This window comes from Sminthopsis crassicaudata, chromosome X, assembly GCF_048593235.1.
Source record: "Sminthopsis crassicaudata isolate SCR6 chromosome X, ASM4859323v1, whole genome shotgun sequence".
Classification (NCBI taxonomy): Eukaryota; Metazoa; Chordata; class Mammalia; order Dasyuromorphia; family Dasyuridae; genus Sminthopsis; species Sminthopsis crassicaudata.
In genome coordinates, this window is record NC_133623.1 from 26,396,493 (window position 1) to 26,468,581 (window position 72,089).

Here is a 72,089-nt window from a genome sequence, read left to right on the forward strand (position 1 = left end):
AGACTGGCCACGGCCTGCTCCTTGCCGCTTCCATATTCTTTCTTCCCCCTTACTCGGTGATTAGACTGGTCAAAATAGCTCTTGTCAGTTCAAGAGGCAGCAAGATGAGTTTCTTCCCCTGACTCTGAAACCTAGCATCTGGATTCACTTGGGCTGATCCCGAGCCATGAACTAGTGGAATGGATCTGGCTGAACTATCTGTTGTGCAGTGAACTTTGCTGGGGCAAAAAGTCAAAAATGAAACAGTCTTTGTCCTCCAGAAGCTTACATGTTGGGGACAATAGAGTTCTGGACTGTTAATGCAGGGGCTTTCTTTTTCTTTTTCTTTTCTTTCTTTTTTTTTTTTTTTTTAAGACTGGGGTTAAGTGACTTGCCCAGGGTCACACAGCTAGGAAGTGTTAAGTGTCTGAGACCAGATTTGAACTCGGGTCCTCCTGAATTCCGGGCTAGTGCTCCATCCACTGCGCCACCTACCTGCCCCTATGCAGGGGTTTTCTAGAAATCGAAAGTGGGCCCCTTATAAGGAATTGATGGGAAGGCATTGGCAGTCAGACAAAATGAGAAATAGATCGTTAGTGAGTACCCACAAAGAAGTTATCACTGAAGTGTTGAAGATATGGGGGGTGCCTGGAGAGGAGAGAGCTTGGAAGCAGGGACAAAAGTTAAAAGGTGATTACCATATGCCGACGTCTGGTGACTTAACTAAGTTTTGGTCTTAGCTTCTCCATTTCGTTCTCGGCTTGCTGTGATCCTGACAGGCCTTTCTCGGATGCTGTTGATGGTGCTGATGGTAGCCCCCTTCACGATCCCTGGTGCTCTTCGACTCAGGGGCTGCTCTGGTCTTTCCTCTTGCTGGGCTGCCCAGGTACTGGGTTGCCTAGTTGCTATGCTGCCTGCTGTACCTTAAGTGGTGCTACCTGGGCTCTACTGTGGCCCGGTGCCTGCTGTTCCTACCCCTCCCCCCATCCCCACTTCGCCTGTGCTGAGCTGCATGGTTGCTGGGTGTTGATCCAGCCCTGTCTCTTGTTCTGCTTTTCAGCTGAGCTACCTGGGAGGCTGCTCTGCCCTTATCTCTGGGCCTGGCCTTTCTCTTCTTCACTCGGAGCTCCTGCCGGATTCTCAGGGTGTTTTGTGGAGTGGATAAAGGAGATTAGAGCTATTTTCTCTGGTTTTCAGTATCATTGTTCCTCCTGGTGTATTTTTAGGGCATTAATGAGCTGTTTGAGGTGGATTTGGGTTCCTCTAGGTCCTAATCCACCATTATCTTCCCCTATTTTCCATCAGCACTTGTCAGTGACCATATTTGTATAGCTAATCCTCAGATGTAGATATCTAGCCTTCATCTCTCTCTCCTGAGCCAGAACCCCCTATTATCAGCTGCCCATCAAACATTTCTAATTGGATGATCTGAAGGCATTTCAAACTCAACACATCCTTCAAAATCCTTTCCTCTTTGTAACTTCCTTATTTCTGTCTCAACAGATGGTTGAGCTCTCAAGCACCATAATCCATTTCTTGTGCTGATCCCCTTCCCTCCATTCACATGGCCATTGCTTCCATTCAGTGCTCCATCAGCTCTTATGTCGACTGTTTCAATAGCCTCCTCATTGATCTTCCTTCCTCCCTCTTCGGATGTGAGGAGATTCGGCCCTCTCTAATCCATTTTCCTAAATCATAGAACTGACCATATCACTCCTCCACTCAAAGAGTTCTGTTGCTTCCAGGATTGAATACAAATCTCTCACGTTAGGATTGAAAGGTACCTTGGACATTATTGATCCCAAACCTCTTCTTTTAGACTGGAGGAAACCTAGAGCTAGAGAAGGAAAGTGCCTTAATTAGGGTGACACAGGTAGGATTGTGGGAGTCAGACTTAGCAGGGACCTTGGAGATTATCCATTTCATTCCTCTTATTTTATAAGAACTAATTGGGGTCCAGAGAGGTTGGGATGCAATCTAGATTGCTTCTTAGATTTATAGGTGTTAAATAGCAGAACTGGCATTCAAATGTGTCTCCTCTAAGGCCAGGACGACCACCTCTATCCCCCACCAGCGCACTACCCTCTCTGAGAGTGCCTCAAGTGCTTTCTGCTGTCACATGGCTTCCTTACTGGCTGAGAAAGGACCAGGGTTGGGAAGAATGTAGTAATGGGTTTCAGCCAGGGAGCTATGTGAGAAAAATCTCAGATTCAGCTTGCATGTGCTCTGGAAGGAAGATGCCACTCCCTTGGTGGAGCAGAAGGAACCAAATAATCCCTGATGGGCTGGGACAGATCTCGGAATCTAAGGAGCTGTAACAGGTTCAAGTTAGGAAGGTCTGTGAGACTAGAATTCCATTTCAGAGGTCAGGGAAATCAAGTGAGTACTAAAATATGACATTCTGGGGTGCTGAGGGCAGGTACCCCTGGTCAAATCCAAGATGGAGCTAATGATGGATCAGGGAAGTGAAGAGCTAGCAGCTCAGTAGTCTTTCTTTAGTCTTGCATCTTGGATATAAAGGTATACTTCAGCAATAATTTCCTAAGTGCCTACTGTGTGCAAGACTTCCATGAATATACTTTGCAGCTTGGAGCCTAGCTGCTGGTCGGGCTGGCTGGGCCCTAACTGCCCACACCTATTTGTCCTTCAGCCTTAAGTTGCTGTATGATGAGGTCACCGTCCAGCTGGACTCAGAGAGTTTGGAATGGCCCATTAGGATCTCTTCCCCACTGTCTTCTTGTCATCATAGGTTCTGTTGTACTAGACTGGACTATATTCAAATGTCAGTTGACCTCTCTTAACTGGCTATGTGACGTTCCAGCTTTCTGAGCCTCAGTTTCCTCATCTGTAAAATGAGGATAATTGTGTTTGTACTACTGATCTCATAGGGTTGTTGTGAAGAAAGCACTTTGTAAACCTTCAAGTCCTATAGGACTATGAGGTATGTGTGTGCGCACGTGTGTGTGTACATACATGTGTACAAAAGGATGTCTTCCGCTACCCCTCTGAGAAAGGAAATGCTTCATTCATAGTCCAAATGGGATCATGAGTGTTCATTGCCTCTCTGAATCTTTATGAATTATTAATGATGAATAACAATGAATAATAATAATGACCAAGAACCTTCTAGGGTAGGGCTGTGCCCTAGAGCTGTCCTGAAGAATACTTGGTTCAGAGACTGTGAGCCTGTACTTTAGTCCCAGAATCTAAATCTGCCACTGAATTTTTATATGTTCTTATACATATCATTCTCTCTCTCTGTACCTCAGTTTCCTTTTCTGTAAACCAAAAGGGGGCTGATTAGAATAACCCTAAGATCCTATGGTTCTATGTCTTTTAGGAGCATAGGATCATAAATTTAGAGTGAGAAGTGATTCTGGAAACTGTCAAGTCCAATTCCTTCATTTTACAGATGAAGAAACCGAGACCTAAGTTCACTGAGTAGGGCATGAATGCATGCCTCTCCGATGCCAAGGCCAGCAGTGTATCCCCGACACTACCTCTTCTGTGTTTGTATACTAGATAATGGGGGAGATGCCATATAAATGTTGAAGGGATTAGGACACAGTGGTGAGAGATTCCCATGGCTCAAGCCAATAAGAAATCAATAAGCATTTATTAAGTACTCGCTATGTGCCAGGTACTGTGCTGAGCTCTGGGGATCCAAAGAAAGACAAAAAGCTTCCGGGCTACTGGTCACTGTTGTGGTACACAGGTCTCAGAGGCTCATCTCACTCTGACAAAAAAGTTTCAATCATTATTGACATAGTATTTCTGTAGCACTTATGTTGTTTCTAAAGCACTTTTCTCACAAGATAGGTAATAGAATATTATCTTCATTTTATACATAAGAAAACTAAAATCCTTCCCACAATCACCTAATGAATTACCTCAAAGATGATAGGGAGCAGCTGGAAGGGACAGAGGAGGAAATGGAGGCAGCTACCTAAGTGGGAATCATGTGACTTCAGGCAAGTTGCTTCACTTTGTCTGGGACTTCCTTACCTCTCTTATAATTGAGGATCTTGGGGAGGCCGTGAGAGTACAGAGGAAGGATCACTGGTTCTGCAGTAAGAGGTTCTTGTTCAATCATTCAGTTGTGTCTGACCCTTGGTGACTGACTCCATTTGGGGTTTCCTTGGCAGAGACAGATACTGGAGTGGTTCACGATGTCCTTCTCCAGTTCATTTTACAAATGAGGATACTGAGGCACACAGGGTGAAGTGACTTGCCCAGGGTCCTGACTCTAGATGCAGCACTCTATCCTCTGTGCCACTTACCTGTCCCACTGGTCAGAGGACCTGGGTTCCAATCCTATTTCTGATACTTAGTACCTGGGTTTACTGTGGACCTCAGTTTGCTTATGTATAAAATGATGGGGTTAAATTTGATGACTTCTTAGGACCCTCCCAGAGCTAGAGCTCTGGTCCTCTGAGCTCTAAGAGCACTTTCAGCCCTAAAATCTAAATTTTTAAGAGCCTAGGACTCCAAATTCAATGTTCTTTCCATAATATTAAACAGTTTGGGGTTGAGGTCCATAGAGGGAGGAAGGGAAATGCAAGGAAGGATTTTGCATGTGAGCAGGCTGGTAGCTTCCAGAAATCTATCTGCAAGAGCAAATTAAAATAATTTGCAAATTATGTGCTTCTGGTGAGTTGACCAGGGCTGGTTCCTAGAAACCGGGAACACCTCTGACAAGAAGCAGGCTTCAGGACTGGTCACTGTGGAGTACGTTTCCAGTAGCAGCTCTCCCTGGTTGGTCCTCCTGAACCTGCTGTGATCCAACACACAAGGTTTCAGATGACACCAGACTCCCCCCTTCATACTCCTTTAAGGCAGCAGGGTTCTTCAAGAGGTTTCTGCATTCTGCGCCCCCTAGAGAGTTTGGCTTCCATACCCTGGAAAGCTTCTGAGGAATGGAGACTTGTAGGCATGGGCTGCAAAGAATGGTTGAGCTGTGGCTGCCCCATCTTTCAGGCAGAGGCGAGAGGGGAGGGCTGGCCGTGGGTGGTCAGTAACAGGGGACCCTTAGGCACAGCAGGAGGTGGGGGGTGTTGGGGACATTGAATCATGCAAAGGTGATGGAAACACCATGTGCCAGCGCTAATTCCCCAGAAATTGTGGCGGAGGGCTGACTGCTTAGCCTCTATCTTATGGTATTTATAAGACAGGAATGAGTAATGGCATATGAAACAGTTTATCTGATGTAGCGAGACCAATGGTAGACAGACAGTGAGGCTGAGTTTTCCTTTTGTCCATGAGGGACTCAGGGCTGAACATCTTTATTTTTTGTTTAGCTTTGCTCCAGAGTCAGCGTCCTGGGTGGGAAGGGACCAAAGCCAAAATGAGACCAGACAGGGCATTCTAAACAAGTGCCTTTTTCTCATATTCTTGAATCTCTGTCCCCTTTTCATAGATCTGCTTTGGCTCAAGACCAGTTGCTTGCTAATGTTCACAAGAAAGAAGAGCCATCAGCAGATTCACAAATTATGATTCTGTTTATGCTTCTGTTCTTCAGACTATTTGTTCATTTTGGTTGGGCCTTGAGAAGAGATGTCAGCATACTGATTTGCTGAACCTAGGGTTTGGAGTGTGGGTCTATAATTCACAGATTTAGAGCTGGAAGAGACTAGAGATTCTAATTCAGTCCTAGTCTTTTCATTTATGAAGGGGTTAAGTGGCTCACCCAGGGCTGAGATTTTCATTCAGATCCTTTGACTCCACATATGGTGCTTTTTCTACTGTTGCTTCATTGTGGGAAATCTAAGACTTGTGCAATGTAAGGCTATTTCTGCTCCAGGTTTCATCTCAGTCTCAGAAGGCAATTAGCTTATAAGGAAGAGTAGGTCCAGAACACCGTCTCTGCTAGAGGTGTTCCCTGGCTAACACAAGACACTTAGACAAAGCAAAACTACCATGCCAGTACTGGCTGGGTTCAAGATTGTCTTTTGTAAATCATTAACTTTGAAGATAAATGTAGAAGAAAAATACAATGTATAAACATGAACATATTGATTGTTCTTCCTTGGTGTGGTGTGGACATCAAGTCAGTTTGGCTCTTCTCCTTATAATCTTTCCTTATCTTCCCTTGATCCCATTTCCTTTAATTTCCTCTAACTATCCACCAAATCACCTCTTTTCTCACTTTTAATCTTCAATCTTTCCCTTTTTTTCTACTTGCTCCTTCCCTCCTGCCTGCAAACACACTCAGATCCCTTTCCTTAAAAAAAAAAACAAAAACAAACACCCACACCTAATCCCACCATCTCCTCAAGCCAGCATCAAATATATATCTTCTCCCTCTCACAGCTAAACTTTTACAAAATATTGTCTCCTCACCAACGCATTGTTGGTAGAGTTGCGAAATGATGCAACTATTCTGGAGAACATCTGGAACTATGCCCATAGGGCTATAAAACGGTGCATACTCTGCACACTCTTTGATCTAGCAATACCACTGCTAGGTTTCTAGAGAGATCAAAGGAAAAGGAAAAGGACCTATACATAAAAATATTTATAGCAGCTCTTTTTGTGGTGGCAAAGAAGTGGAAATTGAGAGGATGCCCATCAAATGAGGGATGGCTGAATAAGCTGTGGTATATGATTGCAATGGAATACTTTTATGCTATAAAAATGACGAGCAGGATGCTTTCAGAAATACCTAGGAAGACTTTTGTGAACTGATGCAAAGTGAAGTGAGCAGAATCAGGAGAACAGTATACATAATAACAGCAATATTTAAGGATGAGCAACTGTGAAAAACTTAGCTCCAGTTCCAAAGGACATATCATGAAAGATACTATTCATATCCAGAGAGAGAACTGATGAACTCTGAATGCAAATTGAAGTATATCTTTTTTTAAAAGTTTTCTTTATTGTTTTATTTTGTTTCTATTTTCTTTTGCAATGTGGTTAAGATGGAATATATTTTGCATAACCTCAACATGTATAATCGAAATCAAATTGTTTATCTTCTTAAGGAGGGAGAAGAGGGGAAGGAGAGAGAATTTGGACCTTAAAATTTTTTTTTAAATGATTATTAATTTTTTACATGTAATTAGGAAATATTTGATGAAATAAGTAATTTTTTTTGCTTTTCTTTTTTTATAATAGCTTTTTATTTTTCAAAATATATGCAAAGATTGTTTTCAGCATTCACCCTCGCAAAACCTTATTCCATAATTTTTTTCTTCCATCTTCCCCTCCCTCTTCCCCTAGGCAGCAACTAGTCAAATATAGGTTAAACATGTGTAATTCTTCTAAGCATATTTCCACGTTTATTGTGTTGCACAAGAAAAATCAGATCAAAAGGGGGAAAATGAGAAAAAACACAAGCAAGCAAACGACAACAACAAAGGTGAAAATCCTATGCTTATATCCACATTCAGTCCTCTCTCTGGATGCAGATGGCTCGCTCCATCACAGGTCTCTTGGAATTGGCCTGAATCACTTCATTGTTGAAAAGAGCCAGAGTTCATAGAGTTCATAGATATCACATAATCTTGTTGTTGCTGTGTACAATAACCTCTTGGTTCTACTCACTTCACTTAGCATCAGTTCCTGTAAGTCTCTTCAGGCCTTTCTGAAATCATCCTGTCAATCATATCTTTTAGAGCAATGATATTCCATTATATTCATTTACCATAACTTATTCAACCGTTCCTTAGCTGATGAGCATCCACTCACTTTTCAGTTCCTTGACACTATAAAATAAAAAAAGCTGCGACAAACATTTTTGCACATGTTGGAGGTCCTTTCCCCATTTTTATGACCGCCTTGGGATACAGACCAAATAGAGACACTGTTGAATCAAAGGGTATGCACAATTTGATAGTCCTTTGGGCATAGTTTCATATTGCTGTTCAGAATGGTTGGATCAGTTCACAATTCCACCACCAATGTATTAGTGTCCCAGTTTTCCCACATCCCCTCCAACATTCCGCATTATCTTTTCCTGTAATTTTAGCCAATCTAAAAGGGGTAAAGTGAAACCTCAGAGTTGTCTTAATTTGCATTTCTCTAATCAATAGTGATTTAGCACATTTTTTTCATATAACTAGAAATGGTTTCAATTACTTTGTCTGGAAATTGTTCATATCCTTTGACCATTTATCAGTTGGGGAATGTAAAATTCCCCTCCCCCCCAGTTTTCTGCTTCCCTTCTAATTTTGGCTACATTGATTTGTTTGTACAAAACCTTTTTAATTTATTGTAGTCAAAATTATACATTTTGCATTTCATAATATTCTCTAGTTTTTTTGATCATAAATTCCTTCCTTCTCCATGTATCTGAGAGATAAACTATCCCTTGTTCTCCTAATTTGCTTATAGTATTACCATTTATGTTGAAATCATGAACCAATTTCAACCTTATTTTGGTATAAGGAATGGCAATAATTTTTAAAAAGAAAAGGAAAACAAAAAATACCGTCTCTTCTAACTCTAATTGGTATACTTTCCAGTCTTGCTTCCAGCCTCATCACTCAATTGAAACTGCTGTCCCTAAAATTACTGGAGTTTTCTTAATTTCCAAATCTGATGTTTTTTTCTTAATCCTCATTCTTCTTGAACAGCATTTGAAATTGTTGCATACCTTCTACTCCTTGATACTCTCTTTTCTCTGAGTTTTCATGCCATTGTTCTCTCCTCGTTCTCTTCCTGACTGAATGCTCCTGCTCAATCTTCTTTGCTGGACCATCTATTATATTTGAAAGTATGTCCTGGGACTTGATCCTGGACTCTTTTCTCTTTTCCCTCTCTATTCTTCCTATGGGTTTTTATTATCTTTTCCACAGAGTTGATCCTCAGATTTTTATAACCAGACCTCTGGCTAGTCTCTCTCTTGAGCTCCAACCAATCGTTTGATATCAGCTATCATTTATTAAACACCTATTATGTTCCAGGCACTACGCCAAGTACTAGGGTTGCAAAGACAAAAAAGAAAAAGCCTCTGCTGTTGAGAATATTCTTCTGGGGGAAGATAACATAGAGATATATTTTTAAAAAAATAATTATAGTTTTTATTTACCAGATATTTGCATGGGTAACATAGAGATATTTTAAGGTAAAGGATCAGCAGCTAGGGGTGGGGAATGGATCCCAAAAGGCCTCATATAGAAGATGGTACTTGGGCTGATTTTTTTAAAGGAAATAAGGGATTCTAAAAGGCAGAGGTGAGGGAGGAGAGTATTTAAGGGGTGGGGGACCATCAGTGCAAAGGCACAGAGATAGTAGATGGAGTGTTTCACGAGGAATGACGGGCTAGTTCACCTGGACTGGTGGAGCGCACGAAGTAGAGTGATGTATAATGAAACTGGATAAGTCAGTTGAGATCAGCTTGTGAAGAAGAGCTTTAAATATCAAACAGAGGAATATATAGTTGATCCTAGAGGTAGTAGAGAACCACTGAAGTTTATCCAGTAGGGGAGTGACATGATCAAACCTCTACTTTAGTTAAGTCACTTTGGCAGCTCTATGAAAGACAGATTAGAGCCAGGAGAGACTTGAGGCAGGGATACCAGATAAGAGGCTATTAAAATAGTCCAGGCAAGAGGTGATGAGGGTCTGAATTAAGATGTGACCTTGTAAATAGAAGCAATGGGATAAGAAATTGTAAAGGAAGAACTGAAAAGGTTTGCAAACTGATTGGATATACATGGGATGAGCAAGAGTGGAATGGAGGATGACAAGCTTGTGAATATAGTTGACTAGAAGGAGAAGAACAATACTAATAAGCTAGCACATAATGCTTTAAGGGTTTTTTTTTTTACAAATTATTTATTTTTAATACACATTGCTTTATGAATCATATTGGAAAAGAAAAATCAGAGCAAAAGGAAGATTGAAAACAACAGAAAAAGAAAGTGAACCTTAGCATGTGTTAATTTACATTCAATCTCCATAGTTCTTTTTCTGGATACAAATGACATTTTCTGTCCAAAGTCTATTGGGATTACTTTGGATCACTGCATTGCTGAGAAGAACCAAGTCTTTCATAGTTGATCATTACACATTCTTACTGATATTGTGTAAAATGTATCCCTGCTTCTGCTTGTTTCCCTCACCATCAGTTCATGTAAATCATTCCAGGTATTTCTAAAATCAGTTTGTTGATCATTTTTTAAAGAACAGTAATATTCCATTACCTTCATATTCCACAATTTATTCAGCCATTCCTCAAGTTACGGGCATCTATCTATTCATTTTTCAATTCTTTGTTACCACAAAAAGAGCTGCTACAAACATTTTTGTACACGTGAGTCTTTTTCTCTCCTTTATGACTTCCTTGGGATACAGACCCAGTAGAGACACTGTTGGGTCCAAGAGGATGCAGTTTGCAGTTTTTATAGCCCTTTGTGTATAGTTCGAGAATGTTCTCTGGAGTGGTTGGGTGCTTTCACAGTTCCACCAACAATACATTAATGTCCAGTTTTCCCATATCCCCTCCAACATTCATCTTTATTTTTTCCTGTCATCTTAGCCAATCTGAGCAGTGTCAAGTGGAAGCTCAGAGTTGTTTTAATTTGCTTTTCTCTAATCAATAGTGATTTAGAGTACTTTTTCATATGACTGCAGATGACTTTAATTTCATCATCAGAAAGTTGTCTGTTCATATTCTTTGACCCTTTCTCAATTGGGAAATGGCTTGTATTCTTATAAATTTGACAGTTCTTTGTATATCTTAGGAATGAAGACCCTAATCAGAAACACTGGCTGCAAAGATTTCATGTATCCCCTTATTTGATCCAGGCTATTATTATGATGGTACTTTGTATGGTAATAGCTCCAAGCCCACAGTGGCATCTAGATGAGTGAGAGGCATCTCAAACTCACACTGTTTGAAACAGAATTCATTTTCTTGTCTCCCAAATCTTTCCCTCTTCACAATGCCCCTATTAATGTTGAAGGCATAGGTTTTGGAGCCAGAAGAAGTGACTTCAAGTTCTGGCTATGCCATCAGTTTGTATGAGTGAAATGCAAGGTAGGTAAGCCAGTCAGTTAATCAATAAGCCTTTATTAGCACCTACAATATACCAGGCATTGTGCTAAGTGCTGGGGGTACAAATAAAAGCAAAAGATAGCTCACAGGATGTTGGGGGGCAGCATGCAAACAACCATGTACAAACAAGATATATGTAGGATAAACTGGAGATAAGCAATGAAGGAAACAAACTAGAATGAAAGGAGATCAAGAAAGGCTTCTTGTAGCTACATCAAATACCTTTCAGTGCCTCAATTTCCTACTCTTATCTCACAGGTTGTTGTGAAGAGCCAGTGAAATAAATTACCAAAATGCTTTGCAAACTGTAAAACATACAATTGAAAGCTATTGTAACATTAATGTGTTGTCCTTCTTGTGTGGGGCTTGGCATTTTAAAAGAAGGCAGAGAAAGGGGAATTCTCAAGCTTAAAGGCTGAATTGCTAAAGGTAGAGTTGATTGGGGTATGTTCTTCCATTGCCACTTAGTCTATGCAGAAGGCCAACCCTGTCTGACCTATTTTCTAAATTCAGGTATATCACCCATTGAAAAGTTGTTTTATGGGATTGTGGAGAGTTTTTTTTTCTTCTTATATGATAGAGCTGAAGAAGGTTCTGAGGTCCTATATCCAGCATTAGTAAAATGGAAATGAGTATCTGCTGGCTCCTCTTATCTCTAGGCAAGTAGACTACATCCCCACTCAGTGTTCCAGAATACCTGAGGGCCTTGACAGTGTCTCTTTAGTACTGCTCTTGGTTCATGTCTCCACCAGCTTTGTTCACTCCATTTGTCAACAAGTCAGTAACTAGCACTCCTGTTCTATTTAACCACTTCACATTGAGTCACTTTTCTAAAGGGATATTTGCTTCACAGATACAGCAAAAGAAAGCATAGATACATTTTCCCCAATATCTTGAGAACATAATTCCTATCCACCCATCCACTAACTGGTCTCAGGAGGTAGGGTAGAAATAGGCTCACAACTTACTTAACACGGGTCCCACCAAGTTCTCATCCAAAGGTGGTAGTGTTGCTAGATTTGGTGAGGTTGGGTTCCCAAGGGTCCCTCAGTTGATTGCCCCACGTTGCTCCTCTTGGGCTGGCTGCAACACTTGGCCTGGATTCCCGAACTCCTGGATTCCTGTGGCTTTACACTACTGGCTCTTGAAATTCCCAAGATCAGAGGTTCCATTCCCTGCACCCAGAGTGGAAAGAAATGAACAAAAAGGCCCAGAACTCAGCCCTATTTCCTGGTGCACATGTGGTCCTTCTCTTTACAGCATGACTCTCAATAGAGGTCATGAGAGAAGGAGTCACCTTGCTCCTCCAGATACAAAGAGAGATGGCCAAAGCTTATTTGGGCCCTTTTGAAGACATTGACAATCCTGGTGATAACTGCCAGTGGCTAAAGGCTCCTCCCAACCATGTGGTAGGCCGTACTGTACTACCTCATATATCATCACAATTCTCCTGGAAGCAGTTCCATAGCCCCTTCCGTGAGAAGATGCCACATTAGCAAACTGATATTGTATGCACATGTGCCAGACCCCCATCACATAATCAAAAGACTCTAAAAGTCACTCTGCCTTGATTGGACTACCTTGGAACATTGTACTCAGTTTTAGGGGTGAAAGTCCAGAAAGGATTTTGACAAATTGAGTTCCCTCCAGGGGACTACCTACTTCCATGATGATGGCTTAGAGACCATGCCACGTGAAGATAGGTTGAAGGAGTGGGCCGTGTCAGAACTGGGCATTCTTCTTATGCCCCAATTGCCTGGCATGTATCTTCTATTTATTCTGTTAATAGTTATTTCCTTTATGCTTATATATGTTCGCATTGGCTCCCTCAACGGAATAGGAGCAGAGATTGTTTCACTTTGATCTCTGTCTACCCAGAGCCTTGCATTGTTCTTGGCGTATAATAGAAGCTTAATCAATATCTGATGGATGTTTAGTCTTGGAAAAGAAGAGATATAGGAAAGACATGGCAGCTGTCTTAAAGTATTCAAAAGGCTGTCATCAAGAGGAAGGATTCGACTCATTCTTTTTGGCTTTGGAAGCCAAAACTAGGAGCGACTGGGGGGAAGCTGCAGGAGGACAGATTTGGGATCAATGTCAGAAAAAAAATCAGTAATTTTCCACAAGTCAAATGGACTGCTTGGAGAGGTAGTGAGTTCTGTATCAGAGGAGGTCTTCAAGCGAAGACTAGCTAATCACTTGTTTAAGATATATTTCTGCTCAGACAGCAGTCACACAACCTTTCTGGGCCTCGGTTTCCTCATCTGTAAAATGAGAAGATTGAGTTAGGTGTTCTCTAAGTTTCCTTTCAGCTCTACGTTTATGATCTCATGATCCTAAATACCTTTTGAGATCGTCTCCAAGTCTGGGATTCTCTGATTCCTTCCACAGTTGGGTAGGCCCAGGGCAATATGCTGAAAAAAACCACTGGATTAGTAGCTATTCTCTGACACTAATTAGCTGTGTGATTTTGAACAAGTCACTTTCCTTTTCTGGGCTTCAGTTACCATTTTGTTAAAATGAGGGGGTCAGACTATTGTTTAGGGTCCTTTCCCATTCTGACATTCTTTGGGTTCTATGGGGCTTTCAGCAACTTCTCAACTAGGGGTGGACACACTGCTCTGTGTCACCTCTACTGTAGCTCTCAGAATCGTTTGAAAACAGAAGGTAAATTAAATCCATATGCTTCCCCCAAAGGCAAAACCATATTCCTCCTGTTACCTTAAATGCCTGATTTTCATAAACCACTTTTTTCCTGTGAAAATTAATACCACATTTAAGTAAGATAAGGTCACATGTTATTTAGTCCCCTGTGCCAATGTCAGAACAAGGCTGATTTATAGTGGAAAGCAAAGACTGGGAGAGAAACTATTTGATGGAATGGAACAGGACTCTACTGGCCAGCGAGCTGCCTTCTGGGACAGGGCAATGGCCCCAAAGCCATCATTCCAAATTGGGCTATGTTGGATGCAATCCCTCATTCTGAGGGATGGGATGTCTCTTCTCGTGGAATTGTCTCTGGACTGCCTTCCAAACAGATGGATTGAAACTGAAAGGGTGTGAGTGTTGTGGAGGATTTAAGATGAATGTGAGATTCTAGGATTTAGAGTTGGAAGTGACCTTGGAGATCATCCAGTTCAACATACCCATTTTACAAATAAGCATACTGAGATGAGAGGGGACAAGGGGACAATGACTTGTCTAAATTCACATAGCTGGGATTCAAACTTAGGTCTTCTTTAAATCGAATGCCTGAGGAGGCATTAGAGACAGCTCAGCCTCCCTGTCCCTTTTCTTCCTCCTGCCCTATTCTGAATTCAGTTAACACCTGGCATGGTGGACAGTGCTAATATTTCTCACTTGCTTTTTAAGGCAGCAGAAAGGGTACGTGACTTGTGACTGGTACTGTTCACCAATATATAAGATGGCAGATTCATATAGTATGCTATAGTAGTCAAGATCAGGATCTCAGGGAAGAGAGACAAAATTCATCTTGAGAGGAAACAGACCATTTTAGTGGCTATCCAAGAAAGATAGAAGACATATGTCTATCTCACTGTGTCTCTACTGTGGCCAGTGTCAGGAAAATGAAGCTGCATATATGATCGCAACCTTTGCAGATGCTAGAATGTTTCTTGATATCTCATACTTTATAGAGGCAGTGCAACTTTATGCTGAACTAGGCAAAGGGAGCCGAGGTCTCCTGTTAGTGCACTGGCACAGGGTGAGCAGGCACGCCCCAGAAGGCCTTGAATACACTGGGCATTAGTAATTCGATAAGATTAAACTGGAAAGTTGCTAGAATTCTTTGCAGAGGGTGCACTCATAGATGGTCAACAGGAACTCCAGCTATCTGCATGTCCCTTCTTTTCCTCTATGTGAAAGGTTCTTGGTTTAATCAACCTACACCATATATGTGCATCTGGGTCACACAGATCAGAGTTTATTCACACACACACACACACACACACACACACACACACACACACTTGTGTGTTTCTTGCTTGGCTGGTTTCTATTCAACATCCTTGGCATATCCTAAGGATTGTTTTTTGGTTCAATGTACATTTATTAAGCACTTGATGCATACAAAGCTCTTGATTTGACTTCTGTTCTTGGATCCAGTTTGTCATGTGGATTCAACCCCTGTGCTCTGTACTCATAGAAAGCTTCTACTTTTTTCTCCTTCTGCTCTTTTCCCCCCTAGTCTATCCATGTTCTACTTTTTGTTCCATCCTTTGCCAACATGCAGTATGCTGTATCCAGCTGGTCAGAGCAGCGAAGGGCTTCTGGGGGTTGCTGTGAGACTATCGATCATTTTGTTTACATGAATGCTAGGACTCTAGATCTATAAGGGATCTTAAAGATAATACAATTCGATCCCCTCATTTTATTTATTTGAGGAAACCAAAGCCCAAGGAGAGAAAATGATTGCTGCAAGATCTTACATTAATACAGAGCCTAGATTCAGACTTCAAATGCAATGTCCTTTCCGCCATAGCACAATGCCTCCTGCTTCCTAAACTCTCATATCTAGACATGAACCAGTCCTGTTGTTGATGAGCTTCAGACGAAAAGATTTCCATAAGTTCTCAGACAATGGGATTTCTCTGGTATATTTAGGCCCTGGACATACTATGCCAGTTACCCCTTGCACTAAGTTGGGGTCTCCAGAGTATGAGTTCTGTGGCTCCTCAGAACTCTAGGGGTAACTCACCCAGGTTGAATTATATTTCTAATACTTATAATCACCTAGCAACATGTTTTCTCCTATGATTAGTGGTTGATATCAATATCAAAGTAGTCAGACTCAACTGATTTTTAGAAAGGGCTATTTAATAAAGCAATATGTTAAGAATAATTGGGATAAAACAAATACCTTAAAAGTCTGTGATGTACTCTCCCACAAGTATTCCCAGAGTCCAAGGGAAAATGGGCTCACACTTGGAGTCCACTTGGCAAAAGAGGTAGTTCACAAGTTCTGGGAAATTCTTTTGCTTTTCTCTGAGTCTCTTTTGAAGAGCCTATTTCAATCTTCTTTTCCTCATCTTGTCCAATCTGCCCCAACTGTGCTATACCAAGGAGTCTGCTAGGACATCCTCTGATCTTCTGAAGTTTGCCAGGTGGGCAGGAAGAGGAAGCCCAAGCAAAAGTGCTCTCATCCTGTTCTTCTAGATGGTTCCCTCTCAGGGGTTTTGTTGGAACTCCAATTTCAGCTAGTTCAGTGGTTTACATAGGCCCTAAAAGGAGAGACCTATCTGAACGGTCTTGTTACAAGTGGGAGCTACTTAGGCCTTACTTAAACAGTGAATAATATTTTCTCAGCTAATAGATACAGTGGAGCTAAGTGGGGTGGGTGATTTTGCCTCTTATTTAGTGTGTGACTTTGGAAAGTCCTCCTGTCCTTTTTGAATCTCAGTTGTTTTGTGTATAACACAGGGAAAAGGCTCTTCATCCTTTCCTCTCACAAAGATATTAGAAGATTAAAATAATTTCAGATATAAAGGCAATTTCACTTTTTCACAGGCTATGGTACACATTATTCTTGTTAATAATAATCCTCCACTAAAATCTTCCACTACCCATTATAGCATGCAGGTGGCTACTGAGGAGATGGTGGAGAGTGAAGGACTGGATGGTCTCATGATGCCTTTGAATCAGGAAGGGCCTGGATCACCATCACTCTTCCCATTTTTGCCAGAGGAGCTGAACTCAAGTAAAGAAAAGGGATCTGGGGGATCCAGTCGAATGACTAATTATCCATGTGGCCTGGGTCCGAGCCTTTGCTTCCAGATCCCAGAGTCCTGTCATTCAGTCATTCAGTCACATCTGACTCATCGTGACCATGGTCTTATCTTTGGGCTTTTCGAGGCAAAGATACTCAAGTGCTTTACCACTTTCTTCTTTCATGTGTTTCCATTTTATAGATGAGGAACTGAGATAAATAGGGATAAGTGACTTGCCCAGGGTCACACAGCTAGTAACAGGCAGAGCTGGGATATGAGCCCAGCTTGCTTACCTCTTGTTCCCTTGCTGGTAGAAGTAGATGGCCCTTGTCTCTGAGATTCCAGGATTCAGGGATTCTGTGACTTGAAAGCCGGGGCTTTTTCTCCTGCTTTTCCTGCATCAGAGTGTGGGAGTTGGGCTCCAGGCCAGATATGCTCATTTTTGGGAGGGGACTGGGAACTAAAGTTGAGCTTGGAGCTTTCAGGGGCTTTGGAATTTGGGAGATGGCCCAGACTATGGGCCTGAAGGCCAAGGTGGGAGGGTGATTGTATGGGTGGAGAGCCCAGGGCTGTTGGCTTAAAATGGCTCAGGGGCCTAGAAGGTGGAATAATTGTCAGTCCATGTGCTGGTGTGGCGCAGTGGAAAGAATAGGATATGGAGAGTCAGAGGGCCTGAGTTCCAATCCTGGTTCTGCTGTCTACTGTCTGTCCAACTTTGGTCACAACATTTTTGGGCCCCAGTTTCTTCCTTCTGTAAAATGGGGGACTCTATGGTTTCTTTGAGTGCTAAATCCTATGGTCTTAAGAAAATTGTGTGTACAAACAAGACAGTGACTTGTGAGAACAGATGTATTCCCTTGCCAGGTAACAAGGAAAAGCCTCATCAGCAACAATCCCAGACCTGCCTCCAAGAAGAGACAACCCTTCTGAGGAAGGGCCTGGAACCTGCCTAGTTCTCAGGGATCCCACTTTGGCTTTGGCTCATATGCCTTTGCAAGGAGTGGGATCCTTTGGTGGAATTCTTGCCAACTGGTGAGTCCAGATGCTTCTGCCTGGCATTCTAGGCTCTCCATATCCTCCTTTCAGGGAGGAGAAAGGAATTGGGCCAGGCCTTAAAGCCATCTGAGCTATCTCTCTTTCCTAAACCTTGAGCACTCCATTTTTTGTCACGTGGAGATTCTCAAACTCCATCCATTAGGCTCCTCATAGAATGGCATAACTATAAGGGACCTATGAAGAATGTCGGGGCTAGATGGGGTCTTCCAGAGTACAGCGTATGACAGTAATAACTAGCATTTATTGCCAAGGTTGGTACATATTTGAAAATGCTTCATATGGGGCAGCTAGGTGGCGCTATAGTGGATAGAGCTCCAGCCTTGAATTCAGGAGGACCCGAGTTCAAATTTGGTCTCAGACACTTAATACTTCCTAGCTGTGTGACCCTGGGTAAATCACTTAACCCCAGTCTAAGGAAAATAAAAAATAAAAAAAATAAAATTATCTTCAAAAAGAAAAAAAAAGAAAATGCTTCATATATGTTAACTCAGTTGATCTTCACATCAAATGTGTGAGATCGGTACTGTTATTATTCACACTTTACAAATGAGGAACATGAGTTCGAGAGAAATTAAGTGATTGGTCCAGAATCACATAGCTAGCAAATACTCCAGATAGGATTTGAATTCAGATCTTCCTGACTTCAGGTCCTGCAATCCATCCACCACTTAGCCACCTCATAATTAGTCTTCTCCAAGGGATTTCATTTTAGGGGTTTCACTCATATAAAGATCAATCCATTAGATTCTCTTGATTGGGTTTGGGAGATGAGATATTGTACCAGAGGCTGTTGGATGGTTATAGTGATTTCTCTGTCCCCATTCCCACCTCCACCTCAGTCTTGCATCTCCAGCTGCCTTTTAAAACATCTGGATCTGCATGTCCCAAACTGAAATTATTTTCACTCCTCCTCCCTAGCTGCCCTCCCTTCCTAACTTCTCTATTAACGTTGGAAGGTACCCCTAAACCTCAGTCACTGTGGCTTACAACTTAGGTGTTGTCTTTGATTTTACACTTTCATCCCTCATATTCCAGCAGTTGTCAGGCCTTAACATTTCTACCTTGGTGACATTTCTAATACATGCTCCATTTCTCCTCCGATACTGTTAAGGCCTTTTCCACTTCATTCCTGGATTGTTACAATGACTTGTCGATTAGTCTTCCTGCCTGAAGTCTCTTTCTACTCCAATCCATCCTCTGCTCAGCAGGTCTGACCATGTCACATACCCCCTATTCCTTTCAACTAACTCCAGTAGATCAAAAATCCACCTTTCCTAACCTAGCCCATCCTACTTCTCTTACTCCTTACCGAGTTTTCTCCATGCCCAATGTTCCCTTTGATATGTTGGCATTGGTCTCCACGCTGTTCCTTGAATGTGATGGTCTCTCCATTTCCCAACTCAGAGTATCTTCAATGACCATCCCTTCTCATCTCTGCCTCCTGCCTTCCTTTCTGGTCTCAGCTCAAGTCCCAATTTCTGCAAGAAGCTCTTCCCAGCCTGTTTAGATCTTGTTCGTAACATCATTGTTTCCACGTTCTCTCTCATTAGAACTATGAGCTCCTTGAGTGCAAGTGCCAGGATTGATTTTGCCTTTCTTTGTATGTGTCTCCACTGTTTAGCACAGTACCTGACTGACTGTCATAAAACCATTGGAAATTAGGGCAGCACCTGGAGGATCCACAGCTGGGTGGCATCTGTCTGGGCTCCATACCAGTGCTACGTGGAGCTGGACTGTGAGAATCCAGAAGTAGTTAGAGTCATGGAAGTTGTCAGTTGGAAATAGCTGGTTTGGGGCCCAAAACAAAATGGCCCTAGAGAATTTATAAATCAAGTAGCAAGACTAGTTTGTATTTCTGTAGAACTTGAAAGTTCACAAAATGCTAATCCTTAGGCCGTATTCGTGAAGTGGGCAGTCCAGATATTCTCATCTGTGTAAGCAGAGATTGAACAAGGACATGGAAAGAGCAGCCCCTCGTGATTTTGGCCATCACATGTGCCATCTCAGTGCTTTGGGCATTTCGAAGATGAAGAACCCTGACTGCTTTTGGCTGTGTTTGACTTGGCTTCGACAAACTGATGGATATTCTGAAGTCTCTCCTAGTTGGAAACTTTTCTGTTCTAAGGTATTGTTGAAGCTTTAAGTGTAGTGTTCAGAAAATGTAGTTCCAAACCCAGGATTGACTCCCGTAGGCAGAAAATGGACTTTAGCTGCCATGCACTTGTGCATGAATCAAGGCTGAGGAATAGGGGGAATTGATCTTCCTCTTCCCCTCATGGAAGGCCAGAAAGAAGAGAAGAGAATGCCAGGGATGGAGTCACTGAGTTATTGGCTCTTGTCCTTTGGTGCTGGCACTTATGATTTCAAGCATCCAGGATCCATCACCAAAGCTCCCAAGTGCTGAACTAGCACACCGGGACAAAGCAGAATCAGGAACAGCTCTGCATGTGCTCTATTCAAGTCCTGCTTATACCTGCTTTAAAAATGATGGGACTGAGTCTGAGAAGTGAAGAGGTTTGTCCAAGGTCATAAGTAAGAAGTAGGAAAAGTAGGAGAGTCATATCTTGAACTCAGATTTGCTGCCTTCAAGGCTGTTTCTTCTCTCTCTTCACCACACTGTCTCTGTAATGCTATTGTTTGGCTCTTGCCATTGTTCACTTCTTATAACAACACAATTGATTGAGAATTGACTAGGATCGGCAATTGGATATTAATTGTAGTAAGCCTCCTTCTGAAATTTAGCTAGCGTTTCAGGTCCAGCCACTGAGGTGACAGCAGGAGTCCCCAGTGGCAGGAGCAGTTGAGCATTCCCTTCCCATCAGTTAAATCAATATTTGGCCAGAGAACAGTGACAGATACAGAGAGGGTAGTTTTCCCCTTTTCCCCACCAGCTTTTGCTGACTACTGGAGCCATAGTAGCCCTTGGTGGCCACAATGTGACTTGTGGAGATAGACAGAGTTAATAAAGTGGGCCTTTATAAAGATCTCTGCAATGTAAGATGTTCCCACTGGGCCTGACCAGGTTCACCATCCCAAGTTACTGAGTGGAACTTCAGGAAAAAAGGTCTATAGGGATCCTTGATACATTGTGAACAGGATTTGGTCAGAAATGACGCCATCGAGCATTGAATGCCAGAGCTGGAAGGGGTCTTAGAGATCATTTTGTCAATCCACTTCATTTTATAAAGAAGAAAACCAAAGCTTAGGTAGAGAAATGCCTTACTGACATCACAAAACCAGGATTAAAACACAGCTCACTGAACTCCTGGTCCTGTGTTACTTCCACTGCAGTTGAACATGAGAACAGTTCGTTCTGAGGGCCATGAAGGCAACTGTGACAGGTGCCATGGAGCACTTAGAGCATGATCAGACGTCAAAGCCGCCAAGATCCTCCGCTGCATCCCGGGTCTCGGTTTGGGTCCTGCCGCTTGAACTTGGGTGACTCAGGAACAGAGAGTAAGGCTGACAACTTTGTGCAGCTCTGCCTCCCTTAAATCCAATTCCCGGGCAAGTCAGAGCATTACGCTGTGATTCCATGGGTCCTCTTCAAAAACAAAGGACGAACAACAACAGTTCAACATCAGTTCAACAAATATTCACTTGGTGAATAAACGAATGAATGAAGAGACCTTTCTTGAACTTCATTGCTCACAGTCCAGAGATGCCAAGAGACATAGTCCTTGCCTTCCTGGGGTTTCCAGTCTCAATCTAGTGAAATGACAAACACAGAGAATAGCAGGATCACACTGAACTCATGTGGTAGGAGGAGTCAACATCAGCCAGAGTTGATTAATAATTCCTCGCAGCTCTCTCACTCTTTAAGGTTTGTATATTTGCCACTTTCCTCACAGCAGCCTTGGCAGAGATTTAAATGATCCACCCACAGTCACATAGTGGCAGTGTCAGTACTCAGCTTCGGGGGCTCCTAGACCACACCGTGCTACTTTTCCTTCCGCCAAGAAATCAGATTTCTGTGGTTATTTTTCCTGAAAAACTCTTATCGGATGCAGGGAAATCCAAAGGGGAGGAGACATTGTTTCAAATGAGCATGTTACAAGGCACTTGTCATCTCTAGGCCCAGTTGCCTCCCTTGTAAACTGATGGTAATCCCTTCTAGTTTAGCCATTGTCTGCATCCTCCATGAAGGCTGTGGTTCAGTGAACTACAGGTGCTTTGTTCTCCTGGATAGTGCTTCCATCTGCACTTCAGCCCCTTTCTCTCCCTTTCTCCTAATCCATGTCTGACCTACTTTATCCACCTCTCCATCTATGTGCCTCTTTCTGAGATCTTACTTGCCTTTTAGGAATGATTAGAGAGTTCTCCAACACCCCAAAGATCTCCACTTTTGGGGATCTTTTTGGGCAAGAGTCAGCTTGGTTTAGGCAATGCCATCCTTCCTGGCAGCCCAGGCAGGTCCTCCCTCCCTCCTTTCTTCCCTCCCTCCTTTCCTCCCTCCCTCCTTCCCTTCCTCTCCCTCCCTCCCTTCCTTCCTTCCTCATCCCTCCCCCTGCCATCCTTTCAGACAGAAAGCATGACCTAAACTGTTGGCATGGTCTATAAACAACATTATCTGAATTCTTGGCAAAATCCCAGTTTAGGGAATATTGGGCTTGCAGGAGGTTCTGGGTAGCTAAAGGAAACATAAAATTAATTAGTAACATAATTTGGGGCTTTACCTGCCTTGTAAAAGTGCACGGGTGTTTGCTCTAGTAAGAGCTTTTTGGCCAAAGTCCTGCTCTCCTATTTTAAGTTGGAGTTTAAAAGAAACACACTGAGCAAAATGGTAGATTTCTTTTTGCCATCATTTTAACTAGTTCAGGGTAAAAAAAAAGCCCAGGAAGTAAATAAGAGCTAATGGGCATGATGATCTGGAGCCAGCGAGTATGAGTTCAAGTCCCAGAGTTGACACTTCCTACCTCTTTGACTCTGGACAAGCTATTTTACCTCATCTATGACGTGGGTTTGCTAAGAGTTCATTGTCATGTGGTCCTCTGGACACTTTCAAGTGCTAAATGGGAGAAATGGAAGTCACCATTATTAACCAGATTCTGTCCCGTTTTCCCTTTGTGAGTCTGGGGGAAATCGGGGGAAATCACCTCAACTCCCAGGGAATCTCAATTTCTTCAATCTATCATTCAAGAAATAGTTATTAAGTACTCACTGTAGGTCTTGTACTGTGCCAGCCACTGCAGATACAAGTACAAAGGATGAAACAACCCCTGCTCTCAATGACCTTACATTAAATGGGGGAGACAGCAAATGCACACATACATAGAAGTAGAAATCCGTATATGTGTGCACATGCAGATAGATGTATAGATAAGATAGATGCTTTGATCCCCCTCAGAGTAACTCCATCTTCCTCAGGATTCTAAAGGCATCCTTTGAGGGGCTGAGTTGTCTCTTCTTTATTGCTCTCAGCTTGAGGCCCCATTGTTAAGTGCCAGGGGCTAGCATCCCAGTTCCATTTAACTAAATAATATCAGTTGACTCAGCGAGGAGATATTTACTCTAGACAGAATAATACCAGGAATACCAACTTTTCCATCCTAGTACTTTGAGGCACACTTTCCCCCATATCACCTTGGTGTCTGAGGAGAACGGGCTCAGGCTTAACACAGTTTGTAGATAGCCTTACTTCCACCACCCAAATGAAGCCTTATTGTATATGTATTTGTCTCAGTTAACAGCTAGAATGGGATCTAAAACTCACTCCTTATTCTTTAGGGCCTCCAAGCTAGACTGCAAATCTCAGCAGAGACTCCATTCCCAGATCTGCTGTGGCTTGCTCTCCTGAGCTTTTGAAACTCACAAATCATAGTTTCCAATTTCATTCACCTAAAATGAGAGAATAAATGCCAAGGCAAAGAACCAGGGCCTGTATTCATGGAGCTATTTATTAGCTTCAGCTGGGAGGCTTCTCTCCCTCCTTAAAATATTCTTTTTTCATCAGAACACCATCAGGCAGGAATAAGTCACATCAAAGGAAGGGATAGGCTTTGGACAACTTTTTGACCTCTTCCAAGTTCTGCTGATGCAACAATCAAAGATGCTCCTATTCACCATGTAGTGAGGAGACCGGAATCAATGACAGAATGCCTATGCATGTTCTAAAGTTCATGGGGGAAATGCTGAAAAGGATTAGGCTTATTGACTATCCTTTATTATGGTTGCCATATTTCTTGTTGGCTCAGGGTAAGAGTGAGCCAGTCCTCCTTACACACACAGACACATATCCATGATGGGTGAGAGGGCTCTAGTCATTAAAAGGAACAGGAAAACTTTCATGCAAAAGATAATACCTAAGCTGCCCTTTAAAAGATAAAAGGCTTCTCCAATTCATAAATGGTCAGAGGATATGAACAGACAATTTTCAGATGATGAAATTGAAACTATTTTCACTCATATGAAAGAGTGTTCCAAATCATTATTGATCAGAGAAATGCAAATTAAGACAACTCTGCAAAACCACTACACACCTGTCAGATTGGCTGAGATGACAGGAAAAAATAATGATGAATGTTGGAGGGGATGTGGGAAAACTGGGACACTGATGCATTGTTGGTGGAGTTGTGAACTGATCCAAACATTCTGGAGAGCAATCTGGAAGATCTTAAAGAAGGGAAAGGGACCTGTATGTGCCAAAAGGTTTGTGGCAGCCCTTTTTGTAGTTGTCAGAAACTGGAAAATGAATGGATGCCCATCCATTGGAGAATGGTTGGGTAAATTGTGGTATATGAATGTTTTAGAATATTATTATTCTGTAAGAAATGACCAGCAGGATGAATACAGAGAGGTTTGGAGAGACTGACAGGAGCTGATGCTGAGTGAAGTAAGCAGAACCAGGAGATCATTGTACATTTCAACAACAATACTGTATGAGGATGTATTCTGATGGAAGTGGAAATCTTCAACATAAAGAAGATCCAACTCACTTCCAGTTGATCAAGGATGGACAGAATCAGCTATACCCAGAGAAGGAACACTGGGAAATGAGTGTAAACTGTTTGCACTTTTGTTTTTCTTCTCAGGTTATTTTTATCTTCTGAATCCAATTCTTCCTGTGCAACAAGAGAATTGTTCGGTTCTGCACACATATACTGTATCTAGGATATACTATAAGATATTTAATATGTATGGGAATGCCTGCCATCTAGGGGAGGGGATGAAGGGAGGGAAGGGAAAAGTTGGAACAGAAGTGAGTGCAATTACCTAGGCATATGTACTGTCAATAAAAAGTTATAATTTAAAAAAATCCTGAGCATAAAAAAAATAAAAGAGAAAAGGCACTCTGTGAGATGGAGGTAAGAGAGTACGTGTTGCAGGCATGGGGATGGTCAGTGAATGAAGGGCATGTGGAGAAAAGAAAAGATTGGTCTTGTTGGATTTCGGAATGCATTCTGAGGAGTTATGTTCAACGACGTTAGAAAAATAGGCTGCCTTGAAAGCTTAACAGAGGAGTATTATTTTCTCCTAGAGTTGGTAGGAAGCTCCAGAGTTAGTTGAGCAAAGAAGTCAAATGGTTCAATTTATGCTTAAGGAAAACGACTCTGGTAATGGACTGGAGTGGTGATAGACAAGGCAGGGAGATCAAGTAGGAAGCTGTTCCGGTAATCTTGATGAGAGGTGATGAGAGCAGAACCTAAAGTAGCGGTGTGAGTGGAAAGAAGAAGGGATGAGAGCTGTTGTGAAGGGACAGATGGCAAGATGTAGCAATTGATTGGATATGGGAGAGAGGGGAGGGAATGAGGAATCAAAGCATAATGTTGAGGTTATGAACGTGAGATGCTGGAAGGATGGTGTGCCTTTGATAGGAATGGGCAAGTTTGGAAGAAGGGAGGGTTTAGGAGGAAAGAATGAGTTCACTTTCAGATATGTTGAGTTTAAGCAGATTGAAATATCCAATTGGATCCAGTCTCCAATCCCGTTTGGTGACAGGGGCCAGTTGTTTGTGGGAGAGGCTGGGGTGGATACGGATACCTGTAAATCATTTGCACAGAAACAATAGTTAAAGTCAAGGGAGCTTGTGAGGTTACCTAGAGAGTAGAGAAACAAAATGTTGGGGGATACCTGTAATTAGAGATGGGATGTAGATGATGAACTAGTAAGTTCATTTGAGAAGGAGGATCCAGATGGATAGCTGGGAGAGAGGAAAGAGTATCCAGAAGGAAAGGATGGTCAGCAGATGGGTGAAGGATTGGAACTGAGTGTGGCGATTTAAGAGCTCTCTGAAAATTTTGTAGAGTGACTTCTGTGAAGAATGAAGTAGGAGGCAGATTGTAAAGGGTCAGAGAATGAGACAGAGGAAGTGAAGGCAGTGAGCTCTAGTTCTTTCTCTTTGGCTGCACGATCACTCCAATGTCTGTCTCTTTCACCTCCAAATCCCAAGTCTCTGTTCAGGAGTTAGTATTGCTATGTTGTCTCCCTCCCTTAGGCCTGGCAGGAGGGATGGCAGATTGGGCCTCAGCATGCCTGCTTTCCCTACTTTCTTTCTGGGCCCACTGCAAAGAGCCCTCTGGCTGTGGAAGCAGAGCAAAGCAGGAGCCACTTCTACATTCCCTACCCCCATCCTCTCACTAGGAAAATGAACTTTGAAGTGAAGCTAGGGGCCTGCCAGGAAATGAAAAGGGGCCTATTAAAATGGTATTTCCAAACCCCAAGGACTGTTTTGCAAGTAGAAGCTAACAGGTGACTTGGATAGAGGCAGAGCTGCTGTGGACACTAGACTGAACCAGGAAGACCCAAACTGCTGAGATTTCAGACCCTCAGGTCTGGATGAAGGCTGGGGAGAGCATTGGGAGCAGAATAAGCTGTGGCTATTCCTCCATGGCATCCAAACTACTTGTTCAAAAGGAAAAGTCAAGCATAAATTTGGGTTTATGAAGGCAAAAGGATTTTATTGAATTTTACTGTTGAATTCTGGTAAAAATTCAGGTTATTCAGGTAAATTCTGGTGAATTCAAGTTAAATTCTTTTTCTTTTAAGGGTCCCACCATCCTCTCATTCATCCAGTTGGCAAGATTGGAGTCAGCCTGGGCTCTTCCTTTCATCTCACCCATCCTAGCCGTTCATTTAACAAGTAAGTCTTGTTGGTTCTCCCTTTGTATCATCTTTCTCATCTGTCCCCCTTTCTTCACTTGATTCAGGTCTTCATTACCTCTTTCCTTGACAATAACCTTATAACAGGTTCCCCCCCCTCCATTTTCTCCTTCCTCTAGACAGCGGCCAAAATAATCTTCTTAAAGAACAGCCCCAGCCATGTCATTTGTGACTCGGTTCTAGATGGACCCATTCACATTTATCACTAAGCAGATCATACCCGAGTCCACTGGGTCCTCCTCGTGTTCTCTTTCTCCATGCAGCGGCTCAGAATCAATCAGATTATCATACATCTGCCAAGATGTTCCTCAGTGTCCTCCAAATGCTGAAACTGCTCTATGGGGATTGGCAGGAAGACCTAGGGCTTTTCAGAAAGCTCCCCAGGCAAAAAAATGCCTTCTTCCTAGAACCTGTTCTTCTCATGCAACTTCAGTTCAACTCAAGGCAATATTGGCTCCAGGAATTTGCACCCAGTGATCAATCTCCCTCCTACTTGCTCCTTCATATTCTACTCCCAAGGATCAGCTCACACTCACTGCCTGGTAGTTTCTTCCCCAGCCCACATATGTTCAGTAATTGCTCCCTGTTCTATTTTCTCTCTCTCAACTCTATTCCAATTTACTCAGGCAATAACCACCCAGTACTTGCTTTATCACAAACACACCTGGGGCCAGCTCTCACCCCACCAACCCAAACAGTAATCACCGTGTCTAGAACACGTCCCAGTGGGTAATTATCATCTGTGAACAGCTGCACAAATGTTGCCTCTTTCCTGCACCACTGTCTGCCTTGCTTCAGGTTTCTCAACCCTAACTCAAAAGCCTTCAGCGGCTCCTTCCTTCCTAAAGCCTTCTCTCATCCTTCACACTGGAAAGTGTAGTGTCTTTCCTCAGATACTCTAGAGTGTAATTGGGAAATAAAAAGACAGTAAAAATAGATAATATTAATATATGGTTTCTAAGTCAGTATGCTGCCAGCAAGCATCTGTTTCTATTTGAATTTACACCACTGTACTAGAATATTTTGCTTGGAACTCACTTTCCTCCCAGAGCACCTTACTTTGTATGATAATTATTTATGTATCTGTCAGATTCTGCTCCCTCTAGAATGGAAGATCTTTGAGGACAGAGACCGTATAGTTTTCTACTGTTGTATTCCTAGTACAGACAAAGGGCTCTGCCCAAAGTAGCTGCTTAATAAATGCTCACTGAATTTGTTGTGCCCATCCAGTACCACTACCATAAAAAAGCAGCACATTAGTAGGTGTTTCTCTCATACTTTCAACATAGGAAGAGTTTTATAGGTATTATCTCAGTTGATTCTCCCAATGACCCTAGGAGGTAGGTAATGCAAATATTTTTCTCCCCATTTTGTAGAAGGGGACACCAAGGCTTAGTGAGAAGATACAATTTTCCCAAAGTAATAAAAGTGGGAAGTAATTGAGCCAGGATTTGATCCCTGGCCCTTGTCATTCAAATCGAGGGCTTTTACCTGGGCTACCTGTGCTCTTGGCCTAGTTGACTTTGTCCATGGTACTCTTGATGTTCTCTGACTACAGTACTATTCTCCAGGGACGGAGTAGAATCACTGTGCCCAATTTCCTCTGAAATAAGGTCAGTGAGCCGTGCCAATCTGACATAATTGGAAAGTATTAAATTTTTGGATACTTCCTTGGATACCCTCCAAGGAAGGGTGCTCTCTTTTTCTTGGTCTCCTTTAACTCATCTGTAAAATAAGTGGGTTGAGCTAGGAGATGATCTCTAAGGCGTCTTATAGTTCTAAAATTCTATTCTGTGTTCTGTGTTCTTGGGTTCTTTTCACTTCTGACATTTTGTGCTCCCTAGTCTAAGGATCCCTTCCATACTAATATTCTGTGTTCTGCACTTTGAAGCCTGATACTCTTTGTTTCTTGTCACCTCCCACATTGTGTTCTGAGGTTCCTAGTGGCCCTGACATTCTGTGTTCTGATTCCCATCTTCCCCTCTCCCCTCAGTGGCCTCAATCAAACTGAGACCTGTTAAAGAATTTAGCTTAAAAAGACCAAAGTCTCCCACCACATCCGGGGCTATTTCCAGTCGTCCTGATTTCTATCTGGCCACTGGACCCAGATGGCTCTGGAGGGAAAAGTGAGGCTGGTGACTTTGCACAGCCTTCCCTCACTACAATCCAATTCACTTACCAATCATGGTGATCCCCTTGCTGATGTCAGGGTTCTCTTTGAAAATCAAGAACAAACAACAATTCCTTTCCCCCCCCGCCATTCCCCACCCCTGACTTTGATTCAAAGCCTCTTCCAAATCTAATATTTTAAATCCTAAGGTCCCTTCCAATACTGATACTTTATATTCCCAGGTTCCTTTCAGCTTGAACTCTCAATGATTCTGTCAGTTTTCCCAAAGCCCCTGTGTCCCTAAACTGTGGGCCTATGGCAATGCCTGAATTTCTATCATTAGCATTTCGCCCCTTTGAGTCTCAAAGGCTTTCAGCCTTTCAGAATCTTTTATGAAAATCTAACACCTTCCTCCCAACCCTGGGACTGTGGGGAATGGTACCTCAGTTGTGCAGTATTTTTCCTTGATGGCTGAAAACAAGGTTTAGGAAATAGGAGAGTGTCCTGGAGAGTCAGACTGCTCAGAGGGGAGATGAGACACTTAAATTCGACCTTCCCAGACTCCACAGATTTTCTCTGGGCTGGCTCTGGGTAGCAGGCTTCCCGGCAACATAGGGCGACATCATTGTCTCACCCAGGGGCCAATATCCACAATTCACTGAGGGTGGTCAGGATGCCGTTGGGCTGGGGCAAGCATCAGACTCCTATCAAGCTGGTAAGAAGCCAGAATTGAGTGGTGGTATATGTAAGGATGTCTCAGAGGTACAGGGAGCCTCCATCTGAAATTAAATAGGCTGACAGTGGGAGAGAGTGTGCTAGGCCTGGAGTCATCAGAGTTAGATTCTCATCTGGGCCCTGAAACACATTGGCTGGGGGATATTGGGCAAGTCCGTAACTTTCTCTGGACATAGTGCTCTTCTTTTGTAAAATGATTATACTGATACCTGCCCTACTTACTTGACAGTATTGCCTGGAGGGTCATTTGAGGAAATGTATAGAAACACAATTCTTACCTATACCTTCTCATGCTCTGATAACAGTTAACCAACCAATCGAGCCTCTATTACTTGACTACTATTTTCTAGGCACTATGGTGTCATTCTCTTCTGCTATAATCTCTGTCTTTTAGTTGGTACTTTAGTCAAGATAAAGACATTAGCAAATAGATGTTGAGATAACCATTGAATGGACCCTAACAAGGTGGACCTATCAGTATAAATCACAACTACCCAAAATTTTTCTGCCCTCTGTAATTCTTGTCCATTTTTCCCCAAAACCATCCAAAGAGGCTATACTCAGCATGCCAGAGACCTTCTTTTGGGTCTTTCAGCATTTCATAGATGCCACGAACCATCAATATCCTCCCATTGGACATTTTGGCTGTCCATTGTCATCTCTTACTCTTACTACATGGCTAGCCTACCTCTTTTTCCTACATCCCATCCATGTCCTTAATAAAATCTACTGCTTCTCATGTGCATATGGTAGTTATTTTGTGACCTATGTGTACTCACTATTCAGCTCCAGGCTAAACATCCTAGTTCTCTCACTTGATACTCCTGTGATATACTATTTGGGACCTTCACCCAGAACTGAAAACAATGTTCTAGTTTTCTTTGGGCCACTTGTAATTATGATTCTTCAGAGATCATGACCTTTGGATCATAGATCCAGAGCTAGAAGGCATCTTGGAGGTCATTTAGTTTTCTTCTTCCTTTACCTTTCTCCAAATGAGGAAACTGAGGCCCAAAGGTCAAGTGGCTTTGAGAAAGTCACACAGGCACTAAAGGGCCAAGCCAGAATTTGAACCCTGGCTCTCTGATTCTAGATGTAGTGCTTTCCCCATAATATCCTGGATCGCCAGCCATAGACTATCACTGGAAGAACATTGATATTCAAGAGATGAGCTTGTGTTATACTTAATAGTAAGGATTAGCGTAGTCATCCATGCTGGGAAAACAAAGTGGGTGAGGAATAGTCTTTGCCTAGATAATGACATGGAGTTGGACCAGCATCTGATGCAATGAGTCTACCAGTATTCTTCTGATGGACAAACAATGAGCCAACCATCCAGCATTGGATAGATAGGTGATGAGCCAACTGGATCACATTTGGAAAGATGGATAGAATTCCAATATTAATAGCTCATGCTATTGTAATATTATTACAACATATTAGAGTAGTTCTCTAACACTCATAGCTTTTTAAAATAGTCTCCTCACAACCACCATGTAAGGTAGGGAATGTAAATCTTATCATGACACAACACAATGGAGTCAACATACTAAATCAGTGGTCCTCAAACTTTTGAAATAGGGGGCCAGTTCACTGTCCCTCAGACTGTTGGAGGGCCGGACTATAGTAAAAACAAAATCTCACACTCTGTCTCTGCCCCTCAGCCCATTTGCCATAACCAGGCTGGCCGCATAAACATCCTCAGCGGGCCGCATCTGGCCCACGGGCCATAGTTTGAGAACCCCTGTACTAAATCATGCCTCTTCCACTTACTAAATGACTGTCCTTGGCCATGTCACTTCTTGTCTCTGTACCCTTATTTCTTCTCAAATGAGATGATATCTGAGACTCCTCGCCAGTTCTGCAACCAGTGGTCACCATTTCACAGATGAGGAAACAGAGGCTTAAAATGAGGAAGTGACTAGCTCTGCTGTCTCTCAAGCTAGAGCTGACCCATGTATTAGGCGTTGTCTCCACTGCAGATATATGAAATCTTGAAAAATTGTTCTAGGGGCCATTTCCTCTGGGGATGAAGATGGAAGGCATCCAGTAAGATCAGGACAGTTACTTTTGTCTTTGACAATGGCCTTTTTGACCTGGAGCTGACTTGCAATTGGTGGGGGGAGCCAATACCTTTTGTTATTTTAATAATTTCTTGCCATCGTGGAAAATGAGGGAGCCACATGGAGAAAGGGTTAGATGGTCCAATTGCAAGGCAATGCAGAGAAAGGAGCCATGGGCTTAAAGCCAGGAAACATGGGTTCACATGCTAGACCTGCCATTTACTACAGGACTGACCTTGAGCCAGTCCCCTATCCTCTCTGGGCCTCGGTTTCCTCCCCTATAACACAAGGGAGAGGAACTGAATGATCTCTAAGTTTCCATCCAAATTGAAAGGCTCATAAGCCTATGAGCTACAGTATTATGGAGAGATGCCAATTAGGCAAAAAAGAAAAGAAAAGAAAAGAAAAAACTTCATGCGTGGGTTTATGTGATTTTATGTTGTTATAGGCAAAACAGCTCAAAAAGCAGTAAAATTAAAATAATGCAATAAAGGGTTTTTAAATTTAAAAGGGAAAAAATTAAATTGACCATTTGAGATTTTTAAAATACATGTACAGAAAATCTCTAAGGTCCTGATGGTAAGATGGAAGCAGGGGCATGATAGAAGATAAATAGGAAAAGCAACCACTTAAAATGAGCTGAGACTAGTGAAGAAAGTGAAGAACAACAAAAAAGACCATTTTAGCTGTGTTGGGGGTAAGAGGAAGATCAAAAAAGGAACAGGACTACTGCTTGGGGAATCAAGTACAAAAGAACCCCAGAAAGAAGGCAGAATAACTCAATTTTTAGTTTCCTTCTGTTTTTTTTTTCCCAAGGAAAACGATCTTTGTTGGGACAGTAAGGGACAGAATAGAAGAAGTTAGCAAAGAACTCACATTTAAGAGAATTGAGAAGAGAGAGCCCTAGCTGCCCTCATTTCAAATTATCAAGCCCAGATGAACTACATCCTCGATTATCAAATAAATTAGTAATTCAGTGACTAAACTGTTGCTGTGATAGGTGGGTGATAGATTTAGAGCTGGAAAGGCCATTAAGTTTTTCATTTTTGCATGAAAGGAGGGAGAGCTACAAAGAAGGTAAATTACTTTCATGTATCCAAGGAACGATTTGAACTCAGATCTTCTTGACTCCAAGCCCTAGAGTCTATCTATTACAATATGTCATGCCATCTCACAATAAGAAAATCCCTGAATTTTAGAGTTGGAAGAAGTCTCAGAGGGTCATCTAATGCAACCTGTATAGAATTATAAATTCCTGAAAAACAGCCTCTAGAGAAAGACTTCTAGTGACGAGGAATTTTATCTACCAAGGTAGCCCGTTTCCCTTTCATATAGTTATAATTAGTAAGTTTTTCTTATATTTAGGCTTAACCAAATTTGTATGGGGCATCTAGGTGGCATTGCAGTGGGTAGAGCACTGGTCCTAGAGTCAGGAAGACTTACCTTCCTGAATTCAAATCTGGCCTCAGACACTTACTAGCTGTGTGACACGGGGCAAGTCACTTCACCCTGTTTGCCTCAGCTTCCTCATTTGCAAAATGAGGTGGAGAAAGAAATGGCAAACCATGCCACTATCTTTGCCAAGAAAAATTCAAATTTTTCATGGAGAGTTGGACTGAAAAACAACTAAAAAACAAAAAAAAAACCCTGGTATTTCTAACTTTCGCTTATTGCTCCTAGTTCTGCCTTCTGAGTCAAGCAGAATAAATCTAATCACTCTCCTGTATCACCTTTCAAATATTTGAAGGCATCTACTGAATCTTCCTTTTCCAAGGTTAATTATCCCAGTTCTTTCAATTCATCCTCAGAGTTCTTTGCTCTACAATACCTCTATAGTCCCTTTGTCCTCCTTTGGGTGCACTTCATTTTAAAAGTGCTTGTTGAAATGTGGCACCCAGGGATGAGCATAATACCCAAGAAGTCATTGGACCTTGTCAGAATAGAATAGGACCTTATCACCTTCTTTATTCTGGATTCTGGACCTTTTTAAATATAGCCTGCCATAGCTCTAAGGGACACTATGGAGTAGAGAACTGATCTTGGAGACGGGATGTTCTGAATTCAAATCTTGTCTCGAGTACATATTGACTATGTGACCCTGAGGTCATTTAATCTCTCATTTTCCCTTCCAGGAGTTAATGTCACAGATATGAAATATCACAGCCAGACCAAAAAATCACTTTAGTGATCTACATCCAGGTAAATATCTAACACGGTCTCTCGGCAGAAAAATACACGCATGACACTTTTTCACTTTAATCTGTACTATTAACATTTTCTCCATCACTTTTTTAAGTCTAGCCAGTCAACAAAACAATAAGTCAACCCTAATTTGTAATCTTTGTCTGCTTCCAAGGTGAAAATTACACTGAAAACTTACATTGATTCTTCTGAGCCTCTTGGAGCTCACTCCAGCACAACCATGTTACCCTCTATGAGGACCAGATCATAGTGCCATTGAAGTATTAAGTTACAGGGGCAGCTAGGTGGTGCAGTGGATAGAGCACCAGCCTTGAATTCAGCAGGACCCGAGTTCAAATCTGGTCTCAGACACTTAACACTTCCTAGCTGCGTGACCCTGGGCAAGTCACTTAACCCCAGCCTCAGGGAAAAAAAAAAGAAAAAAAAAGAAAAAAGAAATATTAAGTTACAATGGTTGATTTCAAAACCCTTTGACCTCCCCTGTCCTTTACTGACATCATAAATTGTTGGACCCAAGTGAAGGACTTATTTTATTCTTGATTTCTAGTCACTTTAGACTTATTAGATTCACTTGTTGTTGGAGCCTGGTGAGACCTTTTTGAATTCTGATTTTACCATCTAACATGTTAACAATCCCTCTCATTTTGTGTAATCCACAAGTTCTACAAACCATCCATGCCTTCATCTAAGTCATTAACACAGAGTTAAGTACAAATTACTGGGGTGGTCCTCCACTAGAGAATTCTCTTGATTTTAAGGCTGGATATCCATTCAGCAGAAACATTGTAGAAGGATCCCTTTGAGATTCTGGGATTTTAAGAAGAAATAGCCCCTCCCTTCCATGTGATAACTTTTTAAAAACCATCAGCATTGAGCCCAAAACAGAAGGCTCGTTGAGGTGCCATTGTATAGCTTATTAGGTTTGGTTTGTGCTAAGTTAATTAGAAAAAAAAATTTGCATGTAACCAAGTGTATCACAAGGCCTCTCAGATCTCTCTCCCGGATTTTGCTGACCATTGTAGAATGAAAAAAGCTCTGAATTTAGAGTAAGAAGATGGGGGTTTAAATCTTGGCTCAGCTGATTACTTTATAATCCAGGCAAGTCACTTTCTCTTTTGGAACCTCAGTTTTCCCATATATAAAATAAGATTAGACTAGTTGACCCAAAATTTGGTGATTCTGTCCCTTTCTAGCTCTAACATTCTGTGAAATTTGAAATCCTCATTTCCTACACACCCACTTGAAATTTGTAGGGTTCAGCTTGGCTCCTGAGGCTTGCCTTCTGCACTCCCTGGGGCATTGTCTTCAATATGTGTACTACTACCCCCCCTCACCCCAGTCACTGTTTCAACAGCTGCCCTAACCAAACTTGCCTGGGAAAATGCTTATGGCTAAGCTGCTCTTAACTTATTATCAGCTCATAAACGGACTTTTCCAGCCCAGAAACCATAAACCTGCAGCATTCTGCATTGCTCATGCTTGTGAGCCCCTTGCTGGCGAGCCTTGCAGCTGGCCCGGCCTTCTCTTTCTCTTTCTTCCCCAGGACAAGTAGAAAGTGATGTAGATATCTTGGTTTTTGGTGGGCTAGTACATAGTAGGAAAGAAGCAGCTCTTGTCTCTACCAACCCTTTGACTAATTGAAGACAGCCTGATGTAGTAGAAAGAATGATAGTTCTGGAATCGACAGGTCTGGGTTTGAAACCTCAGACTGTTATTAGTTGAATGACACTGGACAGGTCAGTATGCCTCTGTAGGCCTCAGTTTCTTCACTTGTTAAATTGAATAGTTTGAACTCTATGGTTTCTAAAGTCTCTTCTAAACCTAAATCCTTTGCATTTCAAGGTTAAGAAACCTGGAAGTTACCCAGAACGGTGTTGAAATCCTGCGAGAAGCAATAGTACTAGGCAGGGTTTGTCCCAGGCAAAATTAAGAAGATCAGGAAAGCTATGATTAGCCTTTGAAAGTCTTAACTTGAGAAAGTGGGGCATGGTCTGGGACTTATTCAAAAGAACCTTTTAGGACCTCTGGGGCCAGAACCAAGATAGTAGAGTACAGGAGCACTTGCTGAGCTCTCCCATCACTTTCTTTCAAACAACTTTAATTCCTTAAATTGAATTCCGGAATGGCAGAGCCAGTAGAATATTAGAGTGAGACATTCTTCTAGCCTAAGACAACTTAGGAAGTCAGAGAGGGAGGGAGGGAGGGAAGGAGAGAGGGACACACACAGAGAAACAGAGAGATTGAGAGACAGAGAGAGAAAGAAGGAAAAAGGAAAAGGGAAAAGAGGGGGAAGGAGAGAGAGAAAACAGAGAGGGGGAGAAAGAAGAGAGAGAGACACACAGAAAGGGACACAGAAAGAGACAGAGACAGAGACACACAGAGAGAGACAGAAGGAGAGAGACAGAAAGGAGAGAGAGAGACAGAGATATGTGACATCAGGAAGGAGGTTGGCCTGGATGCCACATGGATAAAAACACTAATAGTGGGACTAGTGGGTAGCAACAGAAGTAGCAGCAGCTTTGCAAGTTCTCAAGTCAGAGATGGTAACAGAACCTAGAGAGCTCTTTCTGGTCAGAAAGAGATCATAAGGTACCCCTGTGTTATCCCTGGACACAGAACTAGACACAGTTTGGCAACTCCATTGCCTATGCCCACTTCCAGGTCACAGTTCAAGGGCAGAAAGGAATACTTTAAGTCAAGAGGGAGTAGAAATCCTGGACAGTATCACTTATGTTCCCAAGGGATCAAGGACCCTGTGGAACAATATAGCTTCCATTCCCAAGAGACGAAGGGCCCTGAGAAGCAGTATCATTGCAATCCCAAGAGATCAGGGTCCCTTCCTGGATAAGGACTGGAGTGTAGACCAGGAAGGAGAACAATGACCCAACTCTTCCTGGATCATACCACCTAGGAAGCACTAACAACTTCCAAATTCCCAGAGCTAGCTCTGAGAACCGCAGTGAGAAAAGCCTGAAACTTGAGACAAACTGCCTCTAGGAACAGAGCCCAACATTAACATAAAGTTCCAAAACAAGAAATAATATGGAAAACTGAGCACACAGCAAGGATAGAGGGAGAGAAAGAAAGACATACAGATGGACAGGCAGTCAGACAGAACTTGATCATGAAAATCTGCTATGATGACAGGGAAGATCAAGACACAAACTCAGAAGTCACTGAAGTCAAAATACCTATAAGCAAAGCCTCAAAAAAAGTAAATTGGACTTGAGAATTCCTAGAAGAGCAAAAACTTCATCACTCATTCCTCTTAAAAACACCATAATAAATAGAATCTGTTTAAAACCAAGGAGATAAACTTGAAACTTTCCCAGTAAGATCAGGAGTGAAGCATGGATGTCCCATTATCACCATTATTATTCAGTAGTATACTAGAAATGCTAGCTATTGCAGTAAGACAAGAAAAAGAAATTGAATTAATTAAAATAGTCAGTGAAGAAGCAAAATTATCAGTCTTTCAAGATGATCTGATAGTATACTTAGAGAATCAACTTAAAAAGAAGTTGAAATAATGACTCCAGCAAAGTTGCAGGACATAAAATAAAAATCCATGTAAACCATCAGCGTTTCTATGTACAAATAACAAAATTCAGCAGGAAGAAATGGAAAGAGAAATTCCATTCAGAATAATTGTAGACAATATAAAATGCTTAGGAGTCTGCCTAACAAAATTAACCCAGCAATTATATGAACAGAATTGCATGACACTTTTTGCACAAAGACAGATATAAACAATTGTAGAAATATTAATTGATCACGGGTAGGCCAAGCCATTATAAGAAAAATGACAATTCTCCCTTAATTAATTTACTTATTCATTGTCATACCAATCAAACTACCAAAGAATTATTTTATAGAGTGAGAAAAAACAGTAATAAAATTCATCTGGAAGAACAAAAGATAAAAAATATTAAGAGAATCAATGGGGAAAATTGTTAAGGAAGGCAGTCTAGAAGTTTCAGATTTCAAACTATATTGCAAAGTAGTAATCATGAGAATAATCTGTCACTGGATAAGAAATAGAATGGTGCATCAGTGGAATAGATTAGGTATACTATAGTAAAAGACCATAGTAATCTAGTATTTGATGCACCCAAAGACTCAACATTTGACAAAAATTCCTGGAAAGACTGGAAATCAATGACAGAAATTAGACATAGAATAACATCTCAAATCATCTGAGATAAGGTCAAAATAGATAAATAATTTAGACATAAAGGATGACAATATAAGTAAATTAGGGGAGCTTGAGAAACTATACCTCTTAGATGTGTGTTTTTTAGGGAAGAATTTATGACCAAAGAAGAGAAAAAGGCGATAGAAGAATTAAGATAGATGATTTTGATTATATGAAATTAAAAAGCTTTTGTACAAACAAAACTAATGCAGAAAAAATTAGAAAGAAAACATGAAATTGAGAAAAAATGGTCACAGTAAGTTTCTCTGAGAATGGTCACATTTTAAAATATATATAGGTAATTGAGCCTTTAGTTATTTTAAGTTTTTTTTTTTAATTTTCAAAATATTCATAGGTAATTTTCAACATTCACCCTTGCAAAACCCTGTGTTCCAATTTTTCCCTCCCTTTACCCCTCAGACAGCAAGTAATCCAATATGTTAAACATGCAATTCTTCTATTTGTATTTCCACAATTATCATGTTGTCCAACATATAAAAAAATAAGAACCATTCCCCACTTAACAAATGATCAAAGGATATAAACAGGCCGTTTTCACAAAAAGAAATCAAAGCTTTCAATTGTCTCATGAAAAGATGTTTTAAATGACTGATTAGAGTAATGCAAATAAAACAATTTGAGATATCACTTTACTCCCATCAGAATAGCTATCTAACAGAAAAGGAAAATGATATACTGGAAGGGATGTGAAAAAATTGGTTCATTAATGCACTATTGGTGGAATTGTGAATGAATCCAACCATTCTGGGGAGCCATTTGGAATTACACCCAAAGGGTTATGAAATTGTATACTCTTTGACCTGCTACTAGATGTGTATTCCAAAGAGATCAGAGAAAAAGGAAAGAGATCAATTTGTGCAAAAATATTAATAACAGCTCTCTTTTTTGAAGCCAGAATTGTGACTTTTTATTTTTTATAATAGCTTTTTATTTTTCAAAATACATGCAAAGATAGTTTTTAACATTTACTCTTGCAAAACCTTGTGTCTGCCAGATTTTTTTCTCTCCTCCCTTCTCCCCTCCCCTATGCAGTAAATAATCCAATATAAGCTAAATATGTGCAATTCTTCTAATTGTATTTCTGCTTTTATCATGCCACATAAGAAAAATCAGTTCAAAAGGAGAAAAATGAGAGAAAAAAGCAAGCAAGCAAGCAAACAACAACAACAAAGGTGAAAATACTGTGTTGTGATCTGCATTCAGTCTCCATACTCCTCTCTCTAGCAGCTTTGTTAATGATGGCAAAGTATCAGAAAGTGAGGGGATGCCAATCAATTGGGGAATGACTAAACAAGTTGTTTATGATAGTGTGATTGTATGATTGTGATGTAATACTACTGTGCTAGTGATGAGCAAGTTGATTTTAGAAAAAACATGGGAAAATTTACATGAAATAATGAAAAGTGAGGTGTGTAGAATCAAGAAAATGTTGTATACAATAACAGCAATATTGTAAGGATGAGTAACTTTGAAAGACTTAACTACTTTAATCAAGACAGTGATTCAAGACATTTCCAGAGGACCCATGATGAAAACTACTATCCACCTTCAGAGACAGAACTGATGAACTCTGAAAACAGATTGAAGCATACTTTTTTTTACTTTATTTTTATTGTTTTCTTTTGCAGTATGGTTGTAAGGAAATATGTTTCTCACATATGATCTCACATATATAATTGAAATAAAATTTCTTGCCTTCTCAAGGGAGGAAGAAAATTTGAAATTCAAAATTTTTAAGAATAATTGTAAAGAATTTACATGTAATTGGAAATTATCTAATGCCATAAATAATAATAGTTTTTAAAAAGGAAAGAAAAACCAAAACACAAGAATATTAGCCTATACTATTGTTCAGGGAAGTGATGTCCACTTAGAAGCATTTCTGTAGGATTTTAACTTATTTATCATGGAGTGGAAATGTAATCTTCCAAATCTGCCATAGGCTGATGGGACTTCTGTTTTGTTAATATTGTATAGCTTTTTGTTAGAGTACTTACTAAATCTGTTAAAGTTCATTTTACAATTCAGAAAGTCGATTTAAGGCTGTTTTATTATAGAGTACTTAATTGCTTTAAATTGGTCAGTCTCTAGTAAGATGCAAGATATTTAGCTACAACTTTCTCCTTGATATCATTATGCTTAATGTGTTTTACTTGGAGGAGATCAAAATATTGCTTTTTTCTGGTGGTTCAGTGTGACCTCTGGATTCAAGCTCAAAGCTTTTAGTCTTTATCTTTCCTGAATATACATTAAGAATTTTACACTTATGGAGCTGAAAAGACATTTTGATGTCATTGGAAAAAGATTTTAGCATATGGAGAAGCTGTTTAATATGTTTTTCAGTGAAACCACATGACTTGACCTCATTCACATATATCTGTTAGTTAATAAATTTTAGTTCATGTGCTTTAATTTGGAAGTTATACTTCTGCTTAAGAAAGATGATAATGAATTTTAGGCTAGATGGAATCACAATGGCCTTAAACCATGTCCCTAAGAAATGCTGTATTTTATGACTTATTCTTGGCATTAACATGTTATTAGTATGTTTTAAATAGAGAACACCTTTCCATGTGAGCATCAAATACTCAAATATTATCACTTGTCTTTTTTATATCTCTCTAGTATGTGAACGGGCAGGCTGCAATTGATAGAGTCATGGGCCTGGAGTCAGGAAGATTTATATTTATGAGCTCAAATCTGGCCTCAGACACTTAAAGCTTCTGTGCGACTCTGGGTGAGTAACTTAACCCTGTTTGCCTCAGTTTCTTCTTCTGTAAAATGAGCTAGAAAAGGAAATGGCAGATTACTCCAGTATCTTTGCCAAGAAAACTCTGAACTGGATTATGAAGTGTTGGATGCTACCGAAATTACAGAACACAGTAGATGAATAAGCCAAGAGTACCAAACGTACTCGAAGGATTTATGATAATCAATAAAGGTTATGTATAGGTTTAAGTGCTTTGGGGCAGTTTGTTCAATAATTATGAAACTGATAGTAAGTTGATATTTACAGATCTGGAACTTTCTAGCATCTTATTGCTCTCTGGTGCTTATAATTTTTTAAAGAATACAAGGGATGAAAGCTTTATCTTAAGTGCAAACAAAGAGATGTAATTGGCTAATTTTTCTAATCAAATGTTATTTTATTTTCAAATGAAAAGAGACCTTCACACTTACCTCCATTGAGAAAGCAAGAAAAATTAAATCCACATTTCAAACATATATTTAAGCAAAACAAATTCCCATATTTAACTACGTCAAAAAAGCACTCTTCAATTTGTTCTCTTAGATCATCAGCTCTGAGTGCATCAGAAGGAAGGCAGATCATTTCATCATGAGACCTTGGGTTATTTTTGGTCATCATATTAATCAGTTTCCCTTTCAAAGTTGTTTGTCTTTACAATATTATTATTCTATAAAACCTCTGTTTCTGCTCATTTCACTCTGTATTAGTTTATACCAATCTTCCCAGGTTTCCCTGGAATTGTCATCTTCATTACTCAATACAATAGTATTCCATCACATTCATATATTCTACCTTGATCTTAGACCCTTAATAGTAATTTTGTCACACTGCTGTGAGTGCTAGACCAATAAATAGCATCATTGGAACCTGATTAGGCAGCATTCCTGTCATATCATCATGACTCCTGTAGCTTTCTCAGATTAAACAGACTTCCTACTCTGTATCACCCTGGCTGGCATGTCTAGCTATTGATCCTTCACTTCTGCCCCTCATACACACACACACACACACACACACACACACACACACACACACACACACAACATGGACAATATCCCTTTAAAGCCCAACCCATCTTCCATGTTGTCCATTCTTTTTATTATTTACTCTTATTACCAAAATAATAACTCATATCTCTAGTACCTTAAAGTTTACCAAATGTTTTCCTCATAATTACCCTATAAAGAAGGTAGCACAGGTGTCTTGGCCCTACCTCCTCCACGCCTTACCGAAGAGAGTATAATGCTAGAGATGGATGCATGCTAGGGTGGGCAAAAATTGCCTAGCATTATCCCCTACCCCTCGATTCTCTGAGGAGTTTTGGGAACTTCATCAAGTTCTTATTTGATTGAGAAACTCATTGCTCCCACCTTTGGAATTGTGGGAACAAGAGTTTGAGGACATATAGGAGCAAGAGAGGTGGAAATAGTGAGGGTTGGCTACCAGTGAGCATACAGGAGATTGCTAGTGTGAGGACTTTGATGCACCAGTCACATCAGTCAGATCTTGCCCTGCTGAAATTTGTTCAGGCTGTGGATTAGGGCTGCTATCTTTTAATTGTCCTTCTTCCCTTCCATTAATTTTCCTCTTTCTCTCTCTCAAGAAGTGAGTGGCCATCTAAGATTCAGAACCTGATGTTTCCCTGTGGTGTGGTCAGGCCTAATCCTGACTTCTGGAAAGTTTATTTTTCCTTTTGCATGGAAACCTTTACTTTGTTTTCTTAAGCCAGCAAATGTAGTAAAGCAACACTAAATGATGTGGGCTGTTGCTTGAATGCAGTGTTAAGCAGGTTGACCAGGAAAGACCTAGTCTAAGAGAGCATGATATAAACCTGCTGCAGCTTTTGCCTGAGGATGCTTGCTAGCTGGAAGCTTCGAATTGAAAGAAGTTATTGATGTATTTTTGCAACTTTGCAGAGTGCAGAGAGAATAGCTTCCTGGAGTTTCACTAGGTGTTAGGATTACAAGGTGAAGCCTCCTCCCAGACAAGGATTACAATTGAGAGACAACAGAACATTATAACTAGGTAAAGAAGTCTGCAGCAATGGCTGGCTGAGCTTTCATTGAAGTTGTTATCTAACTAGATCTCAGCCCATTTTGAAAGAAATGCCATTTCCTGGTGGGATGAGAGAAAGCCAAAAGAATGGCTTTGGGAGAGTCACACCTCAAAGGAAAGAGTGACTCAGCCCACAGAAAAGATGGAGTAAGAGTGACTGATCCCTATTTGTCCACACACACGCTTAGTATACATAGTGTAACACCATTGTTGTACAAGGGTGATTCTCACCATTTTACAGAGGGGAAAATTGAGGCACAGAGAAGTTAAATGACTTGTTCAAGATCATATAGGTAGTTAAGTAAGCCTCAAGCCTTGGTGTTCTGACTTTACTGAGGATATTATTCCTGGGGAATTTAGTAGAGGATTGAAGGAGGAAGTAAGAAATAAAAGTGATATGTGTTTAGCCCATATTGTATTTATTTGATCTGCAATGTGGAAGATCAGACTTCTCAAAGAGAATTGAAAACACTTTCTCCTTTGGCTTCCTTGGGGGGCTTGAAGTCTAATAATGTTGTAGGATGAATGGAAACATTTCTCTAGTAGCTCCAGGTTGGTCTGTCTTCTCATTCCTACTCTCTTCCAAGGACTGCTGGCATAGATAGTTAGCTGCAGAAGAAGAGATAGACACAGAAAAGGAATAGTTAGTTCCAAGAGCAGGCAAACCTTAGCAGTCGATGAGTGGAGGAGATAAAAAGTAGAGGATATTAGTCCTAAAGGTAAAGACAGAAGTGATCAAGAAGAGGCCAAAATGAGCTGGGCCCAGTGCTCAAGCCATCTCACCACCTAGCTGCCCTTCTGAGGGACCTTCTGATTCCCAGGTGTCAAAGATAGAAAATGAACTTAGAACAGAGAATCAGCTCAGAGGGAATTTAAAATGCAGATTTATCAAATCCTTCTCTAGCTAAGAAGCCAAAGCAAACTTCTGACATCATTTCTGTCATTTCTTCCTGCTTGATCAGGTCTTTTGGTCTTTTTTTTTTTGTAGAGCTGTTGATGGCAGCCTTCTGTAGGGTCCTTTCACTTGAAATTGATTATTAAGAATGACATAAATGTCTTGAATTTAAATCCTCCCTCCTTTCTTACCAACTTTTTAAAAAAGTCAAATAAACTGTTGTGTGGTCCCCTCTAAAAATTAGGGTTTATTCTTGGGAAAATTCTGGGTTTGTTCTCTTCATTGGATAGAAAGAGAAGGCAAAGATCAAAGGACTTCAATCCCCTCTAGGGATCTCAGTTCCTCCTATGTAAAATGGACTAGATGCCTGTTGACTTTGGCATTTGAGCCTCTGTGTTTTAAGGTACAATATATTCTTAAAGACAGGGATTAATACAGTGCCTGGCATGTAGCAGGCACAAAATAAATGGGGTTCAGTTGAAAATCTCTTCCTTCTCTAACAAGAAAGCAGGTTCATTCAATCTTAAGCCACATTAAAAGAACTATTTGCATCCAGGAAAAAAGAAACTTAATGACTTTCTCTTCTGCCCTTCTCAGACTACACCTGGAACATTGTGTTTAGTTTGGTGGGCCCCATTTTTAGAATGCCACTGGTGAGCTGGAGAATACCAACAGGGCAATCATGATGGGGAAGGACCTGGAATTCATGCCAGATGAGCAGCAGTTAAAGGAACAAGGAATGTGTAGCCTACAGAACAGAAGACCCTGGGGGAGACATGATGGCTGTCTTTATAAGTTTTCAAGGACTTGTTAGGGGGAAATTGAAAAACAGTGAGATTTGGGCCACAAATTGGGAAAAACTCCTGAATCCTTAGAGTTATCACACTGCACTGCATGGTAGAGTGAGCTGCTGCTTGGGAAGCTAGTGTATCACTTTACGTGGGATGTGTTCAAGCAGGTCCACAAGATGGAAGGAATGGATTCTTTTTTTTTTTTTGATAAATAGTTAAATGGTATATATTTTTTCAATTCCATGTAAAGATAGTTTTCAACATTCATTTTTATAAGATTTTGAGTTTTAAATTTGTTCTCCCTCCCATCCTCCTTCCCCAGGCCAGCAAGCAATCTGATATGTGTTATACACATACAATCCTTTTAAACATATTTCCATATTAGTCATGTTGTGAAAGAATAATCAGAACAAAAAGGGAAAAAAAGAAATAAGAAAATAACAAAAAAGTGAAAATACTGTGCTATTCATTTAGACTCTAACTTTTTCTCTGGATGTTGAGAGAATTTTCCATCATGAGTTTTTTGGAATTATCTTAGATCATCGTATTGCTGAGAAGAACTAAGTCTATCATAATTGATCATCACACAGTATTCCTGTTACTGTGTACAATGATCTCCCGGTTGTGCTTACTTCAGTCAGTATCAGTTCAATTAAGTCTTTCCAGGCTTTTTCTGAAGTCAGCTTGCTCATCATTTCTTATAGAACAATAATTTTCCATTATATTCATATACTATAACTTATTCAGCCATTCTTCAATTGATAGGCATCCCCTTAATTTCCAGTTCCTTGCCACTCCAAAAAAGGCTGCTACAAATAGTTTTGCACATGTGGGTCCTTTTCCCTTTTTTATGATCTTTGTGGGATACAGACCCAGTATGGCACTGCTGGATCAAAGGATATGCACAGTTTGATAGCCTTTTGGGCATTGTTTGAATTTGGTCTCCAGAATGGTTGGATCATTTCACAACTCTACCAACAATGCATTAGTGTCCTAGTTTTCCCACATTCTCTCCAATATCTTTTCCTGTCATCCTAGTCAATCTATATAAAATGATAACTCAAAGTTGTCTTAATTTGTACTTCTCTAATCAATAGTGATTTTTTCATATAACTAGAAATGGCTTTAATTTTGTCATCTGAAAACTGCCTATTCATATTCTTTGACCATTTATCAATTGAGGAATGACTTGTATCCTTATATATTTAACTCATTTCTCTATATATTTGAGTAATGACACTTTTATCAGAATTGTTTCCCATCTTTCTGCTTTTCTTCTAATCTTGGTTGCGTTGGTTTTGTTTGTGCAAAACCTTTTTAATTTAATGTAAACAGAATTAACCATTTTGCACATCATAATCTTCTCTGTCTCTTCTTTGGTGGTAAATTCTTTCTCCATAGATCTGACAGGCAAGCTCCTTGCTCTCCTAATGTGCTTATGGTATCATCCTTTATGTGTAAATTATGTACCTATTTTGACCTTATCTTGGTATACAATATGAGATGTTGCATATGAATAGTTTCTACCATACTTTTTTTTCCAGTTTTCCCAGCAGTTTTTTTTTTTTTTTTTTTGTTTTGTTTTTTTTAATCAAATAATGATGTCTCATCCTGGAAACTGGAATCTTTGAGGTTATCAATCACTAGGCTAATATAATCATTTACTACTGTGTTTTGTGTACCAATTTTGTTCCATTGACCCACTACTTTATTTCTTAGCCAGTACAAAATAGTTTTGAAGATTGCTGATTCATAATATATATTTTAGATCTGCTACAGTTAAGATATCTTTCTTTGCGTTTTTGACAATTCCCTTGATATTCTTGACCTTTTGGTCTTCCAGATGAATTTTGTTATTGTTTTTTCTAGTTCTATAAAATGATTTTTGGTAGTTTGATCAGCATGGCACTGAATGACTAAATTAATTTAAGTAGAATTGCCATTTTTATTATATTAGTTAGGACTACCCATAAGCAATTGATATTTTTCAAATTCTTTAGATCTTACTATTTCTGTGAAAAGTGTTTTATAAATTGTGTTCATCTAGTTCCTGGTTTTGTCTTGACAGGTAAGCTTCCAAATATTTTATATTGTCTTTAGTTATTTTAAATGGAATTTCTCTTTTTTTATCTCTTCTTGTTGAGTTTGTTGATAATATATAGAAATGCTGATGATTTGTGTGGGTTTACTTTATGCCCTGCAACTTTTGCATATCATCTGCAAAGAACGATGGTTTTATTCCTTCCATTTCTTTTTTTTCCTCTTATTTCTGAAGCTAGCATTTCTAGTACAATACTCAATAATAGTGGTGATAATGAGCATCCTTGTTTCACCCCTGATCTTATTGGGAATGCTTCTAGCTTATCTTCATAATAATAATGCTTGCTGATAGTTTTAGATAGATCCTTTTTATGATTTTGAGGAATGGTCCATTTCTTCCTATCCTCTCTAGTATTTTTAATAAGAATGGGGGCTGTATTTTTTTCAAAAGCTTTTTCTACATCTATTGAGATAAGCATATGATTTCTGTTTTTATTTGTTGATATGATTAATTATTCTAATTGTTTTGCTAAAACTGAACCAGGAGAGCAGATAGATTCTTGTTCGACAAGGTACAGCTTGAACTAGACACCCCTCCCTCCCTCCCTTCCAGCTCAATCATTCTTTGTTCTGGGTTCTAAGCTCTGGCAATCTCTCTGTGTTCTGAGGGCCTCTGTGAGGCTGGGAAGAGTTCAGTGACTTGCTCGAGGTCACACAGCTTGCGAGCAGCTGACTGGGGACTAAATCTTAAGTCCCACTGACTGGCTGGGGCTCCTCTGAAAAGAGCCCCCCAGAGTTATTTGTCCAGAGCCAAGCACACTGGCTCAGTTGTCTTGGTGATAGACAGCTTGGCAGCGAGCGAGCGAGGGCTGTCTGCACAGCTCTGAGCTGGCCTTGGACTGTCTCTAATGACTCCATTGAAGTTTGGCTAATTGAAATCAGGAAGAAAAATTAATGTAGAAGGAAAAAAATAACACCTCCAGTTGGGCTTTGTATGACTGCCAGAAGGGAGGGGGCTGGGTAGTTACTGTTCTATTATTCTGAATGTGTGTGTAGGAATTGGATATCTTTGTTGTCGTGAAGTTTTTGACTATTGTTATACTGTGGATGTGTGTGTACAAACATATATCATACATATGTATATATACATACACACATACTATATACAAAATTTCAAAGGTCTTACGGATCTTTGTTCATCTGGCTTGTCATTTCCTCCAGAACAATAACTGAGGCACAGAGGGGGAAAAAATAGCTTCCATAGATCCCAGGACCTAAAGTCCACAGCAAAAATGGAAAAACAATTCTTTTGTCATTTCTTTCAGCCAGTACAATGGGTGCCATGCGTAAAGCTGAAAGAAATCAGGCTGTGAGCCCAATGAAATATGGACTGTGGAGTTCAGATCTAGAAACTATATTAGAGATCATTGAGTCCACACTTACTTCACAGGTGAAGATACTGAAGCCAAGTGATAAAAGCTACTTATCTAAGAGCACACACTGGTCACAAACAAGCAGGTTTATTACAGAATTCGCTCTTTGCACCATGTTGCTTTTTCACACTTTCAAGGTTTGTGTTTCCAAGACCAATTCCTTTAGTCTTTAAGTCTGACTGCCTAGAAGAAGAAATTAGAGATCAATACTTTATCTAAAAAAAGTGTTAACTATTGAAGTATAGCTACTAAAAGTCCAAATATTGATGTGCAGTTTCTTTTTATGAGTAGTAAGACTTAAAGACTAAAGGAAAGACTAAATAAATATAAAAACCTAAGTACAAATTAAGTAACTTCTACTAAACTTCAACTATTTCCTATCTTTATGTAATCCAACTCTTATTCTTATTCTCCTTTACTTTCTGTCACTTACTTCTGTCACTTTTGGTACACTTTGGATGCTGAAAAGTTGGGACATTTGTAGCTGGTGTCTGTTGAGAATACTTTGATGGTACATGCTTCCCTTCTCTGTGTCTTTCTACCCACTCCCATCGCCCCCTTTAAAAGTGTTAGACAAAATAGAAAAGGCAGAAAAAGATCATGATTGTGCAGGCATATCTTCACGTCCAAAGCTCCTGTGACATTTTTCCATTTGGGAGAGAGTTCCCTTGGCAATCAAGTTACTCATTCTCACTGCCCCCTTTCCAACAAAATGTGGGCTTGGGGCCAATTCTGCCAAAACCTTCTTAAAGGGGCCCTGCCTTTTTCTCTTCCGAATATTTTTAAGCATAGTTGATCCAAATTGAACAGCTTGTCAGCACAGTCCCAGTCAGATAGGCCCCTAAAAGGTCATCCTATCCAAGAGCCTCATTTTACAGAAGGAAAAACTGGAAATCTTAAAGGAGTGACTTGTCCAAGGTCATTCGGCTGGTAAGAGGTGGGGCTGGGACTTGAGCCGAGATCGTGGGATCCCAAAGCTGCTGGACTCATCCTTCTAGCTTGCCAACCCAGAGAAATACAATGGTTTCCTCACAGTAGTTAAATAGAACTTTGTGGCTCTTTTGTGAAATGAAGACCTTTGGTGTGAGATCTCATGATTGGACTCCTTCACTGGAAATCATGATGCACTGGGTGGGGGTTGGAGGAGGCAAAAGGGTGGGTACTCAAAGGTTTTAAAATGTTCCAGTGACTATACTGTGTAGACATGGGGTGTGTTATGGGGTGGAGCTACAGGGAGTCTGCAAGAGGATCTGATTAAGTCAAGATGGATTTCCAACTCCGGGAAGCCTTTGAGAAGGAGGAAAGGAAAGATGAAAGTTTCCCTTTGATTTGCATTATTTGGGTAGTAGAGTCCCACAGTTCCATCCTTTGCTCCTGCCCAGTTGTATCTTTGCTCTTAAATCCCATTTTAGGGGGCCTGTATTGGATGTAAGAGCCTTATAGCCTTAGCTTAATGGTTTTTATTGTTCGTGTGTGTGTGTGTGTGTGTGTGTGTGTGTGTGTGTGTGTGTGTGTGTGTGTGTATTGTGTGTATTCTTCCAGAACTACTTCTTTGATTTTTCCATGGGGAATCAACTTTCCCCCTTGACATCCCCTCACATAGAGAACCATATATCCCTTTAATTCTCCCCTCTTGTATTAAAAAGACCTTCCTTTACCTCTTGTTACCTTAGGAGCCTAGAAGTTGTATGAGGACTGTCACAGTGCAATTTTGTAACTTTCCCAGGATGTAGAAGAGCACTTTGTTTCCCAGTAGATACTTAATGGAGATTGAAGAAACACAGTTTAAGCTGCCTGAGGGTAGCCCCCAGTCTGTGTGGCCCTCACTTCCTGGAGGGCTGAATACACCCCAGGATGTTCATAATGATGTATGTTCCATTGCATGGATGTTCCTGGGATGCGTGGGCTCGAGTGAAACTTAGTATACCTGTCGATTGGCACTGGTGCCTCAAGGCCTTTTTTAGGCTGTGGAAAAAGCAGACAAACATTTCGGATGCTGGAGTAGACAGAATGTTGGATATGGAATCAGGAGCACCTCGGTTCAAAGTCTGCCTCAGCTGCTTACAAGCTGGGTGACCTGGATGAGGTACTTGACCTCTCTGAGCCTCAGTTTCCTCATCTATAAACTGTCTATCTTAATATCTGAGTCCAGAAAAGTTCCTCTCTTTGGCCTTTGCTCACTGAATAAACACTTGGAAAGAGAGAAGCCACATTCTTCAGCAGGGATGGGGGTTGCTTGGGAGCCCCTGACATTTCTGTCCTCCGGGGAAGGTCAATCAATGTGCTGAACAAAAGCCAGTCAAAGCAGCTGTTCAGTGGTTAGCAGACCCTGAATTGATTGACCTGTTGCTACCCTAACAAGCTACCATGGCACTATGGCCCTGGAGTGAGAGATACCTGGGTTTGAATGCTGCTTTATACAGTGTGACCTTAGGCTGAATGAGCTGGGCTAAGTCATTTCCTCTCAGTTTGCCTCCGTTTCCTCAGCTGTAAGAGAGAGATAATAATAGCATCTACCTCACTGGTTAGTCATGAGAATCAAAAGAGATAATATTTATGAAGTCTTTGTAAACCTTAAAGTGCTGTGGAAATGCTAGTGATTGTTATTATTAATATTATTATTATGATTGGGCAGCTAAGGCATGCAGCAGATAAGAGTGTTAGGCCTGGAGTCAAGAAGACTTATTTTTCTGAGTTCAGATCCGGCCTCAAATACTTCCTGGCTGGGCAAATCACTTCATCCAGTTTTCCTCAGTTTCCTCATCTGTAAAATGAATTCGAGAAGGAAAAGACAAAGTATTCCAGGATCTTTGCCAAGAAAACCACAAATGCACTCATGAAGAATAAGACACAACTGAACAACAACAGTTATTATTATTATTATTATTATGACTCAGTTTTTTTTTCAATAAAAGAGTTCATAGATCATTGATCACCAAAAAGCTCAGTTCTGGAGCTGGAAGGGAACTCAGAGGCCATCTTATCCACCTCTCTTATTTCACATGGAGGAAACTGAGGCCCAAGAAGATTCATAATTTGGCCAAGGTCACAGTGGCAAAGGCAGGCGTCCTAGGTCTGCTCCCTCATACTTGCAAATAGTCTCAAACAATGCATGTGAAATTCCGTAGTCCAAATAGTCTCACAAGATTTAGAGCTTAAAGGGACCTTCAAAATCCCTTAGTTTCCTTCCCATACTCTTGAGGTAAGAAAACTGAGTCCCAGAGAAGGTAGATCCTTGGTCCCAGGTTCTTCCTGGGATCACAAACAGAAGATCTCAGGATGTGTCCCATTATCCACAGTCTCCTGTGTTGCAGAGAGGATATTTGGTGTGATGGAGCAGAGAGAGGCCTGTGCTGAGCTCTCCTTTTGGAGAGAGAGTGTGAAATTCCAATAGCAGCTCCGAGCTGGGCATTGGCTCCCTCCTGGCACCAGATGAAAGAGTTAAAATTAGTTGTGGGGGATCGTGTATGGTCTGTAGGAGTGACTGAAAATAGGCTGTTTCAAGAGGTGACCTCATAAATAACTATATTGGAGGAGGGCAGAAAAGTGCGTGTGCACATACACACACACACACACACACACGCATGCTCACGCACGCACACATGATAAAAATATTCAGAAAAGTCACTGCAGTGACCATAAATTCGACTTTAATGGACTGCTGGAACCCCAACCCAGAGGCTACCCGGGTGCAGGTGGCCAGGGTTGTGCTAGGTTGGGGTGAGGCCATTAGAAGTCACACCAATGTGTCTTATTTCATCTCTGGGCACAGAGAAAGGCTTTTTTTTTTTAATTAGGCGGTAGGGAGGGAGAGGCATTTGAAGTAGCACCTCCCTTTCCCTTGTTGGTCTCACATCTAGGATGACCCAGGTCTCTTGTATCCTTTCAGAGCTGGATCCTGATCCCGCCCTCCATTCAAAGTGTCTTTTTAATCTTCCAATCTGATGTATCTCCAGCTCGTCAGGTCCATAGGATATTCTTTGATTCTGTGGTCTATTAATGGAAACCTCAAGATGCCAGGGTCCTCAGTAGACTGGGATTGGTCTTTATGGGCAGGAGGTCTCTTGGGGAGGGTCTATAGTTTAGTAGGGAAGGGTCTTTTATTTGGGGAACAAACTTCCTCTTTCTGAAATCAGACATCTTCCTCTATCATATAATTGAGCACTCGCTTAAGTATTCACTTTCTTTGAGTTCTGGCCATGGAGTCATTGGAGGATTCAGGTTCTGCTCCTACCTCAGTAAACAACCCTTCTCTGTTTCTACCACAGGTTCTTACTGCTTTCTGCCTTTCTATGAGCACTCAAGGGCAGAATTTTGAATAATGGGCAGAAAATGCAGAGAGGCAGAGTTCAACTGGATATAATTCAAATCAAATCTTAACCATTAGAACTCTTTCAAAATAGACCCGATCTCTTTAGGAGACAGTGGATTCTTCACTAAAAGGGGACTTCAAGAGGAGACTGACCATTTATTAGGAATGTTATAGAGGGGATTCTGTGTAGGTAGGACTTGGACTATGTGGCCTTTAGTTCCTTCTAATTGTGAGATTCTACCTTTGTCAGGTTGATCCCCTATGCCAGGTATGCACCCCCACCTTCCACTTCTTGGAACCCCTTGTTTCCTTCAAGATTTAACTCTAGCTCTGAGCCTTTCCTGATCCCATTGGTTTCTGGTAACCTCTGTCCCTAAACTACCCAGGATCCACTTTGTATAGTTGCTCTCTATGCCTGTTTAAGTACGACAGATCCCCCGTTGGAATATGAGCTCTTCCAGGACTTTGTCCTGTTACAAAATAGGTGCTTAATAAATGCTTGTTGATTGGTTCCCCCATCAGAGCTTCTATTATCACCTTCACACAGGTGACATCCAAATCTATGCATCTAGATCCAGTTTCTGCCCTGAGCTTCAGACCCAAATATCCAACTTGCTTCTGGCATCTCAGACTTAACATGTCCCAAATAGAATTGATGATCTTTCTGTATAAATCTACTTCTCTTTCAAACTTACCAATTTCTCTCAATGGCATGAATTTATTTATTTATTTATTATTATAGCATTTTATTTACCAGATATATGCATGGGTAATTTTATAGCACTGCCAATTGCCAAGTCTTTTGTTCCAATTTTTCCCCTCCTTCCCCCCACCCCCTCCCCCAGATGGTAGGTTGACCCATACATATTACATATGTTAAAGTATAAATTAAATACAATATATGTATACATGTCCAAACAGTTATTTTGCTGTACAAAAAGAATCGGACTTTGAAATAGTGTACAATTAGCCTGTGAAGGAAATCCAAAATGCAGGCGGACAAAAATAGGGGTATTGGGAATTCTATGTAGTGGTTCATAGTCATCTCCCAGAGTTCTTTCACTGTGTGTAGCTGGTTCAGTTCATTACTGCCCTATTGGAACTGATTTGGTTCATCTCATTGTTGAAAATGGCCACATCCATCAGAATTGATTATCATATAATATATATATATATTATTAATTTTATAATTATAAAAATTTTTTGACAGTATATATGCATGAGTAATTTTTTTTATAACATTATCCCTTGTATTCATTTTTCCAAATTTTCCCCTCCCTCCCTCCCTCTACTCCCTCCCCTAGATGACAGTCAATCCCATACAGTATAACCTAGATACAATATATGTGTGTAAATCCAATTTTCTTGTAGCACGTTAAGTATTAGTTTCCGAAGGTATAAGTAACCTGGGTAGATAGTCAGTAGTGCTAACAGTTTACATTCAATTCCCAGTGTTCCTTCTCTGGGTGTAATTGTTTCTGTCCATCGTTGGATTATCATATAATATTGATGTTGTTGTATATAATGATTTCCTGGTCCTGCTCATTTCACTCAGCATCAGTTCCTGTAAGTCTCTCCAGGCCTCTCTGAAATCCTCCTGCTGGTCATTTCTTACAGAACAATAATATTCCATAACATTCATGTACCACAATTTATTCAGCCATTCTCCAATGGATGGGCATCCACTCAGTTTCCAGTTTCTGGCCACTACAAAGAGGGCTGCCACAAACATTCTTGCACATAGAGGTCTCTTTCCCTTCTTTAAGATCTCTTTGGGGCATAAGCCCAGTAGTAGCTGGATCAAAGGGTATGTGCTGATACTCTGTCTTCCCAGAAATCAGCCAGAGTCAGGCTAATCAAAAGTCTTTATTCTTGGTCTCTTGAGGTCACCGTCAGGGGATTAGATCTTGTAATCTCCACACCACCTTCCTCTCTCTCCCAAGCGCCAGGAGAATGCCTCAATTTCCTCCTCCTATTCCACCCACACACGTCACTTCCCCTTCTTTGTCCCACCAATCAAGTCAGCACAGAATAGTTGGGGAGGGTCAACCTTCAAACATGTTAATAGAGAATTGGCAATTAGTCTCACGTGCTCCATTATCCAAGTTCATTTGTTCCATTCTAGCCCTTTACAGGTATGCACAGTTTGATAACTATTTGAGCATAGTTCTAAATTCATATGTCCAGAATGGCTGGATGTATGAATTTTTTTTTTAAAAGAACTTTGTCACTCACACTTAAAACTTGGGAGTCATCTTCAACTTTTCTTCTATCCATCCCTCAGTTTCTTCCTTTGTAACAAGATGGAGTTGAATTAAATGATCTGTAGGATTCTTTCCCTATTTATTTATTATTCTAAAACTCCATCTTGTTTTTCACCCTTTTGCTTCTTGGCTTTAACATCATCTGAAAAATCTCAGATTTGTCACCTTCCCTCAACTTACATGGCCACCATCATAGTTCAAGCCCTCACCATCTGTCCATCACCCAGACATCAGTACATTAGGGCATTGCATATTAGATGTAGTATCTTCCAACCTGGTCTCTCTGTGTCCAATGTCACTTAAATCCTTTTTCTAGACAGCTTCCAGAATAATCTTCCTAAGGCACAGGTCTGACCATGTCCCTCCCCTACTGAGAACCTTTAGTGGCTTTCCATTACCTGTACGACAAAATGCTTTGATGTTTCAAAGGATCTGTTATCTCATCAAGGTGGTGCTCCCTAAAATAATGCAGATTGCAACCCATCTGTGCCGTCTTGTCCTGTGTCACTCTTGTCTGCCTCCTATAAATTTACCATGGTGGTTCACCCCACAGATTTGGGGCCTTCCTCTAATTATCTTAACTTTGTGTGTATATCAGTGGAATTTATTGAACATCCCCCTCCCCTCTATCTCTAGCTCTAGCTCTATCTCTGTCATCTTCTTCAGTGGTTAATTTCTTTAATCATATCCTTCACTCTGACTCTCCATAATACTTTCTTGTTTGTAAAGTGTTGCAGCTTTCTCATGCCCACTGTGCACCTCTCCATTGTTTTTTGTGTAATTTCATGACTCATACTAGTACAACATTAGAAGAATATCAATTTTTAAAAAGATGGGTCATTAAAAGCCTTCCTCTGTGTGGCCATAATTTCCCATTTCTTGCTGTTTTAAGAGACAATACTTTGATTTTCCAAAAGCAATCTTGCCTGTTCTCTTCCTATTCAACTTTGGATACAGTTCTTTGTCTACCTATAGTGCTTGTCTAAGATATAGGCAATGATAGCCTAGTTCAATCGGGTGTCCTCATCTGGATAATAGGTACTCTTCATCCACTTGATTTTCCATTCCGGCTAATCAGGATGAATTCTATTGAGTGGTTTTGGATCTCATTTAGAACTTTGGCAATGTTCTGGGACCGGATACAATGTTATCTGAAAATAGGAACATCTAGAGGCCCTCAGCATCTGTAGAGAATCTCAACAAGTGGAACTCTTCACTGGACAGTTTCTACACCCTTGGCAAGTACATGCCTCTATTTTATGCCTTTTTTCCACTTAATAATATTTTATGTCTTTCTAAATACACAAAAAGATAGTTTTCAATATTCACTTCTATAAGATCTTGAATTCCAAATTTTTTCCCTCCCTCCCTCACCTCTCTCCTTCCCAAGACAACAAACTGATATCGACTATACTTGCACAATCATATTAAACATTTTATGCCTTGTTTGATATTAATAATATCAATAATAATAATAATAGAAGCAGAGGGTCATGAAACCAAGATATCGCTATGGTTCCATTTTTCAAGGAATCTTGCATGAATTTGGCAGTGCTCAGAAGATGTTCTGTTGGAGGTGAAGGGAGGCTTTCAAGAAGCATCTTGCTCTACTAAGTCAAATGTTTTCTTATAATCAACAAAGAATAAACACATCAGCACCTGGAATTTTTTCCTCTATCTCTCAGACAACTGTGTAAAGATGTGATATGGTGTGAAGTGGCATCTGTAGAAAGTTGGTTTTCTTCTTGTACTTTCAGCAAGATGTGTACACTGATATGTGGATGTGTGAATTATTCTCCAAAACAATTTATAGAGCTTGGGAAGTAGGCATATGGGTATGTAGTTATAGCTATTCTCTTGGTGAGATTTTTTTTTTCTGGTACCAATAAGAGCTGAAATTTTTCCAAGGCTTTGCCATCCTCCTTTCTTTCCCCTTCACACTGTCTCTTTCAACATGGATCTCCTCCATGTATATCTGGTCTAGGTCCAGTTCTTTTCTCAGCTTTGTTTTCTTTGGTGCCTTTTCTACTTCCATAGTCAGCACAATGGGGACTGTTAGCTGAGCTTTAACCAAGAACAACAGGAGCTCTTCCCCAGGGTGGTGAGATCTAGTGGGGAGGCTTCCTCTTGTAGCCATCCTCTGTTCTGTCAACTCCACAGCTTGACGTCTTTTCTTTTGCCTTTCATGTGGGTGACCCATTCTGTATGGTACAGCCACTGCTGCATGCTACTCCCTTGCTTGTATGCTAGCTACCACCCCTCTGCTCCCATCACTATTGCACCCCTCTCTAAGAGTTTGCTCTCTCCACCACAATATCTTTCCACCTCCTCCTGGAGGTTGGGAAGGATTCAGTGTGAAGACCAGACTCTCAGAGACATGGAGCCCTTCCTCTCCTGAATAAGTGAATTGGCTTAGGGTACAAGAATTCCTACTTACAGATTTGGATGCTAATGTCTAAATATGATGCTCCACTGTCCTCACTGGTAGGAAATTTTTATACGTACTTTCCATTTCACATCTGTTATTTTCCTTTCCAGTTTCATCCTTAAGGATCTTCAGCATGGCTTTGCTTGGTTGGATCTCTTGCCAAGCTTTCTTAAAATAAGTTCTCCCTCCACTATTCCTTGTGCTATTCAACCTTCAAGATTTAAGATCTTACAAATGATTTTCTACTTTAACCTAACATTGACCTTGGCTGGACATAGGTTTGATGACCAAGGGATTTTCTAAGTCTTTTTGATTTACATGGGTGACATTAGCTTGAGAGGCAAGTGGAGCAGTGGATAGATCACCAGCCTTGGAGTCACAAAGATCTGGGTTTAAGTTCTGCTTCTGACAAATACTGGCTGTGTGACCCTGACTAAATCATGAAAATTTCTCAGTGGCCTAGGCAAATTTCCAAGACTAGAGTAGCTGATAACCCATGTGCTTATTGAAGGTTCTTCCCCGAGTGAGATGTTTTTGTCAGTGAATTACAAGTGAGAACAACAACAAAATTCCCAGCAGTGGCCTTAGAAAAGTGCAATAGTTTATATCTATTTTTATTCACTTCCTATTTCTCAGCATCAGTTAAATAGTTTATGTAGTTCAGATGGGAGTTCTTCAAATTGGAGGCCATGAATTTTTCTCATTTTATTTATTCTGTTTGTAGGGTATGTGTGTGTGTGTTTTCTATGTAGGCTATGTACATCCATCTGGGTCTGTCTAGATGTGGCTTGCAGGGAAGCATGACGAGATATCTCTAGTCTTTTCCCCTCACTCTTCTCAAACGGGGAGCAAGAGTTGGAAGTCATGAGGATTGACCACTCTCTTCTCTTCTCTTCTGGGATTATTATCTATCTGCTTCCCAATATCATTAGTGTATGAGAAACCATTTTTAGGTTCAAGCCGCATGCTTGACTGCTGTCCCTTCACTGGCAAAGAGTGCCCCATCAGATATCAGTTACATAAAGGCCACATGTAGTGGATTTATCCAATTTATCCAAGCTGATAACAAACAGAAGTCATAAAAGTTGTACAGATGAGTTATATCAAGCAATAGATGGAGTGAGCTCTCCCAATGGGAGTAAGCTGTCTCAGCTCAATGAAGAGAGGGGCAGCACAGAAAGAGAGAGAAAAAGAAAGAGACAGAGACAGAGACAGAAATGGGTTTGGGGCAGGAAGAGAGCGAGAGTCTCCAATCTCACCCAAGAAGTAATTCCCCAAAGTCTCCAGAGTGGTGAATTGGCTGACCTTTGAGTTCCTTTCCAATTTTGAGATTCTGCCTGTTTCCTTCTAACTTCTTGCTAGGCAAGGTCTGGTCTGGGGTCTTATCTGTCTCTTGTGAACAATGCTTCCGGTTCCCTTGCAGAGGAATAGGGCTTGCTCTGGCCTACTTGGGTAACACCAAGAAATGAGAGCTGCGTTGTCCCCAACTTACATCCTCACAAAGTAGGGCCCGTTTCCATCATTCCTGCATAATGCTTGACCTTGAGGAAACTGGAGATTGAATGAAAGTTGGTTTGATTGTCTACTGAACAGTTACGGCTTGGCACAGTAGCAGGCATTCTAGACTTTGGAGCCTAAGCATGTGGGTATGAATCAGGGGTGTGCTGGTAACTGTTTAACAACTGGATCTTCAAAAAATAAAGACCTATGACACACTTTTAAGTTGAATCTGCATGATTAATATTTTCTTCATCACTTTCTTAAGTCTAGACAACCAACAAAACAATATAAATCAGGCCTCCCTTTGTAGCATTTGCCAATTGCTGAGGTGTAAAAGCTCACACTGAAAATTTAACAACTGCTTTTTGTGAGCAGTTAAAGCACTTAAAGGTATTGTCAAGATGATCTAGATTAACTCCTGCCCCATCCACTGTAAAAAGGGGGAAACTGAGACCAAGAAGGGAAGTTACTTGCTCAAATTGGAAACTTGGATCTTCACGCACTCTTTCTGCTACATCACGTTGCCACTTAGCCTCATAGACTTTTACCTGAGGCTACTGGGCACTCTCAGAGTTAAACACAGCTCTCATGTCATGGTTTGCGGTTCCAAAGCATTGTGCTTATACAATCTCATTTAAATTTCACCATGATTCTGGAAGTGCTCCTTCCCTACATCTACAAACGTCCCCCAGGCAACTCCATTGGGTCATTCATTTTCACTTGCGAATTAAAATGACATTCATCACCTTTCCCTCTGAAACAGGTAAGCTCAGCTCCAGCACCTGCACAGTGCCTGGCACATAGTGATGCTTAACAATACTTTTGGATCGATTTTCTTTGTCTTGCCAATTTTTGTCAGTGATGATACATTCTCCAACTTGCTCAGACTTAAAATCTTCATGGCTCCCTCTCCCACAATATTCTTTCTTTTTGGTTTTCTTGCATGGACTCTTTTTTAAAAAAAATTAATGAAAATCCATCTTCTCTGTGCTCTATTCTCCTTCTCTGTAGAAAAAGAAAGAAAAACAAAATCCTTGAAACAAATATGTATGGTAAAGCAAAACAAATTTCCAACTTGACTATGTCTTAAAAAATGTCTTAGTTTGTACCCTAAGTCCATTCCAGCTCTGTCAGCAAGGGGGTAGCTTTCTTCATCATTATTACTCTGATCATTGTGTTGATCAGAGTTCTCAAGACTTTCAGAGTTGTCTGTCTTCACAATATTGTTCTTGTAGAAATTACTCTCTTTGATCTGCTCCCTTCATTCTGCATTAGTTCCTAGAAGTCCTCCCAGGTTTTTCTGAAACCATTTTCTTTGTCATTTTTTTACTGAAGAATAATATTCCATCATATTCCTATACCATAACTTGTTCAACCATGTCCCAATAGATGGGTACATCCATACTTTTCCAATTTTTTTAATCAAAACAAAAAGAACTGCTATAATACTGTACAAGTAATTCTGGATCAAAGGGTCTGCACAATTAAATAACTTTGGCGGGGGGCGTAGTTCCAAATTGCTTTCCACAGTGGTTAGAACAATTCACAGCTCCATCAGTAGTGCATTATTGTACCTGTTTTTCTACATCACTTCAAGCAGTTCTCATTTTTCTTTTTTATCAGCTTTGCCAGATGACAAGGTGAAACCTCAGAGGGGTTTTTTTTATTATTATTTCTCCAACTCTTAGTGATTTGGAGCATTTTTTTTCCAATAGCTATTGATAGCTTGGATTTCATTCTCTGAAAACTTCCTGTTCACATTTTGTCAATTTTTGACAATTAGTCAATTGAGAAATGGCTTTTACTCTTATACACTTTAATCAGTTCCCCATCTTTATTAGAAATGAAATACTAATCAGAGGATCCTTTTTTTTTTCATTCATTCTCTAGTACAAGCTCTCCTCACTTCATATCTGGTTTAATTTGGTAGTCTTTCACTAACTCTCCTTCTCTCTAGCAAATCAATCCTTCTGCCTAGTACCAGCAACAGAGACCTCTTTCAAAAATACTGGTTTTATCCTGATACTCTCTTGGTCAAATACCTTCAGTCTTTAACCCCAGTTATCTCAGAAAAAAATCCAAAGTCTCCTATCTTACTTGAAAGGCTTTCCTCAGTGTGGCCTATCCAAGCGCTCTCTCCCGAAAGTTCTGCTCATCTAAACTGGTCTCCTTACTGTCACCCAACACATTCCTAGCTTCATGCCTGGCAATGGCAGTTCTTTAGGGAAAAGGAATTTTTTCCTTTCCCTTACATTTTCCTTTGTAAAATCCTAATCATCCTCCAAGGACTGACTACTGGGGTCCTGGCTTTTCTGCCAAGAATATCTATATCATTTAGTATTTTCTGCCTTGCAATATGAACTTTTCATGTGAATAAAGCTTACCTTCTCAGCTAGATTGTAATTCAGTTCAATTCAACGAATCACTTTAAGCAAAGACTTCTCCTCCCTCAATGGCAGTCCTTATTTTCAAAGAGCTGCCATTCTAGTCGGGAGATAATACTTAGATGCTTCTGTGGATGCCTGAGCTCATCAATGTAGATTATTCCCTTCCACAATGTAAAACAAAACCGTGGCTCCTGGTTTTGTGCAATTCTTTGCAACATCTTCTCATCAAACCTACTCCGCATATGGGAAACTTCCTTCTAGAAAAAGAAGGCTGTAGGTAGCCATACATTCTGGGTCTGCGTGCAATGTATGACCACCCACTGCCACTCCTGGCCACATTTGTCTTCACTGCTATCCCATACATCATGTCCTGTAAACAAACCATTGTGGATTATTATCTACATATTATGTTACAAATAACATGGCCACTTCAGTCTTTAAAGGCTTTCTTCAAACCAGGAGAATACTGTACACAGTAATAGCAACTTTGTGCAGTGATCAGCTCTGGTAGAATTAACTTCTCAGCAATACAGTGATCCAGGATAATTTGAAAAGACTTCTGATGGAAAATGCTGACCACATCCAGAAAAGAATGATGGAGGTACATATTGAATACACATTGAAGCATACTATTTTCACTTTGGTTTTGTGGGTGTGTATGTGCATGTCTGGGTGTGTGTGTATTTTTCTTTCTCTTGGTTTTCCCCTTTTGTTCTGATTCTTCTTTCACAACATGACTAATGTGGAAATATGTTTAACACAATTGTGCATGTAGGACTTATATCAGATTGCTTGCTGTCTTGGGGAGAGTGGGGAGAGAAAGGAGGGAGGAAAATTCGGTATTAAAAAATATTGCAGAGATGAATATTGAAAATTATCTTTACATGTAATTGGGAAAAAATAAAAGGCTATTTACAAAAAAAGGCTCTGCCTCCTTTCCCAGTGCATATCCTGACCCATCTTAGGACCTAGTCTCTGAGAGTTATAACAGCCTGCAGCCAGTCTACTGTAATGTCTTGATAAACACAGTATCTGTATAAAGATGACCCTAATACAAATTAGAAAATTAGTAACTAGTAGAAGCTAAACAGAAAGGGCTGAGGGACTTGAAGGAGGATTTTTGCTAAGGGGATCAGGAAAGACTTCAGAAAGGAGTGGCCTCTGAGCTGAGCCTTAAAGGAGGAGAAGAATTTTATTGGTTAAAAAAGATGGTCTGGGGCCAGGGAACAGTATAGATAAAAGGCCTAGAGGTTGGATACTGGAGAGCGATGAGGAGTAGTTTGCTTGGAACATAGAGTGCATGAAGAGAGTTAGTATGTAATGAGGCTGGAAAGGGAGGGTGGAACTAGTTTATTATGGACAGCCTTTGATATCAGACTAAGGTGAATTAAGTTTATCCTGGAGTCATGGGGGAAGCTCTGAAGGTTTTAGATCAGTGCAATGACATGGTCGGACCTGTGCCTGCAGGGCTGGGCCAGTGGAGACATTGAAGGTGCCAGGAGGTGGCAAGGGTCTGTATAGGGGTGGTGCTTGTGTGAATGGTGAGAAGGGGCCAGATGGATGTGATTTTGTGGAGATTAAAAACGACAAGACTTGGCAACTGATTCCCCGTGGGTGCCCAGAGCAAGTAACAAGCCAAGAATGATTCGAAGGATTTGAGCCTGGGTAACCAACGAAGGTCCTTACACCCCATTATGCCTAACTGAGAGCTGGGTACATAGTGGGCACTTAATGAACCCCATCATATTATTTTCCTTGATTTTCAGCCTGACAGGTGGCATCTGAGGCCTTGTTCATGACCCTCTCTCCTTCCCATCAACCTTTTTGCTCCTCAGGAAAGTCAGTTTGTCAAGCTCATCGATAAAAAATACTTCATTCCTTCATGGCTCATTTTCCTCTTCCTAACACAATATACATAGGAGCTGGAAAGATCTAGTCACACATTGGAAGAGGCCTGACTTCAGATTCTCAAAGCTGTGACCTTATTCCTTTTGGGTTTGAGCGTCTCCCTGGATAGGATTTCACGCCACATAAACTCCAAGCCTGTGAAAAGTCAAAAGGACAGACAGGGAGGGTGTAGATTCATCTTTTTCGAATATCAAAATGCCATCAGATGGAGGAGGTGCGGGCGGGTGGAGGGGACACAGCAGCCACCGTATTGTCCTCAGCCCGAGCTCTTTGGGGGAGCCTTTGGGGACTGACGCCACTGCAAACCCTGCTCAAAGGCGGCCCTGGAAACTTGTCAGCCAGGGCTGGAGCAGGAAAAAAGGCGGGGGAGGGGAGCAGGCCAGGCCCAGTTTGCTTCCTTTCCAAATGTCCTGTCTTTGTTACGGGAATAATAATAATAATATTAACAAAAAAATAATGTGGTGTCGAGAAAAGCAGAGATTGTCAGAACTAAAAATGAACTTCAGGATAATGTTGTCCAACTCCATTACTTTATAGAGGAGGAAACTAAGGCTCAGAGAGGGCAAGGGGTCACCCAGAGCCAGAATTGAAACCCAGGTCTTGTGATCCTTTTGAGGAACCTTAAACCATTGTCTTGGGATCTTCTGGTTTCAGCTCTTTTTGGTTGGGAGAGGAGAGACTAAAATATAAAGTTCAGTCCAAGGATGAAGGAACCTGAGAATGGGGAAATGATTTGCTTTATTTGCCTTTGGACCTGGAGAGGTAATGCATTCCTCATTACTAGGGGCCTTCATGTAGAGAAGATCTCTTGTTTAAGCACAGTGGGCTGCACGATCCATGGGGGCTTCTTCTACCTCTGAGGTGCCGCCATCTCTGTGGCTTTCTGTCTCTTTGGCCAGTTCTGATGCATTTGGAAACCATAGGAGCATAAGATTTAGTACTGTATGGCACTTGTAAGGCCATCTAGTCCAGTCACCTCATTTTACAAATGAGGAAACTGAGGCCTACAGAAGGGAAGGGATTTCCCCAGCATCACACAAGTCTGGGTTCGAATCCAGGGCTTCTGTTTTTAAATTCATTGTTCTTTCCAGTGGGCCATGAGAGAGCACAGTTTCTTCATATGATTAAGGAAGAAGTTTTGTTGTGAGTAAAGTGCTGTGTTAAGTGTTAAAACACTTTATGAATGGGAGCATTATTATTGCTCCATAGAAGTTAATGTTCCATATAACTGAAGCTTACCCCATTAAATGCCAAGACATCGGTGTTTTTAAAAGAAGTGTTTCTGGACGCATTCCTTGCTTCTCTGTGTTATTAATCCCCAGCGTCTTTCAGAATTTCAAGGAGCCGTGCTTGTAGATCACAGGGCCTCCACTCTTGAGATGACCTGGGGCCAGAAATGTAATTGCTCTATGGGTGCTAAGACTCTCAGCACTTGGCCAGCTCAGCTGATCTTCAGGTAACAGGCATCGAACCTGTTGTCAGATCCCAATCTGAAAACTTTCTAGTTTGGAAGTCTAGTTCAGGGCTGAGAGGACAAAGAGAGCAGAGGTTGAGGAAAAGCGGTCTGCTGCATCCCTTGCTGATCCAGATGAAGAAGAGGTGGAATGCGAAGGGGCTGTGCCAAAGACCTACAAAGCTGGGCAAACGACGCTAGTCTGGCACTCTTAAAGAATTCAAATCTTCCATCCCACAGTGAAACGAGTGCCCAATTCCCAAGCCCAGGACAAGGAGAAATGAAGCAAAACGTTTTTCTTGACACCAAGTCAGGCCCAGGATAGCTGTTCTCCCTGTCTGGCCCCCGCCTGCTCCACTGGGGTCAACGGCTGTTTGATCGCTATAGCTACCAAATGGCCCTGCTAGGTTACCCAGAGCAAGATGTTTGCTGTGCCCTGTGGTGCCAACTACACTCTGGCATCACCCCATGGAAAATACTAATAACATTAAGCAAAGGCAGCACAATTAGAACATTTTAATAGGTCTCAACCTTCTACAATGACACCCTTAAATCTTTGATCTGATTTCAAACAACAGAGGCCAGTTTTTCCCCTATTATGTTTAATCGATTATTCCAGGGCCGGGGTGGGGCCTTCCATTCTAACAGGTTTTATAAACGCTGTGGCTTTACCTTGTGGTCACCATGGTGACCTGAGAGGTGTCTGGAGGGACTGATAGCTCCGACATTCCTGAGGGGAAGGCCCACAATGCTTCCTTTCAGAGGGGGGGGGAAGCAGGCTCTGCAAGAGCTGACACCCAGGAATGTGTCCAATGTGCTAGCTGGGAAACCCCAAGGAAAAGGGGCTTGGGATCCCAAAATGCCCAAACTAATGGTCCTCATGGGGATGTTTCAAGGCAGTCTCCACAGAAAGCAAAACATTCTCGACTACCACAATTCTTTAGTTACTCTCCTTTGCCTTCAGCATTACATTGAGAGAAAATGGGCTGAAATGGAAAACTGAGATTTGATCATCGAATGTAGTGCCAGAAACTCGTCTGTTTTAACCTGTCTCCTTTTTTCAGATCAAGAAACTAAGGCTGTTGAAAGTCACTTGGCTAGTAAGAGGAAAAACCACAACAGAGATGTGCTCATATGATGTTCTGTTTGCTATACCCCCAGATAGCCAGGGCATGTAGAAAGAAAAAAGGAGGACTTGAGTAAAAGTGTACAGTACTCTTCTTGGTGTTCTTGAAAGATCTCTAAGGAGAAAAAAAATAGCATAGGGTTGGTGAGAGTGTTTTATTGTATAGAGGGAAGGAAGAAGAAGCAAAGGATAGATAGAGATCAGTAGATCCTCCTCTGACTGGAGCTGGCTAAGGAGCGGGGTCCAACAAGGACCTTAGTGCAGGTCAGCCTTCACATTTTCTAGATCATTTAAGAGGACAGTGATATTTGGAATACTGTTGGAGTTGCCGTTACATGCAGTGGGCTGGCTGGATTCTTGTTGGATGACCACTTGGAGAGGGGATTTTTTCCAGGTGTGGATTGGATTAGGTGTCTATAGAAACCCTTTCCTATTCTGAAATTCTGTGATTTTGTGCCAGGCAGACAAGAATAAACTGCTAAAGAATTTTGCTTAAGCAAGCGGAAAAATGTCAGGTGCCCTTTGAATGGATACAAGGGTACTGATAATGTTTGGTGAAAAGGAAAGTAGGCTTGAAACCTGACTGCTACTTTCTTGCGCAAGTTAGCTAACCTTTGGGCCTTGTTTTTTTTAATCTGTAAAAAATGACCCCTTGAGATGATGATCCATTTGTTCAGAACTAGAAAAGGGATTGAATCACTTTTTTCTCTATAAAATGGGATGTGGTATGCATGCCCCTCTTTAAGGAGCAGGAAAATAACATTTTTAAAGAATGCTTTTTATGATATCCATGTTTCTAAATTTCAAGTAGAAAATCAAACATGTTTTACCATAAATTTTATAATATTTTATATTAAAGTACATAGTTCAGTCTTCCAAATATTAGGCACTTAAGTATTTGTTGAATGGAATTGAAAGTAGATGAAAGTACATATTGCCTAAATTATGGCATCAGTTGGAGGGGTGGGGTGTCCCATTGAGTAGGTACATCAGGGTGTGTGTGTATGTGTGTGTGTGTGTGTGTGTGTGTGTGTCTTCCACAGGCTCCACACATGAGCAACAAACTGGTCCTTAACTGACTAAGAGGAGGAAAACAGACTAGACTTCCTTTGAAAATGTATTTTGTGTTTTCACTAGAGCAAAAGATCTAGAATTAGAAGGCAGCCAACAAAACCCTTTCATTTTACAGATTAGGAAACTGAGGCCTAGAGAAAAGAAGTGATTTGGCCCAAGGCCTTCCAAATGGAATTTGTCTTACTCCAGAACCTATGCTTTTTTTTTGGTTTTGATAATTCTTTATTTTTAATATGGTTTTTACATCTGGTACTGCTAAGCCATCATCCTTTGTATTTTTCCCATCAATTCCTTTGATATTTTTGCTTTTGTCTTCAGTAAATTTTGGTAATCTGAGCAATTTATATTTTTGTAGTTCAGTAAAATAATTTTGGGGTAGTTTAATTGGTACAGCACAAAACAAGTAGACCAACGTAGGCAGAACACTTTTATTATATTATCTCAGTTTGCCCATGAACAACTGATAATTTTCAGTTGTTTATATCTGACTTTGTGTGAAAAGTGTTTTGTAATTGTGTTCATATAATTTCTGGGTTTGTCTTTTTTTTTTATTAATTTTTATAATTATAACATTTTCTTTGACAGTACATATGCATAGGTAATTTTTTTTTACAACATTATCCCTTGTACTCCCTTCTATTCCGAGTTTTTTCCCCTCCTTCCCTCCACCCCCTCCCCTAGATGGCAGGCATTCCCATACATATTAAATATCTTACAGTATATCCTAGGTACAATATATATGTGCAGAACCGAATTTTGTTGTTGTTGCTGTTGCAAAGGAAGAATTGGATTCAGAAGGTAAAAATAATCTGGGAAGAGAAACAAAACAAACAAACAAACAAAAAAAAACCCAATGCTCTCAGTTTACACTCATTTCCCAGTGTTCCTTTTCTGGATGTAGCTAATTCTGTCCATCATTGATCAATTGGAATTGGATTAGCTCTTCTCTTTGTTGCAGATATCCACTTCCATCAGAATACATCCTCATACAGTATCATTGTTGAAGTGTACAGCGATCTTCTGGTTCTGTTCATTTCACTCAGCATCAGTTGATGTAAGTCTCTCCAAGCCTCTCTGTATTCCTCCTGCTGGTCATTTCTTACAGAGCAATAATATTCCATAACATTCATATACCATGTTTTACCCAACCATTCTCCAATTGATGGGCATCCATTAATTTTCCAGTTTCTAGCCACTATGAAAAGGGCCACAAACATTTTGGCACATACAGGTCCCTTTCCCTTCTTTAGTATTTCCTTGGGATATAAGCCCAGGAGTAGCACTGCTGGGTCAAAGGGTATGCACAGTTTGATAACTTTTTGGGCATAATTCCAGATTGCTCTCCAGAATGGTTGGATTCTTTCACAACTCCACCAACAATGCATCAGTGTCCCAGTTTTCCCACAGCCCTCCAACATTCATCGTTATTAGTTCCTGTCATCTTAGCCAATCTGACAGGTGTGTAGTGGTATCTCAGAGTTGTCTTAATTTGCATTTCTCTGATCAATAGTGATTTGGAACACTCTTTCATATGAGTGGAAATAGTTTCAATTTCTTCATCTGAGAATTGTCTGTTCATATCCCTTGACCATTTATCAATTGGAGAATGGTTTGGTTTCCTATAAATCAGGGTCAGTTCTCTATATATTTTGGAAATGAGACCTTTGTCAGAACCTTTGCTTTTAAAAATATTTTCCCAATTTGTTACTTCCCTTCTAATCTTGTTTGCATTAGTATTGTTTGTACAGAAACTTTTTAGTTTGATGTAATCAAAATCTTCTATTTTGTGATCAATAATGATCTCTAGTTCTCCTCTGGTCATAAATTCCTTCCTCCTCCACAGGTCTGAGAGGTAGACTATTTTCTGTTTCTCTAATCTATTTATTATCTCATTCTTTATGCCTAAATCATGGACCCATTTTGATCTTATCTTGGTATATGGTGTTAAGTGTGGGTCCATATCTAATTTCTGCCATACTAATTTCCAGTTTTCCCAACAGTTTTTTCCAAATAATGAATTTTTGTCCCTAATGTTGATATCTTTGGGTTTGTTAAAGACTAGATTGCTATAGATGTACCCTTTTTTTGTCCTTTGTATCTAATCTGTTCCACTGATCTTCCGGTCTATTTCTTAGCCAGTACCAAATGGTTTTGGTGACTGCTGCTATATAATATAGCTTTAGATCAGGTACACTTAGACCACCTTCCTCTGACTTTTTTTTTCATTAGTTCCCTTGCAATTCTTGACCTTTTATTCTTCCATATGAATTCTGTTGTTATTTTTTCTAGGTCATTAAAATAGTTTCTTGGGAGTCTGATTGGTATAGCACTAAATAAATAGATTAGTTTGGGGAGTATTGTCATCTTTATTATATTCGCTCGCCCTATCTAAGAGCACTGAATGTCTTTCCAATTATTTAAATCTGACTTTATTTTTGTGGCAAGTGTTTTGTAATTTTGCTCATATAATTCCTGACTCTCTTTTGGTAGATGGATTCCCAAATATTTTATACTATTGACCGTTATTTTGAATGGAATTTCTCTTTGTATCTCTTGCTGTTGGATTGTGTTGGTAATGTATAAAAATGCTGAGGATTTATGTGGATTTATTTTGTATCCTGCAACTTTGCTAAAATTCTGAATTATTTCTAATAGCTTTTTAGCAGAGCCTTTGGGGTTCTCTAAGTATACCATCATGTCATCTGCAAAGAGTGATAGTTTGATTTCCTCATTTCCTACTCTAATTCCTTGAATCTCTTTCTTGGCTCTTATTGCCGAGGCTAGCGTTTCTAGTACTATATTGAACAGTAATGGTGATAGTGGGCAACCTTGTTTCAGTCCTGATCTTACAGGGAAAGGTTCTAGTTTATCGCCATTATATATGATGTTTACTGAAGGTTTTAAATATATGCTCGTTATTATTTTAAGGAATAGTCCATTTATTCCTATACTCTCAAGCGTTTTTTAGTAGGAATGGATGTTGGATTTTATCAAATGCTTTTTCTGCATCTATTGAGATGATCATATGGTTTTTATTAATTTGATTATTAATATGGTCAATTATACTAATAGTTTTCCTAATATTAAACCAGCCCTGCATTCCTGGTATGAATCCTACTTGATCATAGTGTATTATCCTGGGGATGATTTTCTGAAGTCTTTTTGCTAATATCTTATTTAAGATTTTAGCATCAATGTTCATTAAGGAAATTGGTCTATAGTTTTCTTTCTCAGTTTTCGATCTACCTGGTTTAGGTATCAGAACCTATGCTTTTTCCGAAGCCTCATGCTGCTTCTTTCCTTGTGGTCCTATCCTTCTCCATCCTTGCCTTTGCTCCTACTCACTCATTTAAATTCTTCAAGGCCTAACTTGAGCCTCAACTTTTCCCTGACTCCTGCAGCTCTCACTGATCACTCAGATCTCTAAAGTACTTGTTATCTGGATTATGTGCTAGTACAGGCATCATTTATTAGTGGTAAGCCCCTCAGACCACAAATTGCAACTACTGTTTCTCTTTTAGCCTCTAGCTAGCGCTTCAGTGGTGTGGTTTTTCCTCCACTGACCCAAGCCTCAGTTCTTCCATGATTTAGTCTGAGAGGCTCACGAATAGCTAAGACTGAATTTAGCTTTACTTCTGCAGCCAATCTCACAATGAGCCTTAGGTACCTCCCCTATAGAAATCATAGATGGGTTATTATCTGCAGTGGTAGAAGGACTTTCCATACCAAGAGTTCCCCACATTGACAATATCACAGCTACGTTCACTTGTCTTGTATGCCAATTCTTGCATATCACTTGGATGGAAATCTATTGCAGCCTGCTTGTGCCAGCATATGGTTCTCCATTGGCATGTGAGTCACCTGTAGTTTGAGTGTGCCAGTGATCATGGCATTGTTTGGGTTGTATGCATATGGAACCGTCAGGAAAATAGCAGTACTAGAAAGATGCGATTTTGTTTGTTTTGTTAAAGTGCTCAGCAGTTTCCCAAATGTAGGTACCCATTCTTCTTCTCCTATTCACTTGTGGACTCAGTTAATCATCCATCTGCAGGGTCTGCCTTGGGTATATGTAAATATATTCTGACTCATTTGTGTCCTTTACATTTGTACTGATGGTTATCCAAGCGGATGTGATCATCTAGACAAGAGGCATTTTTCTTCCACCTGGGTTATTCTGTATTGTTAAGCCAGTTTTTTGATTGACTGGATCTGAATGGCCCAGATTTGATGCACTTGGTACATTGTCACTTACAAACGGCAGCACCTGAAGGACTTCTAATGCATGGGGATCTTTCCATTTGGACTTTGCACAATATCATCCTCCATGACAGTTGCAAACCCAAAAGATCCATGCTCACTCCAGGTCACTTCTGTGCTCCCCCTTTTCTGCAACAACTCTGGGTGTCATTATTTTTGTTCTTTTTATTTTGGTTCAGCTCTAGGATTATATCAGTGTGGAGAAATTCTGATTGTAAGTTCTTGGAAGGCAGGGTTTTTAAAATTCTTTGTCTTCATAGCCCCAGAGGTTAGCACAAGGCTTGTCATATAAGGAGGTGGTTAATAAATGTGTGTTGTTGATAATGATGATAAAGAATCAACATGTTGTCCTAGAAAGGAGAGCAGCTTTGGAATCAAGAACCTGTCTTTAAATTCTAGTTCTTCCATTTACTAGCTGTATGATCTTGGACAAGTCATCCCTCTGGGCCTTATTGTCCTTCTGTGTAAAATGAGGAGTTGGGCTCAGTGATCTGGAAGGGTTTCCAACTCTCATGTTTTTTGTGTTGTAATAATAATCTACTCCATAATACCTGGGGTATGATAAAGCAGTCGTTGTAAAGGCTGCATCCCTAAGATGATAGACTGGAGAAGAGGCCCCAGTGAAGCCTGCGAAGGGGAAGCTGAAGGAACGCACAAGTGGCTTGACTTTGGGGTACACTCACATCCAGAGGTTAACTTGAAACAAACACTGATTGTGGCAGACCTTTTTCTAGTGGCAAGAAACTGGAAACTGGGTGGCTGCCCATCAGCTGGGGGATGGCTGATTAAGTTATTGTATATGCATGCTAAGGAATATTATTGTTCTGTAAGAAATGATCAGCAGGAGGATGTTAGAGAGCCCCGTAGAGACTTATGTGAACTGATGCTGAGTGAAGTGCATAGAACCAAGAGAACATTGTGCATAGCAACAATATGATTATGTTATGATCAACTATGATGAACTTGGGCTCTTTAAAGTGCCATCTGTGTCCAGAGAGAGGGAACTTTGGTGACTGAATGTGGATCAAAGCATAATATTTTCACCCTTTTGTTGTGAGTTTGCTTGTTTTCTTCTTTCTTGTCTTTTTTCCCTTTTGATCTGATTTTTCCTGCACAATATGACAAATATATGTTTAGAAGAATTGCACATGTTTAATCTGTATTGGATTCCTTGCTGAGGAGGGCAGGGAAGGAGAAAAAATTGGAGCATGAGGTTTTGCAAAGGTGAATGT

The 72,089-nt window shown here is 40.6% G+C and overlaps 1 long non-coding RNA gene across 1 annotated transcript; it reads left to right on the top strand.

Annotated features, from left to right (window-relative positions):
* Nucleotides 1-26,798: 26,798 nt before the first annotated feature.
* Nucleotides 26,799-40,879, top strand: LOC141549119 (uncharacterized). Its single transcript, XR_012484228.1, has 3 exons — nucleotides 26,799-26,839; nucleotides 33,900-33,966; nucleotides 40,811-40,879. It is a non-coding gene; the product is annotated as an uncharacterized LOC141549119 (long non-coding RNA).
* The last annotated feature ends 31,210 nt before the right edge of the window (nucleotides 40,880-72,089 follow it).